The sequence below is a fragment of the Triticum aestivum genome, chromosome 7D, assembly GCF_018294505.1.
Source record: "Triticum aestivum cultivar Chinese Spring chromosome 7D, IWGSC CS RefSeq v2.1, whole genome shotgun sequence".
Classification (NCBI taxonomy): domain Eukaryota; kingdom Viridiplantae; phylum Streptophyta; class Magnoliopsida; order Poales; family Poaceae; genus Triticum; species Triticum aestivum.
In genome coordinates, this window is record NC_057814.1 from 106,079,345 (window position 1) to 106,142,157 (window position 62,813).

Sequence of the window (62,813 nt, forward strand, 5' to 3'; positions counted from 1 at the left end):
AAGTTTGACCACTTAATGCGATTTGACTTAAGATTAAGCATATTGACCCGAGATTAAGCCATAGTGACCCGAGATTAATGAAAAAAAATCTGATTTTTTTTGAAAAAAACATGTTAGTAATGGCGCACCACGTAGAAGTGCGCCATAACAATGCACTTCTACGTGGTGCGCCATTACTAAGTCAGAAAGTAATGGCACACCATGGGATATACTAATGGCGCACTCCCTGGTGCGCCATTAAATTCTAATGGCGTGATGCTAGTGGCGCACCTGTAGTGCGCCATTAGTAGCCAAAACAGGTGCGCCAATAGCAGGCCTTTTCCTAGTAGTGTAGGGACCTTTTCCGGCACCCTGTCGGAGGGGGATTCGATCATGGAGGGCTTCTACATGAACTCTATTACCCTTCCGATGAAGCGTGAGTAGTTTACCACAGACCTACGGGTCCATAGGTAGTAGGTAGATGGCTTCTTCTGTCTCTTTGATTCTCAATACCATGTTTTCCTTGGTGTTCTTTGAGATCTATTCGATGTAATACTTTTTTGCGGTGTGTTTGCTGAGATCCGATGAATTGTGGATTTATGATCAGTTTATCTATGAATATTATTTGAATCTTCTCTGAATTCTTTTATGCATGATTTGATATCTTTGTAATTCTCTTCGAACTATCGGTTTGGTTTGGCCAACTAGATTGGTTTTTCTTGCAATGGGAGAAGTGCTTAGCTTTGGGTTCAATCTTGTGGTGTCCTTTCCCAGTGATAGTAGGGGCAGCAAGGCACGTATTGTATTATTGCCATCGAGGATAAAAAGATGGGGTTTTCATCATATTGCTTGAGTTAAGTCTTCTACATCATGTCATCTTACTTAATGCATTACACCATTCTTTATGAACTTAATACTCTAGATGCATGCTGGATAGTGGTCGATGTGTGGAGTAATAGTAGTTGATGCAGAATCGTTTCGGTCTACTTGACACGGACGTGATGCCTATATTCATGATCATTGCCTTAGATATCGTCATAACTTTGCGCTTTTCTATCAATTGCTCGGCAGTAATTTGTTCACCCACCGTATTATTTTCTATCTTGAGAGAAGCCTCTAGTGAAACCTATGGCCCCCGGGTCTATTTTCCATCATATAAGTTTCCGATCTACTATTTTGCAATCTTTTAGTTTCCAATCTATAAACCAAAAAACCAAAAATATTTACCTTATGGTTTATCTATCTCTATCAGATCTCACTTTTGCAGAAGGGATTAACAACCCCTTTATTGCATTGGGTGCAAGTAGTTTGATTGTTTGTGCAGGTATTCAGTGATTTGAGCGTTGTCTCCTATTGGATTGATACCATGGTTATCAAACTGAGTGGAAATACTTATCTCTAGTTTGCTGCATCACCCTTTCCTCTTCAAGGCAAAAACCAACGCAAGCTCAAGAAGTAGTAGGAAGAATTTCTGGCGCCGTTGATCGGGGAGATCTACGTCAAGTCAAGACATACCAAGTACCCATCATAAACTCTCATCTCTTGCATTACATTATTCGCCATTCGCCTCTCGTTTTCCTCTTCCCCACTTCTAAAACGATTTTTGAAAAGATTTGCCTTTTCTTCGCCCCTCTTCCATTCGCCTTCTTTGTTTTCTTTTTGTGTGCTCGTGTGTTGGATTGCTTGCTTTGTCACGATGGCTCAAGAGAATACCAAGTTGTGTAACTTTTCCAATACCAATAATAATGATTTTATTAGTACTCTGATTCTTCCCGCCACTAGTGCGGAATCTTGTGAAATTAATGTCGCCTTGCTGAATCTTGTTATGAAAGATCATTTTTCTGGCCTTCCTAGTGAAGATGTCGCATCCCATCTAAACAATTTCGTTGATTTGTGTGATATTCAAAAGAAAAAACATGTGGATAATGATATTGTTAAATTGAAGCTATTTCCGTTCTCGCTTCGAGATCATGCTAAAACTTGGTTTTCATCTTTGCCTAAAAATAGTATTGATTCATGGAATAAGTGTAAAGATGCTTTTATTTCCAAGTACTTTCCTCCCGCTAAAATCATCTCCCTTAGGAACGAGATTATGAATTTTAAGCAACTTGATCATGATCATGTTGCACAATCTTGCGATAGGAGGAAATTGATGATACAAAATTTCCCTACTCATGGTTTGAATTTGTGGATGATTATACAAAAAAATTATGCCGGATTGAATTTTGCTTCTAGAAATCTTTTAGATTCGGCCGCGGGAGGTACTTCTATGGAAAGTACCTTTGGAGAGGCTACTAAACTCCTAGATTATGAATTTTAAGCAACCCGATCATGAACATGTTGCACAATCTTGGGAGAGGAGGAAATTGATGATACGAAATTGCCCTACTCATGGTTTGAATTTGTGGATGATTATACAAAAAATTTATGCCGGATTGAATTTTGCTTCTAGAAATCTTTTAGATTCGGCCGCGGGAGGTACTTTTATGGAAATTACTTTAGGAGAGGCTACTAAACTCCTCGATAATATTATGGTTAGTTCTTCTCAATGGCATACCGAAAGATCTTCCACCAGTAAAAACAGTGCATGTGATTGAAGAGATTAATGTTTTGAGTGGAAAGATGGATGAGCTTATGAAATTATTTGCTAGCAAGAGTTTTTGTATTGATCCTAATGATATGCCTTTGTCTACTTTGATTGAAAATAATAACTAATCTATGGATGTGAATTTTGTTGGTAGGAACAATTTTGGTAATAACGCGTATAGAGGTAATTTTAATCCTACGCCGTTTCCTAGTAATTCCTCTAATAATTATGGTAATTCCTACAACAATTCTTATGGAAATTATAAGATGCCCTCTGATTTTGAGAATAGTGTTAAATAATTTATGAGTTCGCAAAAGAATTTTAATGCTTTGATTAAAGAAAAATTGCTTAAGATTGATGATTTGGCTAGGAACGTGGATTGAATTTCTCTTGATGTTGATTCTTTGAAACTTAGATCTATTACACCCAAGCATGATATTAATGAGTCTCTCAAAGCTATGAGAATTTCCATTGATGAGTGCAAAGAAAGAACTGCTAAGATGCGTGCTTAATTAGATTGGTTTGTAAAAACGTGTTCTTCTAGTTTCTGTGAAAATAATGATCAAGATATTAAAGCGATTGATGTGACTCCTATTGAATATTTGTTTTCAATATAAATATTGATAAATATGGGACTGGAGATGAGCCAACTTTAGTTAAAAGGCGTCCCAATGATTCGGAGTTTTTAGATCTGGATGCAAAAATTGATAAAAGTGGGATTGGAGAGGTCAAAACTTTAAGTAGCAATGAACCCACTCTTTTGGATTTCAAGGAATTTTATTATGGTAATTCTACTTTAATAGATTGTATTTCCTTCTTGCAATCCATGTTGAATTCTCCTCATGCTTATAATCAAAACAAAGCTTTTACTAAACATATCATTGATGCTATGATGCAATCTTTTGAAGAAAAGCTTGAATTGGAAGTTTCTATCCCTAGAAAACTTTATGATGAGTGGGAACCTACTATTAAGATTAAAATTAAAGATTATGAGTGCCATGCTTTGTGTGATTTGGGTGCTAGTGTTTCCACGATTCCAAAAACTTTATGTGATGTGCTAGGTTTCCGCAAATTTGATGATTGTTCTTTAAATTTTGCATCTTGCGGATTCCACTATTAAGAAACCTATGGGAAGGATTAATGATGTTCTTATTATTGCAAATAGGATATTATGTGCCCATAGATTTCATTGTTCTTGATATAGATTGCAATCCTACATGTCGTATTATTCTTGGTAGACCTTTTCTTAGAACGATTGATGCAATTATTGGTATGAAAGAAGGAAACATTAGATTTTAGTTTCCATTAAGGAAGGGCATGGAACACTTTCCAAGAAAGAAAATTAAATTTCCATATGAATCGATTATGAGAGCTACTTATGGATTGCATACTAAAGATGACAATACCTGGATCTATTCGTGTTTTTATGCCTAGCTAGGGCGTTAAACGATGGCCCTTGTTTGGAGGCAACCCAATTTTATTTTCGTTTTTGCTTTTTAGGTTCTGTTTTGCAAAAATAATTCATCTAGCCTCTGGTTAGATGTGGTTTTGTGTTTTAGTTAGTGTTTGTGCCAAGTAAGACCTTTAGGATAGCTTACGGTGATAGTTGATTTGATCTTGCTGAAAAATAGAAACTTCTGCGCTCAGGAAAACAATTCTAATTTTTAACAGAAGCGTGCTTTTGATCTTATTCTTTTTTAATAAGATTAATAAACAAATTTCTTAGGTCGTGCTAATTTTTCAGAATTTGTGGAGTTACATAAGTATTCGACAGTTACAGATTACTACAGACTGTTCTATTTTTTACAGATTCTGTTTTCTATGTGTTGTTTGCTTATTTTGATGATTCTATGGGTAGAATCGGGGGGTATGAACCATGGATAAGTTTTAATACAGTAGATAGTATACCAATATAAATAAAGAATGAGTTCACAACAGTACCAAAAGTGGTGATTTATTTCTTATACTAACGGAGCTTATGAGGTTTTCTGTTGAGTTCTGTGTTGTGAAGTTTTCAAGTTTTGGGTAAGGATTTGATGGACTATGGAATAAGGAGTGGAAAGACCTAAGCTTGGGGATTCCCAAGGCACCCCAAGGTAATATTCAAGGACAACCAAGAGCCTAAGCTAGGGGACGCCCCGGAAGGCATCCCCTCTTCTGTCTTCGTCTATCGGTAACTTTACTTGAGGCTATATTTTTATTCACCACATGATATGTGTTTTGCTTGGAGCGTCTTGTATGATTTGAGTATTTTCTTTTTAGTTTGTGACAATCATCCTTGCTGTACACACCTTTTGAGAGGGACATGCATGAATCGTGATTTATTAGAATACTCTATGTGCTTCACTTACATCTTTTGGGCTAGTCAATTTTGCTCTAGTGCTTCACTTATATCTTTTTAGAGCATGGCGGTGGTTTTATTTTATAGAAATTATTGAACTCTCATGCTTCACTTATATTATTTTGAGAGTCTCTAAAAAACATGGTAATTTTCTTTGGTTATAAATTTAGTCCTAATATGATAGGCATCCAAGAGGGATATAATAAAAACTTTCATATAAGGTGCATTGAATGCTATGAGAAGTTTGATTCCTTATGATTTTTTTGAGATATAAAGATGGCGATATTAGAGTCATGCTAGTGAGTAATTGTGAACTTGAGAAATACTTGTGTTAAAGTTTGTGATTCCCGTAGCATGCACGTATGGTGAACTGTTATGTGATGAAGTCGGAGCATGATTTACTTATTGATTGTCTTCCTTATGAGTGGCGGTCGGGGATGAGCGATGGCCTTTTCCTACCAATCTATCTGCCTAGGAGCATGCTCGTAGTACTTCGTTTTGATAACTAATATATTTTTGCAATAAGTATGTGAGTTCTTTATGACTAATGTTGAGTCCATGGATTATACGCACTCTCACTCTTCCACCATTGCTAGCCTCTCTAGTGCCGCGCAACTTTCGCCAGTACCATAAACCCACCATATACCTTCCTCAAAACAGCCACCATACCTACCTATTATGGCATTTCCATAGCCATTCCGAGATATATTGCCATGCAACTTTCCACCGTTCCGTTTATTATGACACGCTTCATCATTGCCATATTGCTTTGCATGATCATGTAGTTGACATCGTATTTGTGGCAAAGCCACCGTTCATAATTCTTTCATACATGTCACTCTTGATTCATTGCATATCCCGGTACACCGCCGGAGGCATCCATATAGAGTCATATTTTGTTCTAAGTACTGAGTTGTAATTCTTGAGTTGTAAGTAAATAAAAGTGTGATGATCTTCATTATTAGAGCATTGTCCCACATGAGGAAAGGATGATGGAGACTATGATTCCCCCACAAGTCGGGATGAGACTCTGGACGAAAAAAAGGAGGCCAAAAAAATGAGAGAAGGCTCAAATAAAAAAATGAAAGAAAAGAGAGAAGGGACAATGTTACTATCCTTTTACTACACTTGTGCTTCAAAGTAGCACCATGATCTTCATGATAGAGAGTCTCGTTTGTTGTCACTTTCATATACTAGTGGGAATTTTTCATTATAGAACTTGGCTTGTATATTCCAATGATGGGCTTCCTCAAATTGCCCTAGGTCTTCATGAGCAAGCGAGTTGGATGCACACCCACTTAGTTTCTTTTTGGCCATGTTATTTTGAGAAGACATAATTGCCTTGTTAGTATGCTTGAAGTATTATTGTTTTTATGTCAATATTAAACTTTTGTTTTGAATCCTATGGATCTGAACATTCATGCCACAATAAATAAAATTACATGGATAAATATGTTAGGTAGCATTCCACATCAAAAATTTTGTTTTTATCATTTACCTACTCGAGGACGAGCACGAATTAAGCTTGGGGATGCTTGATACGTCTCCAATGTATCTATAATTTTTTATTGTTCCATGCTATTATATTATCTGTTTTGGATGTTTTATATGAATTCATATGCTATTTTATATTATTTTTGGGACTATCCTATTAACCTTGAGCCCTGTGCTAGTTCCTGTTTTTTCCCTATTTTTTAGTTTCGCGGAAAAGGAATACCAAACGGAATAAAACCTTTGTGATAATTTTTCTTGGACCAGAAGAAAACAAGGAGACTTGGTGATGAAGTCGGAGGAGCCATGAGGCGGATACAAGGACGGAGGGCGCGCCCAGGGAGGTAGGGCGCGCCCCCACCCTTGTGCCCCCCCCCCCCCCGTGCACCTCCTGACCTAATTCTTTCGCCTATATATTCCCAAAATATCCCCAAGCCACCAGAGGCATCCATGAAAACAATTCTCCACCGTCGCAACCTTCTGTACCCGTGAGATCCCATCTAGGGACCTTTTGTGGCACCCTGCCGGAGGGGGATTCGATCACGAAGGGCTTCTACATCAACTCTATTGCCCTTCCGATGAAGCGTGATCTAGTTTACCACAGACCTACGGGTCCATAGCTAGTAGCTAGATGGCTTCTTCTCTCTCTTTGATTCTCAATACCATGTTCTCCTCGATGTTCTTGGAGATCTATTCGATGTAATACTTTTTTGCGGTGTGTTTGCCGAGATCCGATGAATTGTGGATTTATGATCAGCTTATCTATGAATATTATTGGAATCTTCTTTGAATTCTTTTATGCATGATTTGATATCTTTGTAATTCTCTTCGAACTATCAGTTTGGTTTGGCCAACTAGATTGGTTTTTCTTGCAATGGGAAAAGTGCTTAGCTCTCGGTTCAATCTTGCAGTGTCCTTTCCCGGTGATAGTAGGGGCAGCAAGGCACGTACTGTATCGTTGCCATCGAGGGTAAAAATATGGGGTTTTCATCATATTGCTTGAGTTAATTCTTCTACATCATGTCATCTTACTTAATGCATTACTCCGTTCTTTATGAACTTAATACTCTAGATGCATGCTGGATAACGGTCAATGTGTGGAGTAATAGTAGTAGATGCAGAATCGTTTCGGTCTACTTGACACGGACGTGATGCCTATATTCATGATCATTGCCTTAGATATCGTCATAAATTTGCGCTTTTCTATCAATTGCTCTGTAGTAATTTGTTCACCCACATCATTATTTTCTATCTTGAGAGAAGCCTCTAGTGAAACCTATGGCCCCGGGGTCTATTTTCCATCATATAAGTTTGTGATCTACTATTTTGCAATCTTTTACTTTCCGATCTATAAACCAAAAATACCAAAAATATTTACCTTATGGTTTATCTATCTCTATCAGATGTCACTTTTGCAAGTAACTGTGAAGGGATTGGCAACCCCTTTATCCCATTGGGTGCAAGTTGTTTGATTGTTTGTGCAGGTATTCGGTGATTTCTGCGTTTTCTCCTACTAGATTGATACCTTGGTTCTCATACTGAGGGAAATACTTATCTCTACTTTCCTGCATCACCCTTTACTCTTCAATGGAAAAACCAATGCAAGCTCAAGAAGTAGTAGTGTTGCTCAAGTGTTGGGAGGTTGGCGGTATTAAACTCCTGACGAACTAGCTAAGCTAGAGTTGAAAGAAATTCAGGTATCCTTGTTTCGTGTATGTGTTGTCCACACTCGGAAAACTATAGACTACCGAGAGTAACTCTCGGTAAAGGGGCCGTCTGAGAACTGACACTACTGTTGTGCCACTCCTTTTCTGAGAATGGCTCTCGAAAAAGGAGTCGCTGAGCACTTTACTTCTACGGGGCTGCCACTATTTTTCGAGGGTGGCGACACTTGGCAAACTGTCAGCTGCCATGTGGGACACACGGTCCCACTGGTTACGAGCATTGTCGAGCGCTGCTCTCGGCAAAGACATCGTTATTTTTTTTGTAAAAATATTTAGCAAATAATTTGAAACTTTTGCTGATAAATGTTACCGGTGGAACCACATGTCAGTTAGAAAAATGTTTGTGTGGCGTGTTCTTACCGAGGGTGACGTCGCTGCTCTCGGTGTAGGGTGAATCAAGTGACGACGCCGTCACTCCCGAACGGGTATGCCATGTGGCCTCCCTTTGCCGTCTGTGGCTCTCGGTGAATGCCCTGTTCGCTGTGAAGCCAGTTTTAGTCCATTCCCTCAGAGGATTGCCCACCGCCGGCTCGATCTGGGTGACGAACGCAGCTAGTCCTCCATGTTCGTGCCCGTGCATGTGTCTGGTTTGTGAGGCATCTGCCACGTCAAGGATGTGCATTGGGTATTCGTACACCACACCACCCTTTCATACATATGCCTTGGCCACACGCATGCATGCAGGGCCAGTTGCCGGAAAACAGAAGTCATCAAAATTCATGGCATTTTGGATCTTTAGTCATTAAAAGTCATGAAATATCAAGAAAAAAGATTGGCAAAGAAACACAGATGAATGGGGGGGGGGGGGGAATATGATGTGGCCTTTATGGCTCTCGGTAAAGGTCCTAACCCTAGGTCTATACATCCTCTCCATTCGTAGTCGTGCTCGATAAATATGTGTGTTCCTTTTGTTATTATTTACATCTCCTTTTATTTTTTTACATGCTTCGCAAAGTACCTTATCATTTTAGTAAGACATTAGCGAGATGGCGTTTTCCGGGTGTATGCCCTTACAGAGGCCCGGACGGTCTACGACGTTGGCATGCACCGATAGGGGGTAGGGGTTAATGAATACCTGCTTCTCCGTGTTACGACAGGTCTCTGTTTTCATTCATTTTACTTTATAGTGCTTAGAAGTTGAGATTTGTAATAATCTAGCCCAAAACACAAGTCATCAAAAGTCATGTCATTTTGAAACTTGAGTCATTAAAAGACATGAAATATCAGCCACACAATGAGAGTGGCAAAGATACAGACAGAAATAAAAGGTAAATATGATATGGCTTACTCAGTACCAAGGGTCGATAACCGTTTTCGGTAATAGCTGCATGTACCGAGAGCCCTCTTGGTACAGGTCGTAACCCTAGGTCTAGGGGTCTTCACCGATTGTAGCCGTGCTCGGTAAGAATTTTTCTCCCTATTGCAAGTATCTCTTTTTCTTTCCTGGCCTAATTGATTTAGTTGCCACTAACGAACAAACTAACCAAGGATAACTTCGTCCTAAATACGCTATAATTTTGTGCCTTGGGCACCGTGGCAAAAATAATATACCTTATAGAAAGGAACGGAGGTAGTAGTGCTTAGAAGTTGAGATTTGAAAAAATCTAACACAAAACACAAGTCATGGCACTTTGAAACTTTAGTCATTAAAAGATATGAAGTATCAAACGAAAACATAGAGGGCAAAATAACACACACAAAAAAGGAAAATAGGATGTGGCATATACTTTGCCGAGCGTCGAAAAACGACTCTCGGTAATATTGGAAGTAACTGACGGTGCCATCTGGTGCGAACGGACATGCCACGTGGCTCCTCTTTACCGGGCGCGGCTCTCGGCGTCTGCGCCGTTTGCCGTTCGGTGCTTGTTCGCCGTGAGCAAGTGACGGCAAAGTAAGCAGTTATCGCGAGGCCAGGTTTGCCAAGAGTGGCTCTCGGCGTTGTTTATTTTGCCGAGTGCTCGTGTTTTGGCTCTCGACGAAGACGTCGACACCCGGAGTATACTAAACTCAAGATGGTGCCCAAGTGTAGAGAGATCGAAGCAAAGAGGCTGCCATCAAAGGTGATCCTAAACTCAAGGTGATTCCCAATGGTCGTAAACAACGCTTTCTTGCCGAAAACGTTTATAATTATTTTGGGTTCACTGTAGGGTAAAGCGACCGATCGATAGCTCAACCTTTAATATGGTCTATATAAGAAATGAAAGTAGCGGTAGCAAGTAAGGTCAGGCCAGGCCCAGACATCAGCTGCTAGCCATGCAATGATGCAAGACGTGATCCTCCTCCTCTTGCTTCCCATGGCGCTCCTCGTCGTCGTGGGCAGCCTGCTCCGGCGTGCACCGCCGTTCAAGGAAATGCAAACCCGCCTCGCCGCCGCCAAGTGGGCTCTCGTACGGGACTTCTCCGCTGCGTTGCGGCAGGACGTAGTCGTACCGTGTGACCGCGCACCACCTCCTCGTCCGCGGCGGCGCAGGGAGCGCGTTCTGCAACCGCCCGCCGACGAGCGCGGCCAGCTCCGTCCTTTCGCGCCAGCGCCACCACAACATAACCTCGGCGCCCTACGGCCCGCTGTGGCGCGGCATCCGCCGCAACCTCGTCTCGGAGGTCTTCCACCCGTCGCGCCTCCGCGTCTACGCCCCCGCCCGCCGCCGGGCGCTCTGCGGTCTCGTCGCGGACCTCCGGGAACAGTGCACGTCGTCTACCGGCGGTGTGGCCCTCGCGGCCGAGAGCATCCACGCTGCTTTGTTCGGCCTGAGCGCCACCATGTGCTTCGGCGACGGCGTTGACCCAGGCCGGGTGCGCGCCATGGCCGACGGCATGGAGGACCTCATTCGGTCCCTCGTTGGGCTGCGTGTCTTCGCCGCACTCCCAGCGTTGACCGAGCTAATCTACCGCGACCGGTGGAATAACCTGGTCGCGCTCAGGCGGCAGCAGGAGGAGATGTACCTCCCACTCATCAATGCCCGGCGCGACCGGCGGCGCCGCCCGTCCGGCGAAGCTCCAACATATGTGGACACGCTCAACGACCTCCTGGTCGTAGACAACAGCCACTCCTTCTCCGGTAGTGGCAATGCTTCCAAGTTAAGTCTAACAGACGGTGAGCTGGTGGGGCTCTGCTCGGAGTTTCTTGGCGCAGGCACGGAGCCGGCGACGGCGGCGCTACAGTGGATCATGGCGAACTTGGTGAAGCATGTGGACGTGCAGGAGGCCGTCCGGAGAGAGATCGACGGCATCGTTGGAGCGGACGCTGAGGAGGTGACTGAGGAAGACCTTGGCAAGCTGGAGTACCTCCATGCTGTCCTCATGGAGGCGCTGCGCCTGCACCCCACGGTGCCCTCGGTGTCTAGGCAGGTTAGCAACTAACTGCTTCCGATTCTACATCCAAAACTAATTAGCCAGTCGAGGTCACTCACATCGTACTCTCTCCGTTTCCGAAGACAAAGTGCATCAGTTTTCATGCAAATCAATCTTATGTATTATGTGACCAAGATTATATAAACTAGAATATCATCAACATCTACATTACAAATAAAATAAAATATTAAAATCACTTTCATGATAGATCTAATAATAATGAGTTTTTATTATTTATGCCACCGGTTGTGTCCTACTACTCAGTTTTGCCATTAGGAATTTCAACTGCTCAAAATGCCATCGCTTCGTTAGACACATGCTCAAAATGCCACTGGACACAATTATTGTGATCTCAAATCTCCTTTGCCATGTTATAATGACATAAATACCTATGAACCGACATGGCAGGTCTCCCTCTATCTCACTATAATAAAGTATAGGGCCCACTTGATCCCAACAGCGTTCTTATTCTTCTGTAAAATTATTCACTTGGTTACTCCTGACAAGTGGGGCCACCCTTATCATTGTGAGATAGAGAGAGCTGACATGTGGATCTAGGCTTATTTTTGTCATAACATGGTCAACGGGTTTGACATGAAAATAACAATGTCTAATGATATTTTTTAGCAAACATCTAGCGGAACGATTGCATTTTTAAGATATCTAATGGCATTTTTGAGTAAGCATCTCACGGATCGATGGCATTTTTGAGTAATTGTATCTTCTAATGGCAAAACTGAGTAGTGGGACACAACTAGTGGCATAAATGATAAAAAAATCAATAATATATTAATACTTTTTAAAGCACCTTGGTCAAACATGCTCAAATATTTAGGAACGGCGAGAGTAATACGTACTTAATATTCTCTTGCTGCCTAGGTGATGCCCGACGACCATGTCTTTCTGGATGGTCATCGTGTTGTGGCCGGGACGACGGTGCAGTTCCTCCTAGAACGCCTGGCGCGGGACAAGACGGTCTGGGCCGAGCCTGACAAGTTTTTGCCAGAGAGGTTCCTTGCCGGTGGCGGGGGCAACGGCACGAGCCTCGTGGCGGCGGCAGGAAGTGCTGGAGAGATCAAGATGATGCCATTCGGGGCCGGCAGGAGGATGTGCCCCGGCATGGGTGTCGCGATGCTTCACCTTGGATAGTTCGTGGCAAACCTCATTAGGGAATTTGATTGGACAGAGGTGGAAGGCGATCTGGCTATCGACCTCGAGCCGCAGGTCGGGTTCTTGAACGTCATGAAGCGGCCACTCCGTGCTCAGCTCACTCTGCGGAATAAGGAGGCTTGATCTTCTGGAGCTAACTTCTTCAAACCCATAAACAACGGTGAAGAGAAGCACTGAGAAAGGACTGTCTATCTTTCTTGTCTGGCTTCCATCATCTAAGTTTACTGTCTGAACTGTTTGATCAAAAGTCTATAATGGCCTATTGTAATTGTAATTGTAGTTGTGTGTCCCATCATAAGTCGGCGGCACTAAGGCCAGTCATTGCCGAACTGTATTTATATTGAACTTATTTTATAATCTAGGTAAAGTTGTTACTTTATAGCGCATGCTACATGTCATTCAACTAATCTTTGGCATCAGCCAGGTCGTGAGCCATTAGATCTGTCTTCATGCATCCCTCGGATGAGGATGCCACCATCACAACATGGACGATGTTGCGGTTGCTCATTGCAACACAGACGCTGTTGTGCTCACCCGTCGCAACATGGACGATGGTGTGGTCTTCCATTAAAACATGCACAACGTTGCGCTTACGCATTAGAACATAGATGATGTTGCGGTCACCTATTAGTGTTGAAAAAATCACACAACTTAGTGTTTTCTTTAGACATCGTGACAAAGTAAGCAATCTAGCACACAAGCAAACAAGAAGCAAATGAAAAAGACAAATAAAAAAGAAAATATTTTTGTATTTTTCTGGAAACGTTTTAGAGAAGTGGGGGAGAGGAAAACGAGAGGAAAATGATAAATAATGTAAATGCAAGAGATGAGAGTTTAGGATACGTACTTGGTAGGCCTGATGTAGATCCTCCCTGGCAACGGCGCCAGAAATTCTTCCTGCTACTTCTTGAGCTTGCGTTAATTTTTTCCTTAAAGAGGAAAGGGCGATGCAGCAAAGTAGAGGTAAGTATTTCCCTCGGTTAAGAGCCAAGGTATCAATCCAGAAGGAACACGCAAGGCTTCAATAGTTGTACCTGCACAATCAAACAAATACTTGCACCCAACGCGATAAAGTGGTTGTCAATCCCTTCACGGTTACTTGTAAGGATGAGATTTGATAGTGATAGATATAAAAGATAAGTAAAAGTGCAAAATAAAATAAAAGTAAATAAATTGCAGCAATAAATTTTTGGGTTTTTGATTTGGTAGATCTGAAAATAATATGATAAAAGATGGACCCGGGGGCCAAAGTTTTCACTAGAGCCTTCTCTCTTGAGAGAAAGCATACAGTGGGTAAATAAATTACTGTTGAGCAACTGATCACTACTGGAATCAGCTTCTTTGCCGTCCGCCATGGTAGACGGCAAAGGCATAGATCCTGGACGGCAAACTCCTTTGCCGTCAGCCAGCGGACGGCAAACTGTCCGTCTGAACACGTGCCAGCAAAGGCCTTCTTTGTCGTCCGCTTCTTAGAAACGGATGGCAAAGGATTGTGTCGTCCGCCATCCGAGGCCAGCAGACGGCAAAGAGAACGGACGACAGTGGGGTGGGGTGAGAGCCATTAGGGGGTTAACGGCGCTCTTTGCCGTCCGCTGACAGACGGCAAAGAGCTCAGCTAGGCCAGCACTGGGAAGCTGCCACGTGGCCAGCTATGCCGTCTGCTAGCAGACAACATAGATGACCCTGTTTGCCAGGCCTATTTGGTCACTTTGCCGTCTGCTAGCAGACGGCAAAATGACCAAATAGGCAGCCAGTGTTCCCAGTTTGTATAGGTAACTGCCACGTGTCCTCTTTCCCGTCTGCTAGCAGACGTCAAAGCTCTTTGCCGTCCGCTAGCAGACGGCAAAGAGGCTATACATGCATACATATCCAACATATCCAACAGCATATAACAACATGTCCAACAACATATTTCATCAAATCCAACATATATATCCAACAACATAGTTCAACAAAGTCCAACATATCCATATATACATAACCAGAAACAAGTTTCCAACAACATATCCATATAGAGATACATATCCAAACAAGTTTTCATAAACAACAAGGAAGCACCAGAAGAATAGTACACTCCATGAATCCAAGCTTCCTTATGTAAAGCAAATCTGCAAATTGGGAAAGATGAAAGTTAGAAGAAGAAGAAGAAGAAGAAGAAGAAGACTAGCTAGAAGAAAAGGAAGAGGATGAAAAGAAGAAGAATATCGGAGCTAACCTAGCTAAACTTGGTCATTTTTTAGCTAACCTAGCTAATTATGCCATTTTTGACCTAACTAAGCTAGTTAGAAGAAGAAGAAGAAGAATAAGAATAAGAAAACAAGAAGAAGAAGAAGAACTTCTTCTTCTTCTTTTCTTCCTATTCCTTCTTTCCTTCCTCTTCCTTGATTTTCTTCATCTTATTATGTCGTTTGTGGACTAAATAGGCTAAATTATGTCAAAAATGGACTAAACAGGCTAAATAAGAAGGAAAATATCGTTATCACGGAGGTGTAGGAATGGTCGGGGCTGCGCCAGTGGCAGACGGAGGTGAATAATTTGTATATAATTTGGATACCCGACATGAATAATATGTATATCATTTAAGTAAACGAAATTAGTACAACATAAAAAATTTGGATACCTGACATGAATAATATGTATATAATTTAAGTGTATCATCATCATGAACATAATAAAAAATTGAATACCTCACATTACTAATACACTACAGGAATCAGAAACTTTGCCGTTTGCCACGGCAGACGGCAAAGGCAAGGATGGCGGACGGCAAAGGCCTTTGCCGTCTGCCGCGGACGGCAAAAGGCTCCGGCAAAGTAGGCATCGGTAAAGAGCTTCTTTGCCGTCTGCTTTTTGAAGCGGACGGCAAAGGGGCCTTTGCTATCAGCGGCTGACGGCAAAGAAAGCCGACGGCAATAAATGCGCCGTTAGTCCGTTAGGCGGCTAACGGCAGCCTTTGCCGTCTGCCGCAGACGGCAAAGAGCATCCGGCCTTTGCCGTCCGCCAAATGACGTCAGCTGGACGTCACTGTGGGACAAGCCTTTGCCGTCTGCCACTGCAGGCAAAGCCTTTGCCGTCCGCCGCTGTAGGCAAACTGACCAAATGGGTCAGCTCCCAGGGAGCACAGGTGGCCGCCGCGTGGCTTCTTTGCCGTCCGCGGCAGACGGCAAAGGAGCCTTTGCCATTAGCGGCTGACGGCAAAGGTGCCTCTTTTTTCTGTTTTTTTAATCCAGCAATTTTCACAGCAAATATATGACATATATATATATATATATATATATATATATATATATATATTTCACAAGGCTATTTAACAGCAAACATATGACATATCCAGCACATAAATTTCATCGTCCATACATATATAGTTCCATCCATTCATACATAGAAAGTTGCACATACACATTGTTCCGTCCATACATATTACAATGCAAAGTTTCATCAAGATAGCAAGTTCCATCATAGCAAGCTAGAAGAATACTAGAGGAGAATGAAAGAAAAAACAAGCACTCCATCATAGCAAGCTAGCTTCCGTGAAGTGAATGAAATCTGCAAAATGGCAAATAAGAAAGTTAGAAAAAGGTGACTAGAAGAAGAAGTATATGCCATTTATGAGCTAACTTAGGTGAAATGGACCATTTATTAGCTAACTTAGTGTGCTGTCATGAAGATTATGCAAATGACAATTTTTGGCTTCGTAGTGCGCTGTCACGAAGTTTGCCGCCTCCTCAGTGATGAATGCCTCAGCCATCGATGCTTTAATTCTACGTTTGTTTTTACATTTTTCTTGAAGCGTCTTCTGCATCCTCTCAGTTGGGTAGCACCAACGATTTTGCACAATCCGCCCCAATCTTGCCTCGGTCGGTAGATGAAAAATCAAATGCTGCATTGGATTAGAGAAGCCCGGTGGAAAGATCTTCTCTAACTTGCAGATCAACTCCGGCGCCAACTCTTCCAATTCTTCTAGCAAGCAAGGCGATAGTTCTTTCGCACAAAGAACATGGAAGAAATAGCTGAGTTCTGCCGGTACTAGCCATTCATCCTGAGGGATGAAGCCACGCAACATCACCGACATTACCCGCTCAATTCATATGTGCCAATCATGACTCTTGAGACCAAATATCTTCAATTTATCAAGACTCGCTCCCCTCTTTAGATTCGTTGCATACCCATCGGGGAACATCAACTGCATTTTCACCCACAAGATAATTTCCCTCATAGCTGGCCTTCCAAGATTGAACCATGCCTTTGGCTTCGTCCAGTTCTGCTTTCCTTTCGGTTCTTTCATGTTTTGTAACGGCCTATCACATAGCGCCTCCAGATCGACTCTAGCCTTAGTATTATCCTTTGACTTCCCATCTATGCCGCACAATGTACCAAAAAGTGCCTCGGCGATATTCTTCTCAGTGTGCATCACGTCGATGTTGTGTGGGCAAAGGAGGTCTTTGAAGTAAGGCAGATCCCATAAGCATGTCTTGTGAGTCCAGGCGTGCTTAGAATTATACCCCTTGAAGTACCCTGGACGCTCTGGATCTGGCTCGAGAGCGTTTATCTGATCCAGGTTCTGTTGGCCTGTCAATGCAGTTGGTGCAGAGTTTTTGACAACTCTACCTCTGATGAAGTTCTTCTTGTCTTTCCTGAACTTATGGCGAGGATCCAGGAACTGTCTATGCATGTCGAAGTAAGAAAACTTGCGACCGGCCTGAAGCCAACGAAACTCAAGAGCTCCCTTGCATGTGAGGCACGGGAACCATCCATGCACACACTAGCCAACGAATAGCGCATACGCTGGCAAGTCATGCGTCGCGTACATGTACCAGACACGCATTATGAAGTTCCGTTTGCTATAGGCGTCGTATGTCTTGAACCCATTATCCTAGGCTTTTTGCAATTCGTCCTTAAGTGGCTGCATGTACACGTTCATATTTTTCCCCGGATAGTTGGGCCTTGAAATTATCAACGTCAGGAAAATGTTCTTTCTTTGCATAATCTGTCCGGGGAGAGATTGAGTGGAAAGACAAATATGGGCCAACAACTGTATTGGGGTGCCGTCAGACCAAACACACTGAACCCATCCGTGCTGATGCCGACTCGAGGATGCCTCGGATCTGCCACTTTGTCAGCATGTAATTCATCAAACTTTTTCCACGCAACACCATCCGATGTGTGTACGATCATCTGATTCCCATTTGCATCTAGTTCGGTTCTTTTGCCCGTTTTGTGCCATGTCATCTATCTGGCCGTCTCTTCGACCATGAAAAGACGTTGAAGTCTTGGTACGATTGGCATATACCGAAGAACACTAACGGGGATTTTGGTCTGTGTCTTCTCACCCATACCGTTGTCTACCACAACATACCTGGAAGACTTGCAAATGGGACAATAGTTCAAGTCCGCGTAGTCAAGCCTAAATAAGACACATCCTTTCTCACAGGCATGTATCTTCTCATAGGGCATCTCCAGTGCACGAAGGATTTTGTCCGACTGGTACAGGTTTGCAGGCATTACATGGCCTTTGGGTAGAAAGCGTCCAAATACTGTCATCATTGCGTCGTAGCATTCTCTGCCCAAGTTGAACTGAGCCTTCAGAGCCATTACTTATGAGATGGCATCCAACTGACAAAGCTCAGTGTGCTCGTGGAGCGGACGTTTTGAAGACTCCAACATTTCATTGAAGGACTTTGCAGATTCCTCCATCTCCTCGTCCGAATCCCGAGCATCATCGAAGTCTTGCACCATGTTTTCCATCTCGGTACCATGCTCGTCGGTGCGACGACGATCCACCTCAGCTCGGTCACGTTGGGCAGACTCACCATGATATGTCCACACCGTATAATCGGGCGTAAAACCACTCTTCTGCATGTGTTTGCCCATTTCAGCCTATGTCCTCTTTTCCCAATTGCCGCACCGTAAACAGGGGCACCAGGTTTTCCTCTGGCCATTTGCAAATGCGGCTTGCACAAACCCCTTGGTTTTTGTGAACCATTCAATGCTCCATTTGTTCTGACCAGTGTGACCGGTGTACATCCACGCACAATCACTCATCTTGACTTTCAGAGCTACTGGACACACAACATATATATATATATATATATATATATATATATATATATAATTCACCATGTATATATTCATCAGTTGATCTACTTTGTCAATTTTATTACGTCCATGCAACCTACACTCTAATAGGTAATGATAGGTCCTAATCCCACCCGAGTATGTGTAGATTGGGTTCATTTTCCCATGCTATGCTCCGGATCTGACGCAAAATTTCGGCAGCACCTCCCCGCTGTTCTCCTGATACACGTCTCTGCAATAAACAGAGAGGATGTGTACCCGGAGAACAACAGGGGAGGCACTGACGAAATTTATGCGTCGGATCCGGAGCAAAGCATATGGGAAAACGAACCCAATCTACACATACTCGGGCTGTCCATGGATAGCGTTGGACAATTCGAAAGAATCACGGTTATAAATATGCAAATGCATGCATATTTATAACTATAACGCTTTCAAACGGGAGACACATATTGGTTACGCATACTGATGATTCAAGACAGATATATAGCTAGCTATCAAGTTTCATCAGCACGAACACCGGAACAGAGCAAATAATTAAGGGGGGGAGGAGGACATGTCATTTGTGCTCACCCACGAACGAAGGGGCAGAGCTCGTCAAACGCACGGGGAGGTCGTCGAACACCAAACCTCGCAGCGATGAAACAACTACACATTTAAATCTACCCGATCAACACAATTATATATGATGTTTTTCATAACAAAATCAAAAAATATATGACCTAACTCATAATTCACAAATATATGACCCCGTCGGCCTCTGGTGTAGTGGGTGTCGTGTCGGGGTCGGGGTGCTGTTTCGGGGTCGGGGTGTTGGGGTGGTCGGGGTGTGGTGTCAGGGTGTCGGGGGTCGGGGGTCGGGGGTCGGGGTGTCGTGCCGGGGTGTCGGGGTGGCGTGTCGGGGTCGGGGTGTCAGGGTGTCGGGGTCGGGGTGTGGTGTCAGGCTGTCGGGGTGTCGGGGTCGGGGTGTCAGGGTGTCGGGGTGTCGGGGTGTCAGGGTATCTTTTTCTTCTTCTTCTTCTTCTTCTTCTTTTTTCATGTTTTTTTCCTTTTCTTCTTCTTCTTCTTCTTCTTCTTCCTCTTCTTCTTCTTTTCTTCTTCTTCTTCTCCTCCTCTTCCTCCCTCCTCCTCTTCCTCTTCCTCTTCTTTCTTCCTCTTCTTCTTCTTCTTCTTCTTCATCATCTTCTTCTTCTTTCTTCTTCTTCTTTTCTTTCTTCTTCTCCCTCCACCTCTTCCTCCCTCCTCCTCCTCCTTCTACTCTTCTTATTCTTCTAAACTAAAAATAAAACTAATCTAAAATAAACTAAACTAAAAATAAAACTAAAACTAAACTGAAACTAAAACTAAAGTAAAACTATAACTAAAACAGAAACTAAATTAACTAAAAGAAACTAAACTAAAAAAAGTGGGGGAAGATTACTCACCTGCAGGGGATCGCCGGTGGAGGGGGAGGCGGCGGCCCGGTGGAGGGGGAGGCCGCGGCGGGTGGGGGGCGGCGGCCCGGTGGAGGGGAGTCCGCGGCGGGTGGGGGCAGCGGCGGCCTGGTGGAGGGGGAGGTCGCGGCGGGTGGGGGCGGCGACGGCCCGGTGGAGGGGGAGGCCGCGGCGGGACGGGGCGGGGACGGCCACGCATGGGAGGGGAGGGGGCGGCTGGCCGGCCGCGGCGTGGCTGGCCGGCGTGGAAGGGGCGCCGCAGGGGAGGGGTGCGGGGCGACGGGGCGAGGGGGCGGCGGCGGGTGGTGGGGCGACGGGGCAAGGGGGCGGCGGGTGGTCGGGGCGACGGGGCGAGAGGCAGTGGGTGGGCGGGTGGCGGCGGCGGGTGGTGGGGGTGGCGGCGGGGTGGCTGGTGGCGGGGGTGGCGGTGCTCTTGTCAGGGTGTGGAGGACAGAAAGAGAGAGAGAGAGAGAGAGAGAGAGAGAGAGAGAGAGAGAGAGGGAGGGGGGGGAGGGAAGGAGGGAGCGGGGTGGGGACCCGGCCGTTAGTTAGGTTATCTCTTTGTCGTCCGCCCCCCTTTGCCGTCCGCTTTTCTGCTCTTTGCCGTGTGCTAGCAGACGGCAAAGAGGGGGCCGTTAGATTTTTTTTCTAAGCAGCTCGTTAGTGGGGCCCACCTCTCTCTTTGCCGTCCGTCAGCTGACGGCAAAGAACAGGCAGACGGCAAATAAGCAAATTCCAGTAGTGATATTACTCTGAATTGTCTATATATGCTCCGAGATCATTAAATGCATCATCATCATCACTATCAGTGACGTGCTCATCATCATCATCAATAAATGCATCAACATGTGGAAGGCCTCCTTTACGTAATCGTTCAGAGAGAATTCTTTATTTAGCCCTTTCTTAAATTTTGCTTCCCTATTTGGCCTAAAATAAAATTTCCTTCCCTATTTGACACCTAAAATAATTTTCATTCCTTATATAACACTTCCGTCCATTTTAGTCACTAACGGGATTAAGTGTGACATGAAAAGACCATTTTGCCCCTAATGCATTGGGTAACTATTTTGGATGTAGTTAAAAATCAATAAGTTCACCCATGTTTTAGGGACGTTGAACAGATGCTGCGCATGTATATGTATACTCCAATATTTTGGTTTTTTTTTGTGAAGAATATTTTGTTTCTTAGGTAAACTGGTATGTGCGCCTAAAAGCTGTACAATACATCTATGATTACAGTTTTTTTGCGGATAAATACAGTGCCACATAAATACTTTCCGGCGAGATGCATGTGCTTTTGGACGAGACGTAACTTGTAATACAGTCGAGTACTTTCCGGGGAGATGCAGTACGAGCTAGCCGTTGCTGATTACTTTCCGGCCGCCAATCGGGAGACTCGCGTACAAGTACATAAGCAGCTGGATCGATTTGCACTAGAATGCACTTGCACGTACTAAGTACAAGTCGCCGACTAGTAGATCGATGGCACAACTCGAGACACAGGCACGCGAGAACAGGGGACGCCGCCTGATTGCCACGGGAGCGTGTCGCTCTCATTAATCTCTTCATTGCCTTTTTCTCACGGTATACAAGTTATCACATATCTATACTAGCAGTATATAACTAGCTTATATAGGATTTAGTTGTATGTGACTGTGTAATTCTATACTTTGCAACGTGTAATCAAATCCAGGACAAAGCGCTAATTGGAGGATTTAGTGGTATGTGACTATGTGTAATACTGTGCTTCAAAACATGTTGAACTAATCAAAATATGGTACTGTACTGATCATAGATGTGCTAGTACAAATTCTATGGATGTTTTGTACGGCTTTTACACACAGACCAGATTACCTAAGACAAAATAGTGGAGCATACATATACATGTGCAGCATTCTTTAAACATCCCTAAAACATGGGTGAACTGATTGCTCTTTTACTTCACCCTGGACAGTTACAAAATGTATTAGGGGCAAAATAGTCCTTTCATCTCACAGTTAACACCATTAGTGTCTAAAATGGACAAAAGTGTCATATAAGGAACAAAAATTACTTTACGTGTCAAATAAGGAAGAAATTTTATTTTGGGCCAAATAAGGAAGCAAATTTTAATAAAGGGCCAAATAAGGAATTCTCTCAATCGTTCAAGCATTGACAGGTTATCTGCAGCAGTAACTTCTTCTTGTTCCGGCTCAGGGGTGAAGTCGGATTCATTATCGTTGTCTACTTCAATGTTCTGGGTTGGAGTAGAGCGGTTCTTGAAACGTTTTTTGAAAAAAACCGTGTTTCTTGGAAGAATTCTCCTTCGTCATATGTGTCTTGGTTAATGTGAGGTTCATAATCCTCTTCATTGGGGGGAGGTGGTCTAACACGTGGCGGCACTTCATAAACAACATCCCAACCACTGAGATTTAGATCACTTTGACAGGCCCACGGTAGATAGAAAACTTGGGTTGCCTGTTGAGCCGTAATATAGACATCGGGAACATCCAAATGGGTGCTTTGTTTGATTTCGACTAGCCCTATATGTTCATGAGTCCTTCTAGTCTCCCTCGGCTGGAACCAATAACATCTGAAGACTACGACGTTTGGTGGGTTTTCACCATATAATTGAAGTTCATAAATTGCTTCAACTCTTCCATAATACTCGATATCTCCTTCGCCGATAGCAGAGACACAACAGTTTGTAGACTTTCGGTCGGCCATAGATAGCTCTTTGCCATAGCTACGAAAGCGATACCCGTTGATGTCGTATTTGTCAAATGAACGGACCTTATAGTCAAAACCATTAGCTACTTGTCTCAATTCGGCATCCATAATCTCTGAATTAGCCTACAAGTTTAATACGAAAGGATTGTTGCATTAGTCGCAAATTAGCCAAAGAAATGAAATGGTCTAATGGAAATTGCTGGTTTTTTGAACCAAGAGATGAAACCGGGATATTCACCTCCTTGGTTTGCCAGAAGCTCATACTCTTCGACGGAATCCTTTTGGATCACCGCTCCATACGAGAATATGGCAACGTATCGACTGCATCAAATATCCAGGAATAAGAGCAGTTCAAAGGAATTAGAAGTTGCGAAACAATGTACCGAGATCTTACTCGATGTACGGCCACACTTCTGTTAGGTTGTTGAAGAGATACAGCGAAATGGTCCGCCATTCTTCAACATCCAACGATACTTGTTTCCAACCACTGGCTGGTGCGAGATTCCCTTTGAATAGGCTGAGGTTGGATTGACCCTTTTTAGGGTCGTCAGCATTGTACCGAGGCTTCGGATTATGCAAATGACGATTTTTGGCTTCGTAGTGTGCTGTCACAAAGTTTGCCGCCTCCTCAGTGATGAATGCCTCGGCCATCGATGCTTCAATTCTATGTTTATTTTTACATTTTGCTCGAAGCGTCTTCTGCATCCTCTCAGTTGAGTAGCACCAACGATTTTGCATGGGCCCCCCCAATCGTGCCTCGGTCGGGAGATGCAAAATCAAGTGTTGCATTGGATTAAAGAAGCTTGACGGAAAGATCATCCCTAACTTGCAGATCAACTCCGGCGCCAACTGTTCCATTTCTTCTAGGAGGCCAGGCGATAGTTCTTTCGCACAAAGAACACGGAAGAAATAGCTCAGCTCTGCCAGTACTAGCCATTCATCCTCAGGGATGAAGCCACGCAACATCACCGGCATTATCCGCTCAATCCATATGTGCCAATCATGACTTTTTAGACCAAATATTTTCAATTTTTCAAGACTCACTCCCCTCTTTAGATTTGCTGCATACCCATCGGGGAACATCAACTGCATTTTCACCCACAAAATAATTTCCTTCATAGCTGGCCTTCCAAGATTGAACCATGCCTTTGGCTTCGTCCAGTTCCGCTTTCCTTTCGGTTCTTGCATGTTTTGTAACGGTCTATCACATAGCTCCTCTTGATCGACTCTAGCCTTAGTATTATCCTTTGATTTCCCCTCTATGCCCAACAATGTACCAAAAATGGCTTCGGCGATATTCTTTTCAGTGTGCATCACGTTGATGTTGTGTGGGCAAAGGAGGTCTTTGAAGTAAGGCAGATCCCAGAAGCATGTCTTGTGAGTCCAGGCGTGTTCCTTATTATACCCCTTGAAATACCCTGGACGCTCTGGATCTGGCTCGAGAGCGTTTAACTGATCTAGGGTCTGTTGGCCTGTCAACGCAGGTGGTGCAGAGTGTTTGACAACTCTACCTTTGATGAAGTTCTTCTTATCTTTCTTGAACTTATGGCGAGGATCTAGAAACGGTCTATGCAAGTCGAAGCAACTATACTTGTGCCCTGCCGTCAGCCAACGAAACTCAAGAGCTCCCTTGCATGTGGGGCACGGGAACCTTCCATGCACACACCAGCCAACGAATAGCGCATAAGCCGGCAAGTCATGCGTCGAGTACATGTACCAGGCACGCATTATGAAGTTCTCTTTGCTAAAGGTGTCGTATGTCTTGAAACCATTATCCCAAGCTTCTTGCAATTCGTCCTTAAGCGGCTGCATGTACACATTCATATTCTTCCCCGGATAGTTGGTCCCTGGAATTATCAACGTCAGGAAAATGTTCTTTCTTTGCATAATCTGCCGGGGGGGAGATTGAGTGGAATGACAAATACGGGCCAACAACTGTATTGGGCTGCCGTCTGACCAAATACACTGAACCCATCTGTGCTGACGGCGACTCGAGGATGCCTTGGATATGCCATTCTTTCCTTATGTAATGCATCGAAGCGCTTCCACGCTTCACCATCCGATGTGTGCACCATCATCACATCCCATCTGCATCTAGTTCGGTTCTTTTGCCCGTTTTGTGCCATGTCATCTGTCTAGCCTTCTCTTTGACCATGAAAAGATGTTGAAGTCTTGGTACGATTGGCATATACCGAAGAAGATTAACGGGTATTTTGGTGTGTGTCTTCTCACCCATACCGTTGTCTACCACAACATACCTGGAAGACTTGCAAATGGGACAATAGTTTAAGTCCTCATACTGAAGCCTAAATAAGACACATCCTTTCTCACAGGCATGTATCTTCTCATAGGGCATCTTAAGAGCACGGAGGATTTTGTCTGACTGGTACAGGTTTGGAGGTAGCACATGGCCTTTGGGTAGAAATCGTCCAAATACTGTCGTCATCGCGTCGTAGCATTCTCTGCCCAAGTTGAATTGAGCCTTCAAAGCCATTATTTGTAAGATGGCATCCAGCTAACAAAGCTCAGTGTGCTCATGGAAAGGACGTTTTGAGGATTCCAACATTTCAGTGAAGGCCTTTGCAGATTCCTCCATCTCCTCGTCCGAGTCTCGAGCATCGTCAAAGTCTTGCACCATGTCTGTGGTCCCGGTACCATGCTCGTCGGTGCGACGACGAACCACCTCGGCTCTGGCACGTTGGGCAGACTCACCATGTAATGTCCAGACCGTGTAACTAGGCGTAAAACCAAACTTCTGCAGGTCTTTACTCATTTCAAGCTCGTCCCTCATTTTATAATTGTCGCACCGGACACAGGGGCACCAGCTTAATTCCTGGCCATTTGCAAATGCGGCTCTAACAAACCCCTTGGTTTTTGTTAACCATTCCTCGGTCCAAACTTTCTGACTAGTGTAACCGGTGTACATCCACGCACGATCACTCATATTGACTTCCTACTGGACACACAAGAAATATATACATAATTAAGCAAACCATATCCATCAGTTAATGGAGTTTGTCAGTTTTATTGCGTCCATGCAACCTACACGCTAATAGGTAAAGATAGGTCCTAATCCCACCCGAGTATGTGTAGATTGGGTTCGTTTTCCCATGCTCTGCTCCGGATCCGACGCAAAATTTTGGTAGCACCTCCCCGCTGTTCTCCTGATACACGTCTCGGCAATAAGCAGAGAGGATGCGTACCCGGAGAACAACAGGGAGGCACTGACAAAATTCTGCATCGAATCCGGAGCAGAGCATAAGGGAAAACGAACCCAATCTACACATACTCGGGCTGTCCATGGATAACGTTGGACAATTTGAAAGAATCACAATTATAAATATGCAAATGCATGCATATTTATAGATGTAACCCTTTCGAACGGGATACGCATAGTGGTTACGCATACTGATGATTGACACTTATAGCTAGCAAGTTTCATCGGCACGAAGACCGGAACAGAGCAAATGAAGGGGAGGAGGAGATGTCATTTGTGCTCACCAACGAACGCATGGGCGGAGCTCGTCGAACGCACGGGGAGGTCGTCAAACACCACACCCTCGCAGCGATGAAACAACTGCACATTTAAATACACCCGATCAACACAAATATATATGATGTTTTGCATAACAAAATCGAAAAATATACAACCTAACTCATAATTCACAAATATATGACCCCGTCGGGGTCGGGGTGTGGTTGTGGTGTCAGGGTGTCGGGGTGTCGGTGGTCGGGGTCAGGGTCGGGGTGTCGGTGGTCGGGGTTGGGGTGTCGTGCCGGGGTGTCGTGTCGGGGTCGGGGTGTCAGGGTGTCGGGGTCGGGGTCGGGGTGTGGTGTCAGGGTGTCGGGGTCGGGGTGTCAGGGTGTCAGGGTGTCGGGGTTGGGGTGTCGTGCCGGGGTGTCGGGGTGTCATGTCAGGGTCGGGGTGTCAGGGTGTCGGGGTCGGGGTGTCTTCTTCTTCTTCTTTCTCTTTTTTCCTTTTCTTCTTCTTCTTCTTCTTCTTCTTCTTCTTCTTCTTCTTCTTCTTCTCCCCTCCTCTTTCTTCTTCTTCTTCTTCTTCTTCTTCTTCTCCTCTCCTGTTTCTTCTTCTTCTTCTTCTTCTTCTTCTTCTCCTCTCCTGTTCTTCTTCTTCTTCTTCTTCTTCTTCTTCTTCTTCTTCTTCTTCTTCTTCTTCTTCTTCTTTCTTCTCCTCCTGCTCCTCCTCCTCTTCTTCTTCTTCTTCTTCTTCTTCTTCTTCTTCTTCTTCTTCTCCCTTTTCCTCTTCTTTTCTTCTTCTTCTTCTTCTTTCTTCTTCTTCTTCTTCTTCTTCTTCTTCCTCTTCCTCTTCTCCTTTTTCCTCTTCTTCTTCTTTTCTTCTTCTACTTTCCTCTTCTTCTACTTTTCTTTTCATCTTTCTTCTTCCTCTTCTATTTATCTAAGCCTAAACCTAAACCTAAAATCTCAAAACTAAACCTAAACCTAGCACTAACTAAAACAAAACCTAGCACTAACTAAAACTAAACACCAACCTAAAACAAAACAGGAAAAAACAGAACAAAAAATAGGAAAAAACAGGAAAAAAACTAACCTTGCTCCAGCGAGGGCGGCCGGTGGGGCAGGGCGCCGCAGGGGCCGCGGGGAGGAGTCCTGAAGCGGGGCGGAGCAGCGCAGGGGAGGAGTCCGGCGACGGGGCGCGGCGAAGCGTCGCAAGGGAGGAGTCCGGCGACGAGGCGCAGCGGGGCGGCCGCCGCAGCCTGGCTCTTGTTGGGGCCTGGCTCCTGCCGCGGCGGGGCTGGACGGCGGCGGGGCTGGCCGGCGGCGGGGCTGGGTCCTGGGGGCGGGGCGAGCCGGCGGCGACAGGAGGGGAGAGGCGGGCGCGCGGGAGGGAGAGAGAAAGAGAGAGAGAGAGAGAGAGAGAGAGAGAGAGAGAGAGAGAGAGAGAGAGAGAGAGAGAGAGGGGAGGGAGAAAATGGCGCCGCCCGTTAAGTGGGCCTTCTTTGCCGTCTTCTAGCAGACGGCAAAGAGGGCGACCGTTGGGGCTGGCCCACGTCTCCTCTTTGTCGTCCGCTAGCGGACGGCAAAGGAGGAACATTGCCATCTGCTAGCAGTCGACAAAGTAGTCACCTGTTTGCCGTCCGCTAGCAGACGGGAAAGAAGCTGACCTAGCCATGCCGTGCCCTGTGGGGCCCACCTGGCTCTTTGTCGTCTGCCTTTTAGCTCTTTGTCGTCAGCTGACTGACGGCAAAGAAGCAGCTGACAGCAAATACCATTTTTGCCATCAGCACTTTCTTTGCCGTCTGTTTCCTCAAAGCGGACGGCAAAGAACCTCTTTGCCGTCAGCTCGCAGACGGCAAAATGCCAGATTCCAGTAGTGGATAGAAAAGCGCATAGTTATGACGATACCCAAAGCAATGATCATGTATATAGGCATCTGAAAGGATCGAGAAGAGGTGTCTAGAGGGGGGTGAATAGACTCTTAGTAAGAAAAGTGGCAGTTTTTAATTTCTTCAAGTTGAGGTGGAGTTTTAGCACATGTTTAAACATTCATAATACATTCAAGCAAGCATGACAAGAGTATGTGAGCGGCGGAAAGTAAAGCATGCAATGTGCAAGAATGTAAAGGGATGGGATTGATGTGTGCAAACACAATTGGAGACACGGAGATTTTTGGCGTGGTTCCGATAGGTGGTGCTATCGTACATCCACGTTGGTCGAGACTTCAACCCACGAAGGATAACGGTTGCGCGAGTCCACGGAGGGCTCCACCCACGAAGGGTCCACGAAGAAGCAACCTTGTCTATCCCATCATGGCCATCGCCCACGAAGGACTTGCCTCACTAGGGTAGATCTTCACGAAGTAGGCGATCTCCTTGCCCGTACAAACTCCTTGGTTCAACTCCACAATCTTGACGGAGGCTCCCAAGTGACACCTAATCAATCTAGGAGACACCACTCTCCAAAAGGTAATAGACGGTGTGTTGATGATGAACTCCTTGCTCTTGTGCTTCAAATGATAGTCTCCCCAACACTCAACTCTCTCTCACAGATTTAGATTTGGTGGAAAGATGATTTGAGTGGAAAGCAAGTTGGAGAAGGCTAGAGATCCAGATTTATGTGGTTGGAATGGAATATCTTGACCTCAACACATGAGTAGGTGGTTCTCTCTCAGAAAATGTATGTTGGAAGTGTAGGCATGTTCTGATGGCTCTCCTCACGAATGAAGAGTGGGTGGAGGGGTATATATAGCCTCCACACAAAATCTAACCGTTACACACAAATCACCAAACTCAGTGGGACCGAATCAGAAAACTCGGTCAGACTGATTTAGTTCATAATGTGACCGTTAGGCATTTCGGTGGGACCGATATGATCAACTCGGTGGGACCGATGTGCTAGGGTTAGGGTAAAACCTCATCTCGGTTTGACCGATTACACAAACTCGGTGGGATCGATTTTGGTAATAAGCTAACCAGAGAGTTGGTCAAGCAAACTCGGTGAGACCGATTACAAATCTCGGTAAGACCGAAGTTATTGCAACAGGCAACAGAGAGTTTGCAAGCCCATCTCGGTGAGACCGAAATCCCATCGGTGAGACCGAATTGACTAGGGTTTGTGGCGGTGGCTATGTCAAGAGAACTCGGTGGCGCCGGATAGAATGTTTCGGTGGGGCCGAGTTTGACTTTGGTATGGGACATATGTGGATATGAAAGTGTTTGAGGGTTTTGGAGCATCTCACTAAGCACTTTGAGCAAGCAAGCCATTAAGCAACACCACATCCCCTTTTAATAGTATTGGCTTTTCATATGGACTCAATGTGATCTTGGATCACTAAAAGTAAAATGTAAAGTCTTGAGCTTTTGAGCTTAAACCAATCCTTTGTCCTTAGCATCTTGAAGGGGTTCCACATCCTCTTGTCCATGCCACTCTATCTGTTGAACTTGTCTGAAATATACTAGATAAAAAAATTAGTCCAACAAGAGATATGTTGACATTAATTACCAAAACCACCCAGGGACCACTTGTGCTTTCAGCATCACGTCTGAGACAAGTAGACCGAGTCATGCCTACATCTACTACTATTACTACACACATCGACCACTATCCAGCATGCATCTAGTGTATTAAGTCAATAAGAACGGAGTAACGCCGTAAGCAAGATGACATGATGTAGAGGGATATATCCAATCAATATGAACAAACCCCATCTTTTTTATCCTTAATGGCAACAATACAAATACGTGTCATGTCCCTTTGTGGCACTGGGGTTGAGCACCGCAAGATTGAACCCATTACAAAGCACCCCTCCCATTGCAAGAAAAATCAATCTAGTTGATGAAACCAAATCAATAGATCGGAGAGAAATACAAAACTGTATAAATCATGCATAAAAGAGTTCAGAGAAGACTCAAATAATATTCATAGATAATCTGATCATAAACCACAATTCATCGGATCTCAACAAACGCACTGTAAAAGAAGATTACATCGAATAGATCTCCAAGAACATCGAGGAGAACATTGTATTGAAGATCAAAGAGAGAGAAGAAGCCATCTAGCTAGTAGCTATGGACCCATAGGTTTGTGGTAAACTACTCGTACATCATCGGAAGGGCGGCAAGGTTGATGTAGAAGTCCTCCGTGATCGAATCCCCCTCCGGAAGAGTACCAGAAAAGGTCCCCAGATGGATCTCACGATGACAGAAACTTGCGGCGGCGGACAAGTATTTTTGGTGTGCCCTCTAGTCTTCGGGAAATATTTGAGTATTTATAGAAGAAGAATTAGGGTTAGAGGAGCCACAGGGGGGCCCACAAGCTTGGGGGCGCGCCCCCTGAGCTTGTCGCCACCTCGTGACCCTTCTAGCCTCCTCTCAAAGCTTCCAGGGTGTCTTGTGTCCAAGAAAAATCCTCAAAAAGTTTCGTTTCATTTGGACTCCGTTTGGTATTGATTTTCTGTAAAGACCAAAATAAGGGGGGAAATAGCAACTGACACTGGGCACTAGGTTAATAGGTTAGTCCCAAAAATTGATATAAAATAGCATAATAATGCATATAAAACATCCAAGATTGATAATATAATAGCATGGAACAACAAAAATTATAGATACATTGAAGACGTATCATGTTCCTGGTTGATCGTAGGGTGAATTTCTTTTGTTTTCTACAGCGTTTCCCAAACCCCTGGGTCAATTTAATTTGGTGCTCCTACTACCACAATTATGTTCCATATGCTACCACTTTATGCGGATCCTTTTCGTGGAGGGATATCTTTAAATTGGCTGAAAAATTCTGTCTCTTAGCCAAGCCAAAGGTCTATGATGGTAAATCTATTTTGTTCTAGACTGATAATTGGGATTTGGATAGATCTTCCAATGCTATTTATAAGAGATTCCCCGGACATTTCTCTTTTGTCATTGATGGGAAAAGATATATTCATGATGTTCATGGCTGATGGGCTACTATCCAACTTCCATCTTCCCGTGTTTTCGGAGGCTCATTCGGAGTCCTTAAACCTTCAACAACTCTTGGATTATGTCCATCTGATTTAAGGGACTAAGGATGTGTGGGAATGGACATTCAATAAGGGTGAGTACAGTCCCAATTCTTATTATACTTCTGTACATGCAAACATTGTGTTGGACCCAATCTTCCAATGGATTTGTAAATGTTCTCGCACACTCAAGATTAAAATGTTTGGATGGATTCTTTTGATGGAACGATTGAATACAAGGGATATGATGAGGAGAAGGCATTGGCATGTTGATGATGATACTTGTGTCCTCTGCCCTTTTCTGATTCATGAGGAAATTGTTCGTCTATTCTTCTTGTAATTTCTGTCAGAGGATATGGAACTATCTTCAGATCAATTGGGTGGCTAAACCTTCTATGACTACCTATGAGATGGTTTCTTGCTGCTGGGATCGACTTTGGCAAACCTTTTTTCACTTAGGTAGTATTCAGTGTTGCATGGAACATCTGGACTACCAGGAATATGCGTAAGTTTTCAGAAATGAGAGACCCCTGTTTAGGGCTTGGAGGAACAAGGTCGGCCCGGCGGTGCAACGTCGCGACCAAGTCGGCGTTGTGAATTAACCTGGACAAAAAAGTGCAAGCCGGAAATATATAATTCTTTGTAAAATGAATATGCTAGAGCGGAATAAATTAGATGGATAGCGCCTGGGTGATGAGGTCAGATCGACGAAGGGAAGAAACAGCTAGATCGACGCGTGGAGCGGCGACCGGCGAGGACGGTATGACGGGTGGCAACCAGATGGTCAATGCTCAAGACGATGCCTTGCTTGGTTAGATGGGGATGGATGTCGAAGACCTACTATGATTGTTTGAGCTTGTCAGATCTTTGATGTTGATTTAGTGTTGTTGTTGGTGCCTATTTCATCTTCTTCTGGGAGAAGTTGAACTTCTTGTGTGATTGTCTTGAGCTTTGTAACATCTTCTTCATAAATAAAATACAAGGGTGATTACTTTTCATGAAACAAATGCTCCCTCTGATCCATATTATTTGTTGCTCAGACATATGTATCTAGCACTGAAATACGTCTAATACATATGTTTGAGCGACTCGGAGAGAGGAGTTTTTAAAACAATGCTCTTTCATAAGATGCCAATCTCTCAAGCAAGTTGAAGTGTGGCATATCCCCGCAAAAGAAGAACAAAGACGATGACTTGCCTTTCACTTGTCAACTCGTATTTAACAAATCTATACTAGTACAGCAATGTGAGACTTTTTTTTTGTTGCTGTTGGGTAAAGCGATGCATCGATAGCTCAAGTGCTCAACCTTCAAGGTCCATAAGAAGTGAAAGTGGCGGCAGCAACTCTGGTCAAGCTAAGACCATCAGCTAAGCCATGCAAGACGTTATCCTCCTCTTGCTTTCCATGGCGGTCCACGTCGTCGTCAGCAGCCTGCTCCGGCGTGCACCGCCGTTCAAGGAAATGCAAACCCGCCTCGCCGCCGCCAAGTGGGCTCTGGTACGGGACTTCTCCGCTGCGTTGCGGCAGGACGTCGTCGTCACAGACCGTGTGACCGCGCACCACCTCCTCGTCCGCGGTGGCGCCGGGGGCGCGTTCTGCAACCGCCCGCCGACGAGCGCGGCCAGCTCCGTCCTCTCGCGGCAGCGTCACCACAACATAGGCTCGGCGCCCTACGGCCCGCTGTGGCGCGGCATCCGCCGCAACCTCGTCTCGGTGGTCTTCCACCCGTCGCGCCTCCGCGTCTACGCCCCCGCCCGCCGCCGGGCGCTCTGCGGCCTCGTCGCGGACCTCCGGGAACAGTGCACGTCGTCTAACGATGGGTTAGTCCTCGCGGCCGAGAGCATCCACGCTGCTTTGTTCGGCCTGAGCGCCGCCATGTGCTTTGGCGACGGCGTCGACCCGGGCCGGGTGCGCAACATGGCCGACGGCATGGAGGACCTCATCAGGTCCCTCGTTGGGCTGCGTGTCTTTGCCGCACTGCCGGCGCTGACCGAGCTAATCTACCGCCAACGGTGGAACAAGCTGGTCACACTCAGGCGGCAGCAGGAGGAGATGTACCTCCCGCTCATCGATGCCCGGCGCGGCCTACTGCGCCGCCCATCCGGCGAAGCTCCAACGTATGTCGACACGCTCATAGACCTCCTCGTCGGAGACGACAACTCCGCCTCCGGTGCAAAGGCTCCCAAGCAAAGGCTAGCAGACGGCGAGTTCGTGGGGCTCTGCTCGGAGTTTCTTGGCGCCGGCACGGAGCCGGCGGCGGCGGCGCTGCAGTGGATCATGGCGAATTTGGTGAAGCATCTGGACGTGCAGGAGGCCGTCCGGAGCGAGATCGACGCCGTCGTCGGAGCGGACGCGGAGGAGGTCAGCGAGGAGGACCTTGGGAAGCTGGAGTACCTCAACGCTGTCCTCATGGAGGCGCTGCGCCTGCACCCCACGGTGCCGTCGGTGGCCAGGCAGGTGAGCAACTAACTGCTTTCCAATTCTAAATCCAAAACTGGTTAGTCAGTCGAGGTCACACCGTCACAGTACGTAATGTACTTAATATTCTCAATAATCCTGATATTCTCTTGCTGACAAGGTGATGCCCGACGACCACGTTTTTCTCGATGGTCGTCGCGTCGTGGCGGGGACGACGGTGCAGTTCCCCCTGGAGCGCCTGGCGCGGGACGAGACGGCGTGGGCCGAGCCGGACAAGTTTATGCCGGAGAGGTTCCTTGCCGGCGGCGGGGGCAGCGGCGTGAGCCTCGTGGCGGCGGCAGGAAGCGCCGGAGAGATCAAGATGATGCCGTTCGGGGCCGGCAGGAGGATGTGCCCTGGCATGGGTGTCGCGATGCTCCACCTTGGCTACTTCGTGGCCAACCTCGTGAGGGAGTTCGAGTGGACGGAGGCGGAAGGCGACCTGGCTGTCCACCTCGAGCCGCAGGTCGGGTTCTTAAACGTCATGAAACGGCCACTCCGTGCTCGGCTCGCGCTGCGGAATAAGGCGGGTTGAACTTCTTCGGACCCATAAACATCGGTGAAGAGAAGCACCGAGAAACCACTGTCTATCTTTTCTGGCTTCCATTATCCAAGTTTATTCATTGTCTGAATTGTTTGATCTAAAGTCTATATTGCCCGACTGTAATTGTAATTGTGTCCCATCATAAGCCTGCGGCACTAGGGGTCAGCCGCTGAACTGTATTTATACTCTTTCATAATCTGGGTAAAGTTGGTTAGCCAAGGAGTAGTTACTTTGCTTGCTACACGTCATCCGACTGATCTTTGACAAGGATCCGCCGGGTCGCAACCCATTGGATATGTCTTCATGTAGCCCTCGGATGAGGATGCCACCATCACAACATGGATGATGTTCCCCGCAAAAAAAATATGGACGATGTTACGGTTGCTCATCGCAACACGGACGATGTTGCGGTTTCCCATTGAAACATGGACGGCATTGCGCTCGCGCATCACGACACGGATGGTTGTCCGGTCACCTATTGGAACATGGACGACGTGATGACCGCCTTTTCCAAACATGAACGGTGTATACATTTGCTCATTGCAACACAGTGGACATTGCAATCATACATTGCAACATCATCGATGCTGCGAGCACCTCGCCGTTGGCAACATCCACCCCTCCCTCCTAAGCAAATGTCATAAGGCGCCTCGCCGTCACTGATCCACGGCCCATTGTTGCAGCAACATACGCGTCCCATGGCACCGACAGTTGTCTCCTTTGCAGCACTAGCCATGGGGCCATGAAAAAGATGCATCCCTTCTTCTCATCCACTTCGGGAGCCACGTTGTTAGGCAATGGGCTAGGAAAGAGGCATTGCTGGCTCCGAAGGAAAGAAGAGGTCTCATCAAGGTGAGAGACACACAAAGAGGGGATGAGTTGCAACACCCCTAGTGTCGCCACCTCCCTCTCAGTATCGCCAGGTATCCTCGTTGCAGAGCTCATTCAACAGATATGTTGTGGACAAGAAATTGATGAGTTGTGGGGAGAAGGAACAGATGATAAAGTCATGCGATGTTTTTTTTTTTTGGGTTGTTGAGTATATTGATTATTAGGAAAGACGAGATAGATTAGGATTTTTTTCTGACTTGTCTTGTACTCCAAATTAATTATTGCACTCCTATATATATGCCGACGAGACTCCAGCAATACAACGAACTATTCCACCAAATCCCTCTCTCCCTTTTAACATGGTATCAATTCCCGGGTTCTAAACCCTAGCCGCCGCCGCCGCCGCCGCACCCGCGCGCCGCCCCTGGGGCGGTCGGCCTCCATGACCGCCGCCGGGGGCCGCGTCGCCCGTACCTAGGGGTCGTCCGCCGGTTGTGTTGACCGGCTGCCCTAGAGAGTCTTTTCCCCGAGCCCTTGCTCCGGGGTTTTTCTGTCCCGCCGGTCATCTTGAGCGGCGGTTTCTTTTTGGTATTCCAATCTAATCTTGATCGGTTTGCGTCGCCCACCGCTGTCGTCGACCCCGTGCGCCTCTACTCCAACACCGGCGCGATCGGTCGGCTTCTTCACCGACCCGGCGGCCTCGCGCGTCGTCCGCGCGTCTTCCCGCCGGTCGCCCGACCCGGCGGCCTCGCGTCATGCGGTGGCCCTTCACCGCCGCCGTTCGCGCGTCGGCCCGCCCGTCGATCTACGTCGGCCGTCACCGCCCTGCTTCGACCGGGACTCCTGCATCACCCCGACCCGGCGGTCTCGCGCCATGCGGCGGACAATCATAGCCGCACTACCGCTCGCCATCGCCGGTTCATCTCGGACTCCGCCGCCACCCCGCCTCCACCAAGCGGCGTCCCCCACCTCGCGGGCGATCGGATTGGTCACCCACCCGCCGCCGCGACCCGCCTCAGCTACGCCGTGCGACCGACCAAGCCCATTGATTGTGCGCGCCTTCGCGGGCCCCGTGAAGATCGTCCCCGATTTCAACGCGCCTCTCCACCGATCGAGCATCGGGCTGCCGCTGCGTCGCCCCGTCAGGCCACCGCGCCGCTGCCCCGTGGTTCTCACCGCGACTGCATCGACCCGCGTGCTGCCGCTGCGTCGCCCCTTTGGGCCGTAGTGCAACAGCCTGCGGTCTACCGCCGCCCCGAGTACGTCCGTTCCAGGCAGTCTCCGTGGCAGCACCGACCCTCGCGCTGTCGCTGCGTCGCCCCATCGGGCCGTAGCGAGCGTGGCACGCGGTCTCCACCACCGCCCGAGGTCGTCCCCGCGGCTGCACCGACTCGCGCGCCGCCGTTGCGTCGCCCCTTCGGGCCGCAACGCCATGGCCCGCGGTCCCCGCCGTCGTCCCGACCTACCCGCCGCCACTGCGTCGCCCCTTCGGGCCGTAGCGTCGCGGCCCGCGGTCCACTGCCGTCACCGCGCGTCGACCTACCGTGGTATGCGCCGCGCCGTCTCCCTTGGCGCAGGAACACCACCGTCCGCGCCGGTCTTCGTCACGCTGTCAGGGTTCTTCGCCTACTTCGAGCACCGCTGCCGCGTTCCTAACCTAGTAGCCACTGTTGTCGTCAGGCTGCCGCCGCTACACCCATAGCCGCCGCCGTCGCCCGTCCACCTCCTTCGTCTTCGTCTAGCACTAGCCCATCGCCAGCGTCGCCGTCATCTACCCCGACCACTTCGTCTACTCCGACAACCGCGGGCGACATCGGCCCCGCGCCGATTGGCGCCGCAACCATCGTCGAGTCCTTCTCTGCTGGCTTCTCTAACTTCTTCGACATGGCGTACAGCTCGTGCAGGTCCCAGTCTACGCAGCCTGGTGCTGGCAACACCGCCGCGTGCCTTCGTCCACGACGTGTCCCCGGGCCTGGCAAGCCTGGTGCGGCGCTTCGTCAACTTCGTCTTCGTCCGTCTACGCATGCCCGGTGCTGGCAACACCGACGCGTGCCTTCGTCTATGACGTGTCCCCGAGGTTGGCAACCCCGGCGCGACGTGTCGTCAACAACGTCTTCTTCCCGGCGCACCACTAGTTCGACACTTCTACGCCCATGACTAACTCGACGCCTCCTTGCGCCTGCGGCTCCACGGCAACTTCCTCGCACCGGCTACCCCGACTCGACATCGACCACGGCATTCTTTGCACGGCTACCTCGACCACGGCTACACCACCCTACGCTCTCGGCTACATCGACACCGGCACAAAGGGCTACCGCCTTGCTTGAGCAACCTCGTCGGTTTTCACTTCAGCCACGACTTCCGCGATGCGTCGACCGTTACGACTGCGGTGGGGTGTCCGTCGGCTTGCCTTCGGATTCTTCTCCAGTCTCACCGTCTGCGTCGCTACCGTTGTGACTGCGGGGATGTTGAGTATATTGATTATTAGGAAAGACGAGATAGACTAGGATTTTTTTCTGGCTTGTCTTGTACTCCAAGTTGATTATTGTACTCCTATATATACTAGATCGGTACCGCGCCTTGGCGCGAGGGTGCCGGTCCCAACGTTTGGGTCAAGCATATAATGATCAAGTTAGTAGGAAACATTGTTTAGCGCATGTATTCAACAGGACAACGAATTCTCTGGTTCAAGAAAAAGAAAAAAAATTCAGTTCTACCAAAAGCAAGACATCATCAAGTTCAATATGGTCGTGAGATTATAAAGCCGCATCGAGTCCAGTGCGTTCATGAGAACATAAAAGCTTATATTGGCATTAAGTTCAATACTAAGAGCATGAACATGAGAGAGCAAGTACTAAGAGTAGAAACATAATAAGAAAGGAAAATCCAAACACAATGACAGTAGAGACAGTAAAATTACAAGGTCATAGCTATTTGGTATACTAATAAGTGCGTCGCTACGGAACAACAATTGCATTAATTCAGATATAACTCAAAGTATGTTACTATTTCCAATGAGCATGCATACCATTTGAAGGTCAAATGTCAAAATATAATCATTTTAATTTTGCTTTTGAAGAGAACATCTAACATTAGTATTCGGAGTGCACACAAACACTGCCCCTTAGCACGAAAGGTACTGGAGAGGACATATAGAATCAATGGGTTGAAACTTAACTCCAATGCTTATTGCGAGGAATGATCTAATCTGCTTTAACATTTTGCCAAATGGATGGTAATTCAGGCAAAGTTTGCACTGGTTTACAAAATATTCTCTTCACAAAAAATGGTTAAAGCTAAAAAGGAACATATTTGCAAACACAAGCTGTAGCTGCTCATCACAAAAATATACTTTAATATAGGTACAAAAACAGTGGTGCACATCCCATTCAACATCGTGGCGACAGAATCCATTCCGCTCTTGTTCCTCACTCCACCTTCTAAGCTCTAGCGACCTCACCGATCATCCATGTGTGTGCCTCCTTGCCATAACCCCATCCTTTAGTTGCCTTGTTGCTCTGAATCCGACATCTCATGCTAGCAAATACTCCCTCCTTCCCATAATACAAGAACGTGTTTTACACTACACTAGTGTAAAAAACGTTCTTATATTATGGGACGGAGGGAGTACATCACAACAAAGGACTGGATAAACAGAGTTTTTTTAATGTTACATAGCAGCTCATACTTCATTTGACAAAGATACAAATACATAAGATTTGTAAACCAGCAAATTGGAATCGAACACAAATTGCACATAACTGAAGGAGAAGGTACCAAAAACAACATTGTTGTCATATAATAGTTGCAAGCCTTCATTTTTACAGAGTAGATTGATTATTGACAGGTTTAATTTTGTTGACCAAAAATATAAGTTAGTATAGAGTCTGGTATTGCACATCAATGGATCAAATGCTTTTTGTTATGTCTCATACGATGAACAGTTTGGAAAAAATGTAAGACTTGAAAGGTTTCTATTTAGTATTTACAACTACTATAATAATGCACTTCCTCCATCCCAAAATAAGTGTCTCAACTTTAGTACAAAGTCGAGACACTTATTTAGGGCATAGCTAAAAAGAATATACGTCTAGTTCTAATATTACTATTTTTATATAGCTAGCAGAATACCTTTGTGCTATGTGATTTAAAACAAAAGATATCAGATTATTTAAAAAAACATCTACATCACCTTCATGATGCTTTTTCAATATAAACAACACAAATCGTTTCAACTCGTAATGTAATGTGCTCTTCAAGGTGAAAAAAATATAATATGTACGTACTTGTTCCTTATATTGTAGCACTTGTTTGTTATTCTGAAAGAGTTGTTCATTCCCTTCCCAAAATACTTAGCGGACATCCGTGCATAATACACATGGTTGTCTTAAGAGAGTACTGAAGTTGGTTTTTGTTATCCTCCAAAAGATAGTGTATTGCACACTGTACTTACCTTCAGGGAGAAAATAAATGAATAGAGAAGCCATCTCCTCCAGCCTGGAGATCTTCTCAAGCACAACCTCACACTTCTCCTGCAAAACAAATTCATAGTTCAAACATCTAACTTCGTTATGCATGCAACTACTCGGTACAAAAATGATAATTGAGACTGAGAAGTCCGCTCCAATTTCAGTACCTTCAGGAACAACACTTCCACGTCCAGCTAGTTGCTGCCTCGGTTCACTCCATACAATGAGAAATGATAAACTTGTGTCACATCTACTGCAGATTAGAAATCAGATAATGCAAGAAAACATCCACATCAAGGAAACCATTAGTAAATCAAAATATAAACATATGTGCACATCTCATTTTTCTGAGTTATGATAAATCTCAGATTGATAGTCTTGTAAGAATAGCAGTTGCCATCAAGCATCAAGTAAACAATTTGTGAACAAGTATCAAAGAGCAAGATTAACATGTAGCAGACAAATTCAGCTGCATTACTTGATTTAACAACATTCCAAGGCATCAATACAATAGCAACTCTGTTTGACAGTACAAGCTTCAGTGAATAAACACAACAAAAGATCAATTTGCAAGCACCATACCGAATAATAAGGTCACCAGGAAAGTAACCGGTCCTGGTTCCCCGTGGTCTAGCGCTTAGGCCACTTCATAGCATAGACAAAGCAAGATATTGATTTGCATCACCTAAATAATAGTAGTAGAAAACAATCAATAAACACATATCCTTCTTATTATCAATCAAAAGTACTTGAAACTAAAATTACAGAAGAACATTTATCTCCTAAGAGCATGACCTAACCACATGCTGAATCAAATTGTCATAATTTTTGGAAGTTTCATCATTACCCAAACTTGTTATTTCCTCCTCTCTGTCTCAAAACTATCATAAATCCATATCTTCGATCTAAAATGGTCTACTTTCTTCATAAAGCAATCAACCAAGACAAGTACTACCCTATAACTAAATATTAAGACATTTTTGTTGTTCAAATTGAACTACAAAAACTTCTAATATTTAGTTACTGAGGGAGTATCTTTTAAGGATGAGTATAGATAAGATATCAAAAGCTCTGTAGGAGAACAAACATGGGAATGTTTCGAGAATTAGCAAGACTAAACATCAAATATGGATTGTGTGCAACTTGTAGATCTTGTAAAGAGTATATAACATCCAAATGAAAAATCAAAATTACTACGTTGTACATCATGAACTGTTGAGAAAGAAAACAAATATGTGGTCTAAACAATCCAGAAGATTTCTCTGAGCCTACAAAATTTACTTTGTTGCAATACAAACGTAAAGAATGGCGCGATAAGTAAAAAAAACACAGTGGCACAAGTAATCTGTGAATAGGTGGTATTTAGATCGTTTAATAGATTCATTATGTGAGTATTCATACTAAATAAAAATCAATACCAGAACTAAATCATAGTAAATAGATCTGGAGTATTTTCTCTGAAAAGGGCATTATATTGGACCATGAGACTCACAACAATAGAACTGCAGCTACAACTGATAACAGAGCAGCATTTTTATACACGGTCCGAAGAACAGTAAGATTCACTCACATGAACCCTAGATCGATACTACTGAATTACGGAATTTATAAGCGAACGACAGCTCATGTTTACCTTGTTCATTGGTGGCACCGCGGACTGGATTTTCCCCTTTCCTGTCATCGGCATGGTGGAGAAGAGTTCCCTCCATGCACTGATTGATATTGAGTCATCAGTTGCTTTCAAATCACAAAGAACTACATCAAACAAAGATGAATTTAGTTAAAGGATGCCTATCCGGCATACAATGAAATGTTGATTCGACAACGCGAAGAGCAATAAATATTGATCGGTGCAAGTTTGAAGAAAATAAATCCAAATCAAGTCATACTTGAATCTTAGCGAAGCAAATGGTCAAATAATATACGTATGAGTGGTAGAAGAACATCAATGGCCCATAGCAGATTCGCGAAACAAAAAACAGGATCCAGAACGTCCAAGGCAAGGCCTATAAAAAGAATATGCTACACACAAGAAGAAACCCAAGACATTTTTACAACAACCTGGCCAAGCCTGCCAATAGTACATGAATTAAAGAAGGAAACGAGCTTAACCAGGAGGAGCATGACTGGCACAACCGCCGGCAGCAGAGGCGAAGCACAGATCGCTCGGAATCGTCCGTGGAAGGAAAAAACGAGTACGGCAAGTAACCTGCAGCGCAGAGCATGTGTCAAACATAAAGCTGCTATTACTACATGGTGCTACCTAATTTTCCGCCACACACCAATACGACTCAATCTAAAAAAGTAGAGCAAGACCAGGCCACAACACCAAATCCAGACAGGCAAGTTCAGGAAAATACAAGGCTGCAAAAATGCAAGCCTGGCCTAAAAGCAGAGAATAGGAGAAGAAAAGAGGTTGACCAGAAAAGGGCGAAGATGTAGCAAGATGGCACAAATCAAAGGATGAACCGGCCAGACCAACAAGCACCTGCAAATAGCAGACAAACCTGCAAGAAAAAAAGTCTGAATCATGGATAAACTGTAGGTAACCAGAATTCAGACAGGACAAAACAATCAAGGACCTACAGATCGACGAATGCAACAACAGAGCCAGCACATAAACGGCAAGAACGGCAAATTTGCGGGGAAACAAGATCTAAGATCAATCAAAATTGTGTTGCTTTGGTCGAGCACCAACGCGCCTCTGCAGCTCGAGCTCGGCGTGGTGATCGACGCAAAATTTTCTCTCGATCAACATCACAACTTACAGACCAACTATCAGAGCACAAGGAGAAGAAACATCCCTGACAACGTGGCTTATATTTATCCGCACCAGAACATGCTCGACACCAACAAAGGTCCAAAAGATACATATATGTTTAACAATCTTGCAGTACTTAGCAGTCATGAAAAGAAAGACAAGTCAATCTAAAGACCAGCTTTGCTTCTCCAGTTAATGCTATACACACAATGTAGAAGGAAAAAAATTAGGTGCTAAATAGATTTAAAACTAAAATAACCCACTAACACAAGAACTATAAATTTCAGATTCAATATAAAATCTCTCTAAACAGTTCAGAACATATATATGAGATGTTCTCAATCATTTAACGGCAAGGGCAGTGTACAGTCTACTACACCTATGTTCTGCTACTAAAGACAAGACATCTACCTGAGTGATCATAATACAAAAATTGGCATAAAAAATTACAAACACGTTCACTTTTTGTGCAATTCAATTTTCCTAAGTATTAGAAGACTGTGCTAATAGATAGAAAACTGCCCACTGTTCGACATTGTACCAAGACAGAGGGCATATGTAAGGGACACTTCTAGTAAGTATTTGTCTCATGATATTTCCATATGTTCAAAAAACAAATTTAAAACAATTGACTTTGAATCAACAAATAGAATAAAGCAGATTGCTTATGTAAGGACAGAGGGTGTTCTTTATCTGTCTTACTATTCCAAGAAAAGATGTGGAGTTAGGATAAAGCAGAGTGAAGTACTGGACAAAGTTTCATCGTCTATATGCTTCTTCATTTGCACAACTGGATTAATAAAATGACCCAAAAGAACTCTTCATATGTCTGACCAGCCGCAAGGATAAGATGGGAAATCAAGCCTATAACCTGTATGTATTAGTTCTTAGCAGTACCACATAGTTCATCAGATTTATGACTAATCATCAACCCTCTACACCTTAGAACTTGGGAATTATCATTTGTAAAGGTGCTCTGCGGTATCTATTCCATTACCCCATCTTAGCACAGCTAAACAACCACACAAAGACACAAAGTAAAGAGGAAGCAAGATAAACTGTTTAGAAGAAAGCAGAGGACATACCACGCTGCGAAACGCCCGATGCCGAGACCAAGCCGCCCTCCAGCACAGCCAGAAAGCTTATTAAAAATAAGAAAATCAGCTCACCTGCATCATCAATAGAGGAAACAAACAAAAAAAAGTCATGTTCCATGTCAAACATTCGAAAGAAATAAACATCACTGGATACTTGGCTAGGTTATATAACCATAAATCAACATAATTGCAAGAACTCATTTTAATGTGCTTAGTGGTTTAGCTTCAGCAAACTAATGAAGATTATGACCCTTCATGAGAAGTATTGTACCATTGATGCACAATCAACCCTAGCCATCAGTATTCTCTCCGGATGCACGTCAGCGGGTTAAACAATTCAGATTTAGACTACAATCTGAACAATACATCAAGCACACAATTATGGGCAATATCCATTAAGAATCAAGCCAGGAGCTGTCACAAATATAATGATTGACCAAACAAAATAGATGAACACAAAGAGCACGTGCATATACAATAGTTGGTATTTTTCTGCTTATACATCCAGAAACAAATCAGCTTGTTGCCAGTACCCCAACTGGATGCTGCCATTTGCACCATGGTTATGATATTAGTTAGGCAACTGAACTATGTTCTTTATGAACCCAGACTGGTTGACGGCAAATTAGAAAAGGCAGGGACAAGGATCTGCTATACCTGGGGGCATGCATAGGCAGTAGAGGTCGAGCTCCTCCCTGTGCGTGGTTCATGCCGGATCTCCTTGTCCACCATTGGCAGACGACACTGAGCTCACCCACCAAACACTAGGTGAGGGAAGGGAGGAAGAGGAGAGGCCGAAGAAGAAGGGATGGTGGCGGCGCGATGAGGAGAGGAAGGGTGGGGGCGCGAGTGCGGACGGAGCCAGCGGCTAGGTCATCCACCACGACAACAGCTGCTAGGTCTTCCACCACGAGCCGGCCAAGGCGGCGGCCGTCTTCCACCACGAGCCGGCCAAGGCGGCGGCCGGCTGGATGAAGGAGATGGCGGCGGCGGGGCAGGGAGGCGGGTGCGGGTTAGGGTTTGGGGGGAGGAGAGAGATGGAGCGGCTCGAGTGCGGGAGGGAGCGGCGCGAGTGCGGGAGAGGAGGTCGTCGGCAAGGCTGTGGAGGAGGAGGTCGCCGGCGAGGGGCTGTAGAGAAGGAAGATTACGAGGAGATGGAGCAGATCAGAGACGAGGACGAGGAAGATGACGAGCGGCTCAACGAAGGCGGGGGGCCGTGGCGATGGAGATGGCGCACTCCGCCTGGATCTCCTCCTCCGCTCCGGCCATGGACGCGCCCTCTGCGGGGTCGGAGCAGGAGGTTGGAAGGGGAGGGGGCGGCAGCTCTCCCTCGCGTGAATAGGACGAGGGGAGGAAGCCGATTGGGGAGAAACCCTGGGTGTTGCACTTTTATACAGCATAGTGAAATTACGAAAATGCCCTCAGCATGGCACGGGAATTACGCTCGGTGGCACGAGATCTTTACCGCGAGACGGTAACTATTCATTGCTACAGGAGCACCTCTTCGATCCAACGGGCGAGGGCGACCCAGGGCTCGATCCAACGGCCCAGATCCGATCAAGCCACCAGATCCGACGGCCAGGAATCCCAAATCGCTGAGGAGCCGGGAGGTTCACTGTCATCCTTATTTCTCGATGCCCACGAGGCTCAAGCAATACAACGAACTATTCCACCAAATCCCTCTCTCCCTTCTAACACGGGTAACGAGAAATGAGTATGGTCGGGCTGGGGCACTGGGCACGTGTCTAACCGAGCATTAGCCACGGACACGTGGCGAGCTAACGATGTGGCTGGTTTCTAGAAAGAAACCAGGCTGGTGATTCTAAGGGTTCCGTTATTTTACAATCTTGAAAAAACTGGTTATCCAAAGAAGAAGTAGGCAAAAGGTGCTGGGAAAAGCTAGATTACCATAATCCATCTCGATGCCGAACGTATGCTATAAAGGAGATCTTTTGCTTGCAAGGTTATTACCTTTTAATTATGTAGATGTAGAAGAGGAAAACTTGGGAGAATTGATGTGGTTGACTCATGGTGTATAATTACATGTACATTGAGGATAACAAACACCCCAGGGGAAATGATGTGGCTGTGTTCTCGTGGCCAAAATCACTGCTTGACCTTGCTAACGAAGTTTAACACAAACTAACCCTATTTTGCAAGTATTTGACGATCTGACCCTTCTCTAAAATGCCATGACTTCTCTAAAATGACAGGATGTGTTACACGGGAAATGTAGGGTCAATGGCATTTCCCACTGGCCTGCGACCTTATCCTTCCGCGAAGCATTTCCCACTGGCCCGCGACCTTATCCTTCCTCGCGGACCGTATGGCATGGCGCAGTAGGAAACATCGTAGACCTCGGTGTTTTTCGTTCAAATCTTGTTTTTTCGACTGCATTTTTTAGTCCTAGGTCAAACCATAGTTCATTCTCATCGAAATTCCGGCCATGTATCACGATTTGGTTTGATGTACAGATGCAAGTCTCTCCATTTGAGAGAGAAATGCATTGTATGTATAGATGCAAATCAATTTGACAGGGTAGTTATTTTTCGGAACTAGCTAGGGAAAAAAATAATGCATTGTATGTGTAGGTGGGATCCTAAACTCAAGGCGACGCCCAAGGGTTGAAGGAGAACGAAACAAAGAGTCTGCCATCAAAGGTGATCCTAAACTCAAGGTGATGCCCAAGGGTCGGATCCTAGTACTCTTGGCAGCTTTGGAAGGGGAGTAATGACCGGATCTTCTGACAGGATTACATGTTCTATAGGTGTAGTATTATTGATAGAAACAACAGCGCTCTTGGTTACCTTTTCTCTCCTGCTAATAGAAACGACAGCAGTCATGTCACAGTTTCAAAAAAAAAGGCAGTGGCAAGTACGCGGGGAGAGCAGCAGAAAATTTGAAGATGATATGTATCGTCCGAAGGCCCAGACTCAGCCGTGGCTGACTAGGTTATTTGAAAACGATCATCAGGGCCAAGAGCGATCAGCGCAAAAGACGAGGAACATGATTTAACATTGAGAATAGAACCCTACAGCATTTTGATTATCAGAAAGCTCTATATGTGAACTTCGAGAATAGGAAAAGCAACGCGGCTAAAAAAACATATAGAACACAGTTACATAACCTGAGATCTGAAAGCGACGACTTGCAACCCGGTTTCTCTGTAGGCTTTAGTCTGAGAGCCACCCATCTGTCATGCTCGGGCATGGCATGTTCTTCCCCGAGCATCTATATTCAGACATGTCAAATGTCCCTCGAGATCAAAATGCCAATTCCGCGAATTCTGTCAAACTCAACGTTATAGAACCTGCTGACCGATCAGGTCAAGCACACCCTTCTCTTTCTCACCTTTCATCTTGACAACATCATAATTGCCAAACCGAAGATAACATTTACCAAAAGAGTAACAAATACAGAAAATGGGCCAAAGCCGGTTATTGGGGATTCCTTTTTTCCTTTTTTTGAGAGTGGAGATTCCAATATATGACAACAATGACAATGCATGATTTCTGCAAGCAGTTTATGCGAGTGAAGCCACGAATACTAAATCGCCATTCGGTTAAAAAGCGCCATACCATGAATTATTCCATAAATTATCACAACAGATGATCCATAGATAATCACCACGCACACCAGATTCAATTACCAAACACTAATTAACCGCAGTACTTAACAAAGCACCAGCTGCTCCATGCAGCTTAGAACATCACATGGTGCTAACAGTAAGGGTTACATCATTACCTGCAAAAATCCACAGTATAGCGCAACAATTATTAGACAACATAAGCAGGTTTTGCACACCATAGTTAGCTAACAGTGTGATACCAAGACTACCTGCTTGGTTTTACATACCATAAGCAGAGTGGGCCCACAAGCCCTAGGCTATTCTTCTTCACCAAAAATGACGCGCATCTGCGCATAGAGGGCCTTTTCATAACATTCCCCTCCCAGGAGGAAACCCAAAGCAGCAGATGTAATAGTGAGCATTACCAACCACCCGTTCCTTTTCAGACCATTAATGATGCTCGCCCTATCAAAAGGATGTGCATAACGCATGAATGTTAGGATCGTCTCATTTGAGTACAAATCAAATAAGCTGTAGCGCCTCATAAATTATCATAACGGTCCATAGATAATCATCACAAACAATTACCAAACATTAATTGACCCACATGCAGTACTTAGAGCACCTGCTCCACACAGCTTAGAACAGCTATGTTACAAGTATCCTTCCGTCCAAAAAAACTTGTCCCAAGCTTGTTCCTCAAATGGATGTATCTAGCACTAACTTGGTACTAGATACATCCATTTGAGGGACAAGTTTTTCCGGACGGAGGGAGTAAGAGTTACATTATACTAGTACATGCCAAAAACCACAGTATAGCATGAAATAGAAACTAAGGTTTTGCACACCATAGTTAGCCAACAGTGTTTTCCTGCGATTACCTACTTGGTTTTACATACCCATAAACAGAATGCACTGTCACAACCCTAGTCTGGTAGGCTAGCTAACCTTGATTGCATCATGTTTAAATTCCATTTAAACCTGAAATGGGGATAGATCAAAATTCAACAAGATTTAAATTCATATATTTTCAATGAACCCAAAATGCCCATCATAAATGTTCATTTGAGGTTTGATCAATCCCCATTTCAGGTTTAAATGGAATTTAAACAGTTAGCTAGCCTAGTGCATTACCAGATTAGGGTTGTGACATGCACCCACAAGCCTTAGACTATTTAACTAAGCACTTCTTATCTTGGCAAATGCCTTACGGTATTTATCTATTTCACATTTCATACACACGACAAAACCAACAGCAACAGCTGCAATAGTGAGCAGTGGTTGAATCCTCTTTCTTTTTTGTTCAATTGATGTTCTCCCTATCAAAAGGATGTGCATAACACATGAATGTTAGGATAATTTCACTTGAGTACAAATCAAATAAGCTGTAGCGCCTTCAATTAATTACCTCTCAGCTTCAGCTTTAATTCTAGCCATCTCATCATCAATAATACTAGCTATGTTGCCATCTATCTCCACTCCCTCCTTTTTTAATTTTGCCAACAAATGATCAACCTCCTTCTTCCTAGCAACATCTGCTTTGGCTCCATTGCTGGATCCACCCTGGTAAGATTAATAATTAGATAATTGTAATTGATATAATGATACATGAATTAAAGCAGCTATTCATGCATGTTAGTGGCTGTTAACAAGAGAGTATGCATTGCATGGCTAGCAATAGTCCTTCTAGAATCCATACTATCAAACTTTCAAAAGTTTGACCACTAGTATGTCTAAAGCTATCAATACTGACTTTATGAAATTTATATTACTAGAGTGGTTGTAGGAAATGCTTTAACAACAGTACAGTAGAACATATACATTGATAAACTAGAAGCTACACAGTATACAGTAGTGGTCAAAGTTACATTTCAACAACAAAAAGTCACATATATCATGGAATTAACGGTTCATCCCTAAGGGAAAATAAAACGTAAGGATGGCATACTCTTCTTCCCTCCAAGTAAATCAAATGCCCATATATCATGGAATTAACGGTTCATCATATCCGCTATGTACTCAGTGTACAAATTGTTACTTTTTCAAGCAAGCAAAAGTAAAAAAAGTAAAAAATTAGCACATGAATCTAAGATAGGCCTCCTCTGCATTCCGGCACTTGTTGTGCACATTTCAGTGGGATTATTCACCATTATTGGGTCAAATTACAGAAACCCTCTCATAACAAGGGTCTGAACTAGGAAAGAAGCCAAAGCGCATCATATAATTTGATTTGTGAGCATAAAAGACAGTTTGATGGGGTTAATTTGGTGATAAACGTCAGAACGGGGCAGTCGGACAGCGAATTGCAGGCATAGTAGGTGGATCGATCGAACGGTGGTACCTGAGAGATGGGAGGCAGAGAGTCCGCCGGCGGCGACAGATCCTGCCGCGAAGTGCTGGAGGGAGAGCGCAGCGCCATGGCAACGGAATCCGGAGGAGGAGGCGGCGTCGGCTGAGCTCGGCTAGGGTTTGGGTGCGGTTGCTTGCTTCCTCGATCGATTCCGGGGCCTCGTCTTTGTGTTTTTTTTAGCATAAGTAAAGACACAAGCGCTCATATATACGCGCATACACTTACCCCTATGAAGACACACACGTACACCCTACCCCTATGAGCACCTCCGAGAGACTGAGCCGGCATATCATCTTGAGATTTACGAAGGCACCATAGGCGCCTCGTCGTCGACGGGAACGTCTCCTCCCACTGAAAGCGCATCACCGGAAATCCTGAAATAAATCCAGGAATAATGCGAGCATCAGAATTTGAACCCTGATGGGTTGGGAATACCACTGTCCACCTAACCATCTCAACCACAGGTTGATTCGCGGCCTCGTCTTTGTTGTGACGAGCAGAAGCCGCTGCCTCTTTGTAATGGACTAACCATGGGCTGGCGGTCCGGCGTCTTTGTTCTGGACTAAACCGAGTGTTCTAAGGCCCACACCACAGCAGAAGCCCGAAATCCTCCTCCTCTCACGCACACTCACAAGTTGTGGAACCCCAAAAAAAAACAAGTTGTGGCATTTTTTTATGACATGAAAGCTTACTTTATTAATCAAAGGACGGATATATCGTCTGCCAGCAGACTCAAAATGAAATCAGCGGGGCATCAATCCAACGAGATGGATTATTAGCATGTCCCCATCTAGCCAGCTCATGAGCTACATAATTTGACTCTCTAATACAATGCTCAATAGTAAACCTTCCGAAATCTACTAGATAACTACGACATTCGTCAAGAACTGGCGATGCCACCATAGAATAACCTTCATTGAATCTAAGTGCATCCACCACCGTGATATTATCCGATCTCACCACCAAGTTATTGCATCCCGTATCTCTTGTTAGCTTCAGTCCTTCAAGCAGAGCTGCCGCTTCTGTCGTGAACACATCAGCTACATGTTCTAATCTCGCCGTGGACGCCGACATGAAAGATCCCCGGTAATCACGGATGACAGCACCACAAGACCCAGCATAATCGCCCTCTGTGAATGAAGCATCGACATTAAGGACAAGTTGTCCTACTAGGAACGTCGGCCACCCGTTGATCTTGGGTGTAGATTTAGCTTGTGCTTCGCGCACATAATTAATCGCTAGGGCAACCACCGCCGGCGCTGTTCGTTCTGGAGACAATATTTCTTCCCCTCGCACGAACTGTCTTCTTTGCCACCATAAGAACCAACAAATTGTTGATATGAGCTCTGGTAGCTCGACCAATCCAGAATATTGTCGCCGATAAGAATCATCACATAAAATAAACTCCAAGACTGCTGAACCTGCTCGATCAGCCAACGAAGCAAAGTTAATATCTGTTGCGATTCCCAAAGCTTCCCAAACTGCTTGCGCCCTTGCACACTTAAACAGCATATGGGCCAAGTCCTCCGCACCATCTGTATAGTATGGGCATTGGGACAAGTTTCCAACATGCCGATTCATAAGAGTACCCCGGCATGGGATGGCATTGTGAAAGCATCTCCAGATATAAATTTTAACTTTCGCTGGCACTCTCAAACTCCACAACTTCTTCCAAACTGGATGGGGCGCCATGGAGAAGCGGGCCAGACCGCTGTCATATGTATCATAATTCACTTCCCATTGCTTATAATAGGCAAAACGTACTGAAAAACGCCGCTCCTCATGAGATGCCATGCAACATAGTCCTCTGTCTCCACATGGAATAATGGGATTTGTAGTATGTGTTCAGCATCAATGTGCCAGAAATTCTCCCGGATTAACATCTCATCCCATTCTCCCGTGATTGGGTCAATTAACTCATTCACTTTAGTAAGTACTTGGTTTCCCCTTACTGTTAAAACTTTTTTGGAGGCACTGTTCGGGATCCAACAGTCATCCCATATATTAATCTTTTCTCCATTGCCTACTCTCCAATTGTAACCCTTCTTGAACGTTTGAATTCCAGACCAAATGCTTTGCCACACATAGGACGACCCCTTCTTCAGTTGACAATTCATAATATCTCCTGTAGGGTAGTACTTGGCTCTCAGAACTCGTGCACATAATGAACCAAAGTTCTCAATTATTCTCCAACACTGCTTTGCCAACATTGCCAAGTTAAAGCTATGAATATCTCGGAAACCCATACCTCCTCTCTCCTTCGGAATACACATCTTCCACCATGCAAACCAATGCATCCTTTGTTGGTCCTCCTCATCACCCCACCAGTATTGCGACATTGCATCAGTGATTCCCTTGTAAATTTTCTTCGGGAATTTAAATACGCCCATCGCATAAATTTGGATGGCTTAGGCCACTGCTTTCAGCAAAGCCTCTTTGCCTCCGAATGAGAGAGTTCTCTCTTTCCATCCATTCACCATTGCTTGAATTCTTTCTATTATGTGTTTAAAACAATCAACACAGTCCACCCCTATCATGGATGGTAGACCCAAATATTTTTCTGAAATAGACTCCGTCATAATATTCGGAATTTGACATACTTCTGCCTTCACCTCCACATTTGTGTTAGGACTGAAAAATATAGAGCATTTTGATTCACTCACCAATTGACCTGAGGTTGCACAGTACTCATCTAAAATCCCATGCAGGGTGTTTGCATTGTGGGCGTCTTCTCTCATGAGAATAAGAGAATCGTCAGCAAAAAGTAAAATGAGAAATCGTTGGCGAATCTCTACACACCTGCACACCATTCAAGTTACCAGCCTCCTGCTACCTCTTGAGCATGCGTTGGTTTTCCCTTGAAGAGGAAAGGGTGATGCAGTAAAGTAGCGTAAGTATTTCCCTCAGTTTTTGAGAACCAAGGTATCAATTCAGTAGGAGACTACACGCAAGTCCCTAGTACCTGCACAAACAAATAAGAACCTTGCAACCAATGCGATAAAGGGGTTGTCAATCCCTTCACGGCCACTTGCAAAAGTGAGATATGATAGAGATAATAAGATGAATATTTTTGGTATTTTTGTTGTATAGATTGAAAAGTAAAGATTGCAAAATAAATGGAGACAGAAATAGGCGAGTTGACGGGAGATTAATATAATGGAAGATAGACCCGTGGGCCATAGGTTTCACTAGTGGCTTCTCTCAAGATAGCATATTTTACGGTGGGTGAACAAATTACTGCCGAGCAATTGATAGAAAAGCGCATAGTTATGAGAATATCTAGGCATGATCATGTATATAGGCATCACGTCCGTGTCAAGTAGACCGAAACGATTCTGCATCTACTACTATTACTCCGCACATCGACCGCTATCCAGCATGCATCTAGAGTATTAAGTTCATAAGAACAAAGTAACGCATTAGGCAAGATGACATGATGTAGAGGGATAAACTCAAGCAATATGATATAAACCCCATCTTTTTATCCTCGATGGCAACAATACAATACGTGCCTTGCTGCCCCTACTATCACAGGGAAAGGACACCACAAGATTGAACCCAAAAGCTAAGCACTTCTTCCATTGCAAGAAAGATCAATCTAGTAGGCCAAACCAAACTATAATTCGAAGAGACTTGCAAAGATATCAAATCATGCATATAAAGAATTCAGAGAAGATTCAAATATTATTCATAGATAAACTTGATCATAAACCCACAATTCATCGGATCTTGACAAACACACCGCAAAAAGTATTACATCGAATAGATCTCCAAGAAGATCAAGGAGAACTTTGTATTGAGATCCAAAGAGAGAGAAGAAGCCATCTAGCTAATAACTATGGACCCGAAGGTCTGTGGTAAACTACTCACACATCATCGGAGAGGCTATGGTGTTGATGTAGAAGCCCTCCGTGATCGATTCCCCCTCCTGCGGAGCGCCGGAAAAGGCCCCAAGATGGGATCTCACGGGTACAGAAGGTTGCGGTAGTGGAAATAGGGTTTCGTGGTGCTCCTGGATGTTTTTGGGGTATATGAGTATATATAGGCGAAAGAAGTAGGTCGGTGGAGCCACGAGGGGCCCACGAGGGTGGGGGTGCACCTACCCCCCCTAGGGCGCGCCCTCCTGCCTCGTGGCTTCCTCGTTGATTCCTTGACGTCCACTCCAAGTCTCCTGGATTGCGTTTGTTCCAAAAACGATCCTCGCGAAGGTTTCATTCCGTTTGGATTCCGTTTGATATTCCTTTTCTGCGAAACACTGAAATATGCAAAAAACAGCAATTTGCACTGGGCCTTTGGTTAGTTGGTTAGTCCCAAATATAATATAAAAGTGCACAGTAAAGCCCATTAAACATCCAAAAGAGATAATATAATAGCATGGAACAATCAAAAATTATAGATACGTTGGAGACGTATCACCTCCTCCTCATGAGTAATAAGGGCCGACAGTCCTCCAGCACATAAGAGAAACAGATATGGGGAGAGGGGATCCCCCTGTCTCAAACCTCTCGTTTGTGAAAAAGGCAACATTTCATTTGAGTTGAACCAAAACTTATACTCAACCGACCTTACACAACTTATCACCATTTGAATCCACTGAGCATGAAATCCCAATTTGGTGAGCATTGACTCTAGTGCAAGTGGGAGACTGAAGGAAATATTCCCTAGAGGCAATAATAAAGTTGTTATTTTATATTTCCTTATTCATGATACAGGTTTATTATTCATGCTAGAATTGTATTGACCGGAAACCTTAATACATGTGTGAATACATAAACAAACACCGTGTCCCTAGTGAGCCCCTACTAGACTAGCTTGTTGATCAAAGATGGTTAATGTTTCCTAACCATTGACATGAGTTGTCATTTGAAAACGGGATCACATCATTGGGAGAATGATGTGATGGACAAGACCCATCCGTTAGCTTAGCATAATGATCGTTCAGTTTTATGGATATTGCTTTCTTCATGTCAAATACATATTCCTTCGACTATGAGATCATGCAACTCTCGAATACCGGAAGAATACCTTGTGTGCTATCAAAAGTCACAACTTAACTGGGTGATTATAAAGATGCTCTACAGGTATCTCCGAAAGTGTTTTGTTGGGTTAGCGTGAATCGAGATTAGGATTTGTCACTCCGAGTATCGGAGAGGTATCTCTCGGCCCTCTCGGTAATGCACATCATAATAACCCTTGCAAGCAAATGACTAATGAGTTAGTCACAGGATGATGTATTACGGAACGAGTAAAGAGACTTGCGGGTAACGAGATTGAACTAGGTATGAAGATACCGACGATCGAATCTCGGGCAAGTAACATACCGATGGACAAAGGGAATTACGTACGTTGTCATAACGGTTCGACCGATAAAGATATTCATAGAATATGTAGGAGCCAATATGGGCATCCAGGCTCGCTATTGGTTATTGACCGAAGAGGTGTCTCGGTCATGTCTACATAGTTCTCGAACCTGTACGGTCCGCACGCTTAACATTCGATGACGATATAGTATTATATGACTTATGTGATTTGGTGACCGAATGTTGTTCAGAATCCCGGATGAGATCATGGACATGATGAGGAGTCTCGAAATGGTCGAGAGGTAAAGATTTATATATAGGACGATAGTATTCGGACACCGGAAGTGTTCCGGAGGGTACCGGGTACATATCGGGTCACCGGAAGGGGTTCCGGACACCCCCGGCAAAAGATATGGGCCTTATGGGCCAAGAGGGGGAATGCACCAGCCACAAGGGGCTGGTGCGCCCCCCATATGGGACGGCCAAGAAGGATAAGGAAAGAGGGGAAGGGAAAGGAAAAAGAGGGAATAGGGTTCCCCCTTCCTTCCCTCTCCCCCTCTCTTTCCTTCCCCCTCTAGCAGATAAGGAAAGGGGGGGCGCCGACCATAGGAAGGCCCCAAGTAGGATTTGGCCTACTTGGGCGTCTCCTTGGCTGCCTCCCCTCTCCCCCCACCTATATATATATATGTGGGGGGTGCCCCTAGCACACACCAGACAATCACTACAAAAAAATACACTTCCGTGATGATACGTGTTTGTCACAGTAGGTCACGTTTTCTGTCATGCATGTACATCCATGACAAATTTATGACAGAATCAAGATAGTCATACCTGTGCTGTCGTAGAAGTGTTCCATGACATTACCAAAATTATCATCACGGAAGTGTCCACTTCCATGACGATAAATCGTGCGTCACAGAAGTGCTTTCGTCAAGGGTGACCGACACGTGGCATCCACCGTAACGGAACGCCGTTAAGCTATCGGGTCTGGTTTTGGATCCGATAACCCGTTAACAGCCCTGACCAATGGGGATTTTCCACGTGTAAAATCATCATTGGCTGGAGGAAACACGTGTCGGCTCACCACTGGGACAGATGTCATCCACTCATTGGACCCAAAGCGCCTATGATACATCGACACGTGGCACGGCCAAACAGAGGCCCATATAGGTTAAAAAGGCCGGCCCAGTCAAAGGCCCGTAGTACTTACTCAGGTACTAGTGGGCCAGCCTAATAACGGCCTGCTTAATAAAGGCCCATTTACGGCCCGAAGCCAGATTTGGCCCGTTAATTGTTGGCCTAATATTTGGGCCCATTTACGGCCCGAAGCCAGATCTGGCCCGTTAATTGTTCGCCGAATATTTAGGCCCAATTATAGCCCAGTGACTTTCGGCCTATTAGAGGCCAGATGTAGACATGGGCCCATTTCAGCCCGGTGTGACTTTCGGCATGGGAATGGCCCGTGCTGCCCATGGGCCATATATGGTCCGACAGGACATCGGGCCCACTAACAACCCGTGATAAAGGTGGCAACAGTTAAGTCCAACGTGACTTTGGGCCTGTTAAAGGCCTGTCGCATAATTCGGCCCGTTGATGTCTGTACTAAGCTTTCGGCCTCTTAAAGGCCCATGATATCAGTGGGCCAACTAAGGCCCGAGATATGTTTTGGCCTGGTAACTGCCCGTGATATAACTGGGCTCAAAAAGGCCCCGTCTACATTTCAGCTTGCTGAAGGCCCGTCGACGACTAGTGAAAATTGAGGCCCAATATGCATTTTGGCCTGCTAAAGGCCCATGGTTTCATCTGGGCCGTAACAGGCCAGTACAATATTCAGCCTGTTAATGGCCCAACGCTACCTGGGCCAAACTAAGCGCTGGGTCCACAAAAGGCCCAACTAAAATATAGGCCGGTGTAAGTTGTGGGCCTCGCGCAAAGTGTGAAGGCCCCAATGATTCGGGCCCAAGAAAGATGCACCAGCCCAATTGTGGCCCGCTAAACACTAGGCCCATTAGAGGCGAATGTTTCGGCCTGGTCGACTACATTTGATTTTTTTCAGATAGCGAATGATGGCAGTAACTAGTAAGAATTAAGAACAAACCTACTCTATACAATAAAGAAATTACGACATAGTAACTAAGAATAAACCTACACTATACAATAAAGTATTTATGGTATATTACATCCACTGGGCATCAAAGTTCGCCACCAGTGATCATAACGCGCAACGAAGAAGCAGATTACAAAAACTGGGCACCATTGCGGCGTAACAAAATAATACTGAACCGAGACCACTTCCAAGACAGTTCAAGAAAGGTTAGCCTTGCGCGGGAACTGCTGCACAAGCTGCTGAGCAAGGCTGTGAGACCGGCCTAGCATGTCGGTCATAGCTTCCAGGTGTAGCTGTTTAGCGATGAGGTTCTCATTGGTGTTCTCCGCAATCTTTCTTAGAGAGGACTTCAAGTCAAAGTTGAGTTGCAGAATGCCTTTCTGCTAGAACTTGGGACTGAAGAAGTTGAACTGATTCAGACAACGAATTCTGTGAGCTTGTCTGACTGCTAGTCTCGAGTAACTTGAACACTGCATCAAGATAAGACTTTGGGGTTGTCTCGCTATCTTCAAGATGTTTTGCCTTCTTTGCTGCAATATATGTTGGGTTTGTCTCATAGCCTTCAGCAGACTTGTGCATGCCATCAGGCATATCACCCTGAAACAAAGCAGAGAGATGACAGGTTTTGCACGTGTATAAACAAAGATGATAACTGTGCTATCAATTCCATCCAATTTCAAATTAGAAAATAAAGAGTAAGTTCAAAATATCAATAGCATAATTTGGCATTGTTCATAATGCGGGGAGCTTCACCACACTAGTGGATTACCATGTCAACATAACAAGCATAGATGAAGGGCAAAGAAAATCATTGTATCTATTTTGGTTAATGTGCATGGCATGTTGTTCATATCATCAGCCACATCAGTAAGATAAAACAGGAGATGACAAGGTGCAAACGTGGGCTGCTTCACCACACACTGGATTATAGATCCACAAAAACAAGCATACATATAGGGAGTATTGAGTAATGTGCATGGTATGAATAAGGACTTTGGTTTTACAAGTAAAACTTAGAACTTACGGTTCTTGCGAACATGCATTTTGGTAGAAACAGCAAACTAAACAGCAGTAAACGATAGGGAGTATGAGCAAATTAAACAGCTGTTGAGGATAAAGGCTTTAGAAGGACTGACTTACATTAACAGTTAACACCGGCTTTATAATGCCCTTCTCCATGTAGAGAGTAATTATAGATATGATAATACTGGAAGGGATAGAGGATAATGAAGATAAGATGCAGATTGATGCTACATAATCAACTACCAATCCCTGGAAGTACAAGCTTTACAGGACAAAATGTACTGACAAGAGCAATGGGCTACACTTCTGCACTGGCATTGTCTGTGTATTCTACTTTTTGGTAAGATTAAATATAGATCTGATCTTTTTAGTAAATGGTGGGCGAGGGAGATAAGATGCAGAATGCTACACAATGAACCAATCCCTCTTCCCATAATACAAGAGTGTTTTGAACACTGGTGTACTATACAAAACGTTCTTATATTATGGGACGGAGGGAGTAGCTGTTAATGTAAGTACAGTGATAGACGACGTTCAGTCCTTACAAGAGGACTGCAGAGCTAAACCTCTTCAAAAGCATTGGGTTGATTCTAAATTTATGTAAGAGCCCATACGGATCTTATAATGCCCACAAAATGGACGATAACGAGGCTAACATGTGCAGTGATGCTACATAATCAAACAGCTATGAAAGTAAGTATGGTCATACAGGGCAAGAGGTACTCACAAGAGCAATGCAGTGTGCAGTATAGTTGTGAGATTCTGTGGTCCCTTGAGAATGAATGTTCTTCTGCTAATAGTTTTCGTACAAGTGAGATGTTAAGGCAAATGCAGAAATGTAGTTCAAATTGTGATGTGATATCATAGATAGTACCTTTCGCTGCAACCGAGACCAATGTGTAACAATATTATTCTAGTCACCGTCGGATAAATGTAGCACCGGAGACTTTACAGAAATTTCGTTTAGAGGCTTGCCATCGAAGTGCGCTTGCCTCAGGTAGGAACGATACTTCATCAACGAGTGCTTGAAAAGCGCACCAATCCTTGCTCGTCTTCACAATCTAGTTTGGTCCTCGCCTATTTAAAAGAATGAAATCTTGTGTCTTCTGTCAGCAGAAACATATGCAGCAATGACCATGAATAACATTAGTACATTACTTACGCGTAAGTTGCGAAGGAAGACTGGAAATTGTTCTGTGTCTGCGGTATAATCTTTCCATGAAGGAAAGATGCGCACAAAGTTCCTGACAACAATATAAGCTTTGTCTTCTAAACTGGGAAGAAATGGAACAGGGGTCCTATTTGCTGCAATTGGGGCTCTCTCTGGTTCGAAAAGGGATTTGGCAACTGGATTTGGTGTACTCTTTGCTGGAATGGGGGGTTTTGCGTCGTAGAGCTGGTGCTATGTCAACTGGCATAATCATAATGTTTGCTGCAGTTGGGGTCTGCTGAGTTGGGGCATCAGAAATGACCAGTGTAGTAGGGCTAGACTCTGCTAGAGTTGGGGTGTTTTGTGGGTCAGGTGATATTGCAACTACACCTAATGGGCTATTTGATTTATCAGGTGCCACTACCTTTTCCAAATACTTTGCTTGTGCTCCTCCACGATCAGCAATCGCCCTCTTCCTTTTGAACGTCTGATACACAAGAACAACATTTGAATGGATAAATATGGTATGATGACAGATGGAATATGTACTGAAAATGGATAGGCAGGGCGTATTCACATACACGATGTGTAAACTAAGCTAATGGCAGTTCAACAAAGTAGAAGCAATGCAAAGCATCAGTTGCAAGATATGTGCGACAAATATAACCTTGGAAAGTTAGAGCAAGCACCTTGATGGGTGAATAAGATAGGGCATCTTCCTCTGACTCCTTCACTAGGGAGCTACATTGACTTAGGTCTCCCTCTAGCTCAGAATCACTGTTAGGATCATATTCTGAGCATGAATCTGTAGGTGGAGAGCGTTTGCATTGCATTGCATCCAGACTTGATTTCAGTCCCTTAATGCCAAGTTTGACAGCCATGGCATTGTTCTGCTTTATTCTTTTCATGCGCGCAAGCTCATAATCATTATGATGCTGTTTAGAATCTGAGATTCATGAAAACATAAAAAGTAGTCAGATTATCTATGGAATGCATTGCAGATTCAACTCGAAGAGTGTCTTCCTATAAACCCCTGCATATGCAAAGTTCACCCCCCAACCGTGCTGACCAGACCACACACAGAAATACAAACCCCTTATGTCTCTATAACAAGCAAACACACATTTCAAAACTGAAGTAGGAACATCAAAATCATGTGAAATTTGTATTTGAACAAATAAACTAAGGAATTATGAGTGGCATAATGTTTAGCTTCAAGGGTGGAGTGTTGGTAGTGCGACACAAAGCAAGTAGGCAGATTGTATTCCATGTAAAAGATCCAAACCTATGTAAAAGCTGGAAATGACACTTTATTTCTATACAATGTAGTGTTCGTTGCCCACACATGATGGAAGAGATCACATAGAGAAATACTATTCACTCATGTCTACGGTTGCAGTATTTAGAAACAGGGTGGTCCACCCTAAAAGAATATTGACAACAAATATGACAAGGCAAGCATGTGGCACCCCGGCTCAGAGCGACCGGTTTACCATGCATTGCCAGCCCAGAGACCATGTCTTCTGGCAACACACAACATCTTGGTACAGAAAACAACCGCTTTATTGATGCTAGCGGATCATAGTTTATATTACAACACGTGTCGAGGCCAAGCGGCACACATGGTGCAGCTGAACAATATGTACATTATTTAGTGAACATAAAGGGGCCTCGATCATAACAACTACACGACAGCGGAACAGCGGAAACTCCATAGCACAGGGACACTGATGTGGACACGATCTAGACTCGAGCAGCACTCCTTTCCAATGAGACTTTCCTGAAATCTGGCATGACACGCCAGGTCCGTACATGGAATGTACTTGCAAGCTCACAACAGGCATAATCATAATGACAACAATATCATGATAATTAAGCAATTAATAATGCAATAATGTTTTAACATGCTGTGATCATGCTCCTATGATAAAAGTCCTTCGGGACTGGCTTACCATCCGTGATCTTCTTGGATCACAAACATACCACCATCGCGGTCTTGACTAGGGGTATCTCGTGATCCTTACGGCGATCACAACCGCGACCAATACTTGGTCTCGAACATCCCGATGGCTTTCCCACCATCATCAACAGTGCAAAGTTCATAACTTAGTGTGCAAAATTTATTAAACGTTGACCCATGGTGTGACCTACTACGAGCGTGTCCGTAACCGTGGACTCGGCTATCGATTATTACACCCTACAGAGGTAGCACACTGTACCCACACCACGGAACCCATGGCCTCGCACTCCCATTCGGGTGGACCAACGGCATTCCGACGAAACCCCTCCATTGCCATGACACTCTCCCGGCCACTCCGACTCAATCCCCACCGGGCTAGTCCTGGGTGGCCCCGTGTCTACCAAAGACACAATGACCACCGTCGTGGCCAAAACGATCCCACAAGGGGACCCGGTACCATAATCTCAACAACGGACACACAAGGTTATGTCTGCTTACCGGGCCAGGGTAAGCATGCCCATAACCTTCCCTAGTTGGAGGCACCAACCAGAGGCATGACAATAGACTGAATCAAGGCCTTCCCATAAAGGCAAATGTGGTTGCACTGGGAAAAACTCGATTCAGTGGCACCATGACCCGGCCAATGATATATTCAAGTTGAGTTATACTCAGGTTCAACTTAAATGGAAAATAACCGCTGTCAAAGTATGCCATGAAATGCAACACTAACATATGCATCACATATTAACGGAAACGACTGAGTCAACTATATTCACACTAAGCATAAACATCAACAACTCATGCCACTTTTATGGTTAGGATAAACCTTACTTTAAACAGAATATTTTCTAGCAAATTTTATTATTTTACTCGTGCAAGAAAATAACTTCAAGTAATTACTCATATGCATAACAATATTATTCTTTCATCACCACAAATGAATCCTAGTTTCTTTACCAACTAAGTTAGTTTCAAACATTATGTAAATCAAGCATATTAACTAAAACAAGCACTTAACAGAATATAAATACCATAATAATTATTTAAATGCATGGATTAAATCTTTCATTCAAGTAAGAAAATCATAAATATTGAAATGGCACCATGAAAATGTTGCTGTGGCTTGCCTTAGTGCAGATGAGGTTCATAAGCCTTCTGGTGATCCTCAAGACAAGCCACACCCTCTGAAAATAATTTTAAACACAAGAAGAAAATATCAAAAACCCTTCTGAAAATCACCAGAAAATCTAGATAGCACAGAAAAAGAACACAATGCAAAAAGAATCAATTCATTTGGACTTATGGTTGAAGAGTTATAGCTGTTTGAAGCTCTCTGGATATATATATAAATTTGAATTTAAATAAAACAAACTAGGGGGGTGACGTCGAAGGCGTAAAGCCTCGAGGCACCACCACTCGTACCGCTTCGCGCGCGTACTAAGTGGCTGACTAGTAGGCCCCGCTAGTCAGGCGAGGGGGAGAGGGAGGAGGAAACAGAGGGGGTCGCGGCTTCGCCGGAGCTCACGCTGGCGGCGAGGGCTCTTTGGCCAAAACGATAGGGAGGGATCGAGAGAGGGGATGGAGGCGCACCTGCCCGTACCCGTAGCATAGCTAGGGGTGGTCAGACGGCGTTGGAATCGACCTCGCAAGCAGAGGCAGAGAGCGGTGGTCGCCGGAGATGAAGACGACAGCGAACAGAGGCAACTCCAAGGGCTCCAAGGGGACGGAACGGCTTCAACGAAGAGTGGCCGAGGCTCTGGAAGGGTCGCCCAGGCCAGGGAGAGGCTGGAGCTACCGCGACGACCCGAGGGGATCGCCGGTGAGCTCGAGCTCGGGGACGGCGGCCCGCGGCCTGCCCAGCCGGGCTAC

General features: G+C 45.0%; 3 protein-coding genes and 1 pseudogene across 6 annotated transcripts; 2 read left to right on the top strand and 2 right to left on the bottom strand.

The window, feature by feature from the left end:
• Positions 1-10,383: 10,383 nt before the first annotated feature.
• Positions 10,384-12,766, top strand: LOC123164610 (cytochrome P450 89A2-like; annotated as a pseudogene).
• Positions 12,767-32,701: 19,935 nt separating this feature from the next.
• LOC123164147 (cytochrome P450 89A2) lies at positions 32,702-34,319 on the top strand. The gene is made up of 2 exons (XM_044581568.1): positions 32,702-33,784; positions 33,906-34,319. Exons 1-2 carry the CDS (start codon positions 32,702-32,704, stop codon positions 34,317-34,319), a joined length of 1,497 nt encoding a protein of 498 aa, XP_044437503.1.
• A 4,029-nt stretch (positions 34,320-38,348) lies between these two features.
• Positions 38,349-46,604, bottom strand: LOC123164780 (uncharacterized). 4 transcript variants are annotated; one of them, XR_006482623.1, is made up of 8 exons: positions 44,144-46,604; positions 43,758-43,841; positions 43,475-43,558; positions 42,050-42,135; positions 41,741-41,837; positions 41,262-41,383; positions 39,796-40,313; positions 38,349-39,691 (listed from the first exon to the last, which is right to left on the bottom strand). XR_006482623.1 is itself a non-coding variant. In XM_044582349.1 (7 exons), the coding sequence occupies exons 1-6, from the start codon at positions 44,151-44,153 to the stop codon at positions 40,266-40,268; spliced, it is 447 nt and encodes a 148-aa protein (XP_044438284.1). In that variant the 5' UTR covers positions 44,154-46,604; the 3' UTR covers positions 38,349-39,691; positions 39,796-40,265. The 4 variants fall into 4 exon arrangements, 2 of the variants coding, with proteins under 2 accessions (XP_044438284.1, XP_044438283.1); XM_044582349.1 differs by lacking the exon at positions 43,758-43,841 and having other exon boundaries at positions 41,741-41,842; positions 42,055-42,135; XM_044582348.1 differs by lacking the exon at positions 43,758-43,841.
• A 426-nt stretch (positions 46,605-47,030) lies between these two features.
• Positions 47,031-49,945, bottom strand: LOC123164779 (uncharacterized). The gene is made up of 5 exons (XM_044582347.1): positions 49,882-49,945; positions 49,396-49,562; positions 48,463-48,617; positions 47,342-47,519; positions 47,031-47,230 (listed from the first exon to the last, which is right to left on the bottom strand). Exons 1-4 carry the CDS (start codon positions 49,934-49,936, stop codon positions 47,372-47,374), a joined length of 525 nt encoding a protein of 174 aa, XP_044438282.1. The 5' UTR covers positions 49,937-49,945; the 3' UTR covers positions 47,031-47,230; positions 47,342-47,371.
• Between the last annotated feature and the right edge of the window lie 12,868 nt (positions 49,946-62,813).

Excerpts from the sequence above, each read along its gene's own strand:
- LOC123164147 (XM_044581568.1), top strand. The coding sequence starts at position 32,702 with ATGCAAGACGTTATCCTCCTCTTGCTTTCCATGGCGGTCCACGTCGTC. Across the intron at positions 33,785-33,905 it reads TGCCGTCGGTGGCCAGGCAG|GTGATGCCCGACGACCACGT; the intron begins GTGAGCAACTAA and ends CTTGCTGACAAG.
- LOC123164780 (XM_044582349.1), bottom strand. Across the intron at positions 42,136-43,474 it reads ATCGGGCGTTTCGCAGCGTG|GTTTGTCTGCTATTTGCAGG; the intron begins GTATGTCCTCTG and ends TTTTTCTTGCAG. Across the intron at positions 41,384-41,740 it reads TGCCAGTCATGCTCCTCCTG|TTCTTTGTGATTTGAAAGCA; the intron begins GTTAAGCTCGTT and ends TGTTTGATGTAG.
- LOC123164779 (XM_044582347.1), bottom strand. The coding sequence starts at position 49,936 with ATGGTTAGTCCATTACAAAGAGGCAGCGGCTTCTGCTCGTCACAACAA. Across the intron at positions 48,618-49,395 it reads CTCTGCCTCCCATCTCTCAG|GGTGGATCCAGCAATGGAGC; the intron begins GTACCACCGTTC and ends TAATCTTACCAG. Across the intron at positions 47,520-48,462 it reads ATTAAAGCTGAAGCTGAGAG|GGCGAGCATCATTAATGGTC; the intron begins GTAATTAATTGA and ends TCCTTTTGATAG.